At 38.0% G+C, this 56793-nt stretch overlaps 1 protein-coding gene across 1 annotated transcript; it reads right to left on the reverse strand.

Annotated features, from left to right (window-relative positions):
- Positions 1-496: 496 nt before the first annotated feature.
- Positions 497-33511, reverse strand: G3BP2 (G3BP stress granule assembly factor 2). Its single transcript, XM_061191488.1, is given in 13 exon segments — positions 497-3073; positions 3076-3116; positions 3119-3362; positions 3699-3817; positions 4379-4507; positions 5726-5828; positions 11084-11264; positions 11778-11880; positions 12590-12680; positions 13217-13390; positions 14171-14252; positions 16591-16709; positions 33303-33511. Coding segments are annotated over 12 exon segments (1443 nt in total). The 5' UTR covers positions 16686-16709; positions 33303-33511; the 3' UTR covers positions 497-2992.
- Positions 33512-56793: the final 23282 nt, after the last annotated feature.

A 56793-nucleotide genomic window follows, 5' to 3' on the forward strand; every position in this document is an offset into this window, starting at 1 on the left:
TCTTCTTTCCTTTTTTAATATTCCTTTAGAGCTTGACAAATCTGTTCTAATTGCTGAATTGGGTCATGTCCTTAACTTCAGATAACCTCAGTCTTCCCATTCCCTTTCTCTTTTCCTTCTGAGATGAGGTAGCAATCCTTTGGAACACCCAAGATTTTTATAAAAAATAAATGTTTAGTCGTCTGCTTTACATCATTCTCACCTTCCTTACCACTTACTATTCTATCTAACTGAACTGAGATAGGTCTCTAACAATGTTCAAGTCTTACTTAAATGATTTATTTTATATATCAATTTTCACAAATAATAGTTGGTTTTAGAATAATTCCTTATTTTTACTTAGGTTGTGTGAAATGCAATTGGGAGAAAATATTCTGGAACACAAACCTACAGATTAAATTAGGGACATAGATAAATGCTGCAGACATCAGTAGTTTATTGTTTGTTTAGTCCAAACACATTCAAAATGGAAACTCAAAGAATACTTTCCACCTGAAACAATTAAACTAGATACTACTAGCATATAATGCTTAACACATTACAGCAATAAAGATGGTAATCCATTGTCTTCTATACCTACTAAAGCCAAGATGGTAAAGCCAATTTGGTTGCAATAGTGTCATAAGGATAGCATAGAACATTACCATCCAAAAAGAAAAAAAATGAACAAAAAAACAAAACAAAACAAAAAACAGCAAATAACAGTAATGGTAGATGAATACTTTTACTCTGGTTCACTGAAAGGGGACAAAATGTTAAAAGTCCACAGTACTGCAGGTGAACAATCACCATGTAAACTTCTCCATGTGATGTTTTAATGTTTTACTCATGGTATGTAAAGACTGAAGCTGAATGGCTCTTTGCTTTAATTTTCCATTACACTTAACATTTGTCATTACTTTTGGTGCCAGAAGTTTTCATGGGTGGCAGGGCAATATCTTGGATTGGAAATTTTATATATATATATATATAAAATGGGAAGGAGAAAGAAATGAAAGAGGGAAAATATGCTACAAAAAACAAAACACTGACAAGAAACCACTCATTTAAAAGCAGTTTGAATAAAGGCTTCAAAACTCAAAAGTAATTTTCTGGTAAGAACTTCAAGTACTATACATCAGAAAGTGTAAAAGTATTTCAAACAGGAAAAAAATCCTTAACCCCCCAAAATGGAAACTGAGAAATCTGTGTCCCCAAAATATACGCAATAGTGCAAGACTTTTCCTCGAACATGGAAGACCTCATTCAAGGGGGAAAAAAAGGGACAGATTTAATTTTACTTATATCGCCCAGTACATGAAAAACAAAATATGTGCATCATTTGCTAGTTTACTAAACAGCAAACAGTTCCATAATTCAGAACCCGTTTGCTATTATGTCAAGTGCATTTTTTGTTTGTTTTTACTAAGATAGAATGGAGAAGTCTTCCATGTTAACAAGCAGCTTTAAGTGGTCACACTTATTTACCCCACTCCTAGCCTGAAACATCCAGAAACTAGTAGGTACTAAATGCTCCAAGCATAAAATTGGATATCCTTTGTCATACTTGCGGTTTACTGGAACTTGCTATAAAGACAGACAATAATCCAGCAGCTACAAACTTTGCTCACAGAATTGTTTAGAGATTCATGTAAAAATAAAAGATGTCGTCCCAGACTTAAATTCAGAGCCACTCGGGTGCTGACATCAGTTCAAGAATTGTGCAAAATGAATGACAGTTCCCTGCCCCCCAAATAGAAAATGCAAACACTTAAGAGCTGCTGTTCTTTTCTCCGAAAATTGCAGTATCCTCACTCCAGGTTTACTTGCCATTTATGGAACCTGACTGCTTTTAAAATGTCACTAAAAATGTACATCAAGTTGATTGACTTTTCCAGCACCTCTCAAGTGATACGCTTCAACGTTCACATTCAGGCTAACAGAAAAGTCAACAAGAGACTTACTCAAATAACTGACTTCCTCCTTCCCCCTCCCTCCCAAACACACAAGACTCCCTCCCACAGAGAACACAAAGTTGTTAACTGAAGAACAAGGTAAATAATATGCTAGTCAATTTTACTGATTTTAAAGATACTGCAATTTTTATACACTTCAATGATTTTTCAACATTTTGTAGCTGTTTGGCTTTGCAGCACAGCAATTCATACACTATACTGTACAAAATTACCAGCAAGACTGGAATGATGTATTAATAGAAGGCACCATCATGCTTATTACATTACCAGAGAACAAAATACAGTAAAGACAATTTTCACTGTACACAGCTTAAAGAAAGGAAAAGGGGGAGGAGGAGTGTTTTGAGCAGCCAGCCATCCCTGTGCTGAAGAGGGGCAGGTAGAAAAATCTTAGATATGGAGCTACGAAATCTGGTCTAATATTCAAGACCATAGCATTTGAAGTCCTGATTTTTGTTATTTAGTTCATAACTAAATGATTTCCTTCTGGAATATACTTGTAGTCTTGTTAAGGTTTATGTGTACACACGCTGGTCACAGCAAGCAGGTAAAAATGCCCTCATCATTTCACAACTATGCGCTACTGGAAAAAAAGATGAAAGATTTTTTCCCCTGTTGCCTCCTTTGCAGATGTCAATGTTAATGAGTTCAGAGTACCCATTAGTGCATTTTGATGAGTGCATAACAAGTTTCTGTTGGTTTGTATTTTTGGGGGGAGCCAAGGAAAAAGGCAAGATTCTCCAATTGCACAAATTGCACTATTTGTGTTTCCCACATTAACAGGCAGAAACAGTAACACTTAAACAAAATGTGCAGCAGAGGATTTTTTTTGACTCAAAGGACCTGAATTCAGTTGGGCATGTCCTTTTAAGTTCATTTTGTTGCAGACAGTTTAAGATATGGTCATTTCTCAGTCCTTAATTCTCCAAGTCTAGATTTATAAATTAACAATGCGAATCCTGTTGTAAAACTGGGGAAATAATGTCCACCTCAATTTAACTGATAACTAAAAGATGCTTTTCACATCAAAGAAATGATCAAAAAGGCTGTGTCACATTCCAAAGCCAAAAAAAATTAACAAGAATGCAAACACGATGAATAATGTACCACTGCCAAGACTTTGCCAACAGTGGAGACTCAGCGACGCTGTCCTGTGAAGCGGCCTTCCATCTGCCCGGTTCCTCTCCCAGAGCCAAGTTTCTGTGCCATGCCACCTCTTGGAGGGGGTCCTCTTCCATCCCGGTCCCGCATCATTCCACCGCCCACTATTCCACGGGGACCACCAGGACCTCGATCATTGCGCCTAATATCCCTGCGATCATCACCACCTCGAGTTTCTCGCTCTCTGGCAGCTCTTGTCTTTTTCTCTTCCACGTTTAAACGTACTTCCCCGCGAAACATAATTGGCTTTACAAGGGAAGAAAAAATTTTACATGGGCAGGTTAGACAATAATAGTAATGTAGTATCATACATAAGTAAGAAAATCCAGGGAGACAAAAAAACTTTTCATAAAATTCTCAATACGAATCTATTCCAACCTTCATTACCAGAGCAAATAATGAAATAAATTTAAAACAATCCTTACTTCAGACTTTAAAACTACTAATAAATCTTTATTCTTTGCATAGATACCATTTCATAGTAAACTATTTTTGACTTTACCATTTAAAAAAGACTTTCTAAGTAATACTAAATACAACAGGAATAATAAAGTGTTGAATTATGCCCTTTAAGTCACTTACTTTTGCAATTAAGATTCTCTGAACTGGTTCAGAGTCATCAAAAACCACAAAACCAAAATTTGGAAGCTTTCCCCCAACACCCTTGGTATTGATGCGAAGTTCCACAACGTTTCCAAAACCTGTGAAAATATACATTACACCAAGGGTTAAATATTTTAACAGAATATTTTGTGACTTTAATTGTTCAGGATGAAATACCTTAATCTCCTTGATCCACTTCAAAACAAAAGTTGCAAGCTGCTATACCCAGTGACAATTAAGGTACATTCACTCTTACAGGTCATTCACTTAAGATGCCAACAAAACTAGCCTGTTTTGTTACCCTTCTGCATCTTTATTACTCCTTTCAAAAGGGAAGTTACCTACATAGTTTCAGAGAGACAATGTTATTTTCTATTTCTGACTTGAATTTGCCAAATGAATCCCATTTCCAAATCTAAGACTGATTCATCCAGCTCTTTCTTCTAACCTCTACAGAACCAGGCCAGTCAACACTCAGTACAGTCACTGAGAAACATCTGGTATAACCTTCTACTCCCTTCTGATCAAGGTGATTAGTACCTAGAGGTATACCTAGTACAGAGAGGTAAATGTTTTTTTAAAAAATCCTCAATACATTATGAAAAGAGTTCTCTTCTCCTCCTGCTTCATTTTACAATAAAGCAAAGTAAACTACTTACTCATGAAGAACTCTTTCAGTTCATTTTCATCAATATCATGTGGCAAGTTACCAACAAAGAGTTGATGACTATCTGGATAGCGAATTATTCTACGGTTATCAGCTTCATTCTGTTCAATATCTCCTCTGCCTGAGAAAAGGAATAGAGCAGATATTAAAGTTTACAATGTCATACAAAAACTAGCTCAAAGCAATGAATGTAAAAAAAAAACACAACCTGATATTCCTGTTTTACTTCATTTAATAAGATAGTAAGCTCCTTGAACAGAGGTGGAAGTGCCTATTATTAGTAGGTTAGTTAGAAAAAAACATGACACTGACTAAATTGCTGAAGTCCCTTCTTCTAGGTCTACTGGTCTGATTATATGAAAGCCAAATATTAGCAGTACAAGTATTCCTCCTTAACCAAACTCCTGCCATCACCCAGAAACCAAACAGATTTCAGATAGTGAGGTATACTTGTACTAAATAATTGTTTAGTATTTTGAAATTCACAAATTAATCTTTGGTTGTATGAAATTATAGCCAAATCCATAAATTTAATAGCAATAACACCTTATTTATATAGCCCTTTATACACATAAGAGTGCTCTTATATGTATATATATAAAATCTTATTTGATCTTCCCAATGACACAAGGAACACAATGAGGCATATAAAGAAAGGCATCACACAGGAAAAATTTGTGTAGTAACTGAATGGTGTAAGAGAAGCTCATGATTTAAGGGTCTCACCCAAGATCATAAACTCAGTGACAAAGCTAGGATAAACCCCAGCTCCCATGACTTCTTAATAGCACATCACTTATTTTACTTTTGTGGGAAAAAATTACATTTTCTAAATTTGATGTATACTATCTCCCACCTCCTCCCAAAAGCAATCTAAACATACTTATAGAATTCAAATAGAGGTTCTACATATATTAGCTAACAATGGAAACAAGTCAAAAATCATGGCAACTTACTTAATACCTAAGACAATCAAAATAAGAAGAATCAGTGTGTGCTTACAGTTTATCTGTGAAGAGATAAGAGGGCTAAGTAAGAGAGTAGGTTATTGGCAGCTCGGTTTTGAATTCTTAGAACCAGTGACAATAACCAAATAAAATGTGTCTCAAAATTCTTTTACACCTTCAAAATACATGTCTCTATGGCATGTCAACTAATCTTCCCCTAAAAGTTGTTTTGCCCAGGCTATATTTAGCAGGTTACTTAAGCCTTTAAGCAGTTTGGTACTAAAAGGATTTGCATATAAAACACATTATAATTTTTTTTTTTTAATTTTTTAAGTTCGGTCTTCAACTTTTCAAGTGCTAAGTGCTGAAGGCCACAGAAGGGGCTGACTCACCTGGTCTTGGTCCTCTAGGAGGGAAACCAGGTCGTTCTCTAGGTCGCTGTTCACGCACACGAGGTGGCTGAGACTGAACTTCTGGTTTAGCTTCCACTCTCGGCTAAAATACAAGGGAAAAAACACATTATAAAGAAACACATTCCACAGGAGAAAAACAACTAAAAAAACAACCAAGGCATAATGGTCATTTTAAGTTCAGAATATTTTTAACGTAGTATCCTATATATGTGAAACATAAATTTTTATAAAGATATTCTGTACCAATCTAGGACTGTAGGGTAAATTTTATTTTCTCACTCAAGGCTATAACTCACAATAAGCTGCTTTTTATTTACAACCATATTTTTTCAATAAAGTTACATCCACATTGAGATGGCATAAAAGGTATCGTTACAAAATTCAAAAATGCAAGATGAGCCACTCCATGTAAATAAATATACAAAATAAAAAGCCATCTTTATCTTAGGAAGACAAGAATATATGACACATCCTTTCTAATTATCTAGTATGCTGCCCTTCAAATTTAATAGTGCTCAGCAATATCTTCTAAACCCCATCCCATAATTTTTTTTAAAAATCAGTATTTTGATAGTTCAAAATATACAATTTAGTGTACTCTAGCGTCTAAAAATACTATCTTGAAGTTAAAATGCACATAAAAAACAAGAGAGGAACGTGTTGATAGCATCTCAAATAGTCAAAGAAGTCCTTTAGCTCCCTATTGTTCTTCCTAATGGGGGAGGTGTGCATTTATTTAAGGACTGACCCCAACCGTGTTTCTTAATTAATTCTTGAGGGTGGCAGGGGAAGTAATAGTTCATTTTAAGGTACCCTCCAAAAGTTTCTGCTAACTGCTAAATTAAACACATTAATTAAAGTAACTATGCTAAAAACAAAATGATATCTGCATCTACTATTACCTTTTCCTTAATACATTGGCATTTTCAGTATTCCCAACCTCTTCAGGCTGTGTCTATTGCCTAAATATTTATGGTCCGAGGAAGAGAAAAAATAATATGCACCTGCAAAGGATGCTGAAAACCCTCAGCAGGAATATGAAGAATGTGTCCTCAAATCAGAAAGCTAGCAATTTCAGTCCTATCTTTATGGCTGATCATCTCTGAGTACCTCAGCCCAGGCAGTGGCTCAAACTCTTTCATTATTTATATTAACTGGGATGTTATAATTTGCAAGGACACATTTTGATACAAAGAGATATGTTTCTTTCAAAAACAACCATTTATTATAAATAATTTCACCTACTGTAACCAAAAGGTATATTATCTCCTACCCTAGCAGTTTTTAACAGATTTGCCTGTCTCTCCCAATTGTTTTTCTTCCATATAGATCTCCCATTTCCCTCAAAATGAAGTTGCTTTCCATGTTCTAGAATTTTGCTAGTTAAAAAAAATTTTAATGTTTAATTTTCCCAGGTTTTTAGTATGTATTTATTCCTACAATGACCATATCTTAATTTATTTCTACACCAGATAAAGAACCAAGCACAGTGCCATCAGACATAGATGTTCAGTAACTATTGGTTCATTTAAAATTAAATTACATTTTTAGTTCTCTAACACAAAACATGTAGGAGAATGTTCTATGCCTGACCAGGGGACCTAAGTTACAGCCCTGAGACCACTTCTATCTGTATTTAGAATTTAAGACTACATAATAATTTGACCGAAAATGTGATGCCTGAAAAAGGTAGTTATTTAGAAATTTCAGCTAAGCGGGGCAGGGCCTAAAAGCACAACTTACTTCAGTATGAAAGTAAAACAGAATTAAAGGATATTCTCTAACAAAGTCTGATGAAGCTAGTATGTTTAATAAATTAATAAAAATAGCAAATGTACACCTTTTAATTTAAATGTCTCAGAAAAACCTCGACTCATTCAAACCAAGAAAAAGAATTCTGGCTGACTGATTCAGATTCTTTTCAAAACAGATTACTGAAACAAAAATAACTGCAAGTAACAAAACAAAAAAGTTCTTCATTATCCTTTAAGGATTTAAAATTAAAAAACACAAATTTAAGTAAGTGCCAACATCTTACAAATAATCCATACATTAATTTAGCAACCTGACTTTTAGATATTAGATGATGCCAATATAGGAAAAATGAGACCAAAAAAAAAAAAAAAAAAAATCAAAATTTCTTTCAGTAACTGATTACTGTATGTCAACTAAGCCAGCTGTACACTTACAATTCTTCAAGCTCAATTTCATGAAAACTATTTGCTCCAAGGAGGTAAAATAACTAAGATACCACATACTACTTTAGGGCCTTACAATTAATTGCATGCAACCAAAAAGTGTGCTCACATGACAAATTCCACAAATGAAAATCAAATAGAATATGAAATAAACATGAAACCATCAAATCAACTCAACAGCAGGTAAAACCACAACTAATATGTATTTCAACCACACATAAGCTATTTAAATGAACTAATCGACTTCCACGAAATTACCAAGAAATTAACTTACCTACTTCTAAATTAATGCCTACCAATACCCTGGAATTAGATTTAGTTCTCTTTTTATTAATAATCTATGCTAAAAGTGTTAAGGAAATGGATACTACACCAAAGTGACAAAATAAAATTGAAGGGTTTATTAAATCAAGTGGAAAAAAAATCACGAATTCATTCTAACATAGCTTAAGGAGATCAGAAAGTTCTTTTAAAGTTTAAATTATAAATGTTTAAAATTTTGTTTTAATAAGGGGGTAGGTTGGGAAACACAGTCTCTTACAATTTTTTTTAAAAACTTAAAAAAAAAATTTTCCCCCCCTGGACAAGAGCTTAGGATCTAATATAATGTAATTTAGACATGGCTTAGACATAGCACTCTTCTTCTTTGATGTAAACAGAGATACATTCCCCTCCAAGGGCTAAAGAAACCTATAGGCTTCCATGAGTGTCCAACTGGGTAAATTCGAAGCCCTACTATTTTATTTACATAGCTATCTGACCTTGGGTGAAGTACTCTAGCCCTTAATTTACTTATCTGTAAAACAGGAATAATAACAGTAACCATACTCATAGGGTGGTTGTGAGGATTAGATAAGAATAAATATTAAGTGCTAGTGCTTTGCACAATGCCTGGTGCCACACTAAAGGTGTAAGAGGTATAAGCTACTCTAACTTTTATCTAGCAGTGAGTTTAAAATAAATGTAGCCAACTCTCTGAAATCAAGTTAACAATCCAAAGGATTCCTAATGCAAATCTGGTAAGAAATCAAGCATTTCAAAAGAAAATCCGTAAGTCACTTATTGAGTCTTCAGATGGGTAGAAAAGCACAGTCAATACCTGGCAAATTAATTTTCTTCGTTAAGACAGAATTCTAGTTTGTGATCTGAGGTAATTACTCAATATTTCCTGACTATCTAGCTGAAAAAAAAAAAAAGGTATCACAAGGTCATGTATTCTATTACGTAGCTGATTATGCATACAACACCAGAAAGGCTGTCTAATAATTACTAACTACTTTTGAAATCTCAAAGTTTCACTGTTTAGAGCATATAAAGAGGTATATAAACACAATTTTATGTGCACTAACCATTCTAAATGTAAATTTTCTAGTGGAACGAAGTTTGATTCAAAATGTAGGGGAAAGTATTGGACACCCTTTAACTGTGCCTATTAACTTTAGAATTTAGTCGATTCTACACTACACCTAATAAACTTATTAGGTAGCCAGTGTCTTATGTTCAATGTTTTTGAAAGCTCTGAAATGGGTAAGATGACAAACAGACAAAAAGCAGAATACTAGAACGATCAGTTAAGGTGAACACTACAGTCATAAGTTGGTACAGGCTTCAATTAAACGGTATGAACCACTTACAGACTGAGAGCTTAGGCAGTGTATTTTTTAGAGTTTTTTCTATTTTTAAAAAACAATTCTTTATAATGTCATACTACTTTGTGCCTTTCCAAATTTCTTCCCTAAAATATTTTTGCTAAATAAAATTCTAAATTTTTAAAAAGGATATTTTTTTGGTTATTTTAAGAAGGCTTTTAAATGACAATATATATTGGTAAAACTAACTTAATCTGTATTTGACACACCCAAACCCCAAATACCACCTATGTAGATGATGAATGGAGATTTGGCATTTAAAGTGGGTGCACTGACATTTAATACAATTTTTTTTGTATATTTAATTCATAATTTCTGATTGACTCATTTTAAAAAGTATAAAAAAGATAAGCAATTGGCAATGTAACAAGGATACAATCCAATGTGTTCACAGATTGGTTACCTGTGAGACTGGTGCTTTAACATGGGGTGGAATTCCAGAGGAAGAAACAGTACCACTAGGAGGCAGGTTTTTACTGGTCACTGAAGCCCAGGAGAAAGCCTGCAGGAAATGCAACAAACCTAGACTACTAATCATGGAAAACCACCAACATTCCTATAGGGAAACTTCCAAATATATATTTTCTTTTCATTTCTAAACTATTGTTCTATATTGGAGGACTCCTAAAAGAAAGGCACACACACACATGCCAGTCTATGTGCCAGCTTTCAAAATCTCATTATGCAAGATTATTTGACTGTTTTGTCTGAACTACTAAACAATTCCACAAGCAAGTTCCTATATGCTCTAAGGAGATGAGCAAGTGGCAAACAAAACCACTAACAACTACACATGGTAGAAAAATAAGAACCTAATAGAACCAATTTCTTTCCCCTTTTGGGGGAAGATAAGGTGTTGTGATGGTGTCAAGGGGAGAGGGGAAGGATAGGAAAGAAGAAAGTACTAGCTGGAAAGTTCAACAGACATTCACAAATTGAAAAAGGAATCTCCTTCTCTCACTACGGAAATATACTTTAACCTTCTACTTTACAGAAAGATAAAAGGTGTTTTAGGTAGGTTTAAATGATACACTATGGGTGTCACTCATGTTTCCAAGATAGTTTAATTGGTGTAGTAAGGAATTTGTTCCCATTTAAACCAGAAATAACTTGTATCACTTCTCTTAGCAATAGGCCAACTTGTTTTAAGTTGGGAAATTGCATGACTCCTGTTGCATCCGTGTGTAGAGGACTTAATACAGAATGGAAGAGCAACTCTCAGCTTTAGTACATGGACTAGAAGATACTAAACACTGCACACACACAAGGATTAATCTTAAATTTTACCCTGAGGGGTGTTTTTTAGGGGGTGAAAATACAATAAAATTTCCTCAATTACCAAACAAAACCCCACAGCTTCTTTCATATACATAAAAACAGCATAGCTTACTATTAAACAATTTAAATAACAGAGCAAAGGTCATGCTTCATTAATGGCACCAAATAAGAAAGAGTGATGTTACAGGTCTAAAGAGTTCCTCTGCTCTAACCTTTGGTGGTTCCTGCGGCAGAGAAACAGGTTCAGCAGGAGGAGGAGAAGTAGACTTCTCCTCTAACTCTTCCAAGTTCTTCTCCTCCACTTGCGGTTTCTGCTCTTCAGTCTTTGTTTCAGATTCTGGCTCAGGTTCAGGTTCATGAGAGGATTCTTCCAATGGCTCCTCTATGCCATTACTACAATAAAATATTTTGTTCACTTTTCAGTATGAGTGAAATGATCAATTCAAAAAAAAGAAAATTCAGCATTTCTCTAATTTAATGGGCATAACTAGTAATAAGCTGTTTTAAAGCAAAAGTCCATTAAGAACTAGAAGGCAGAGGGAATAATACTCTCAAGCAGCATTTCTTTAACCTAATTTAAAAACTGGATTACTAAAAATGTTTACTTTAATACTAACTATAAACAAACCGCATATTTAAAAAATAAAATGCTTACTCTGTGTTGTCCCAAACACAATGCATTATCAGCAAATTATCAGTTTTGGGCCAAAGCAAGTTCAAGTTTTGAATTAAATAAAACAATGCTTTCCATATAGAATTTACTTTGCATATACACAGTAAATTCTCAAATGCTGGTTTCATAGCTTTAGCAAAAATTTACTTTCAACAATAATTCTAGGAACAAAAACCAGCTTGCAACTACATTATAGTTTAGACCAAATTTGGCCTTGCAGACACTATTCTTACGTCACAGGGTGAGCTTCATAGTAACCACTGTTAGCATTTTCTTGCACAGGTTCTGGAGATGGTTGCCTTTCTTCTTGTTCCTCTTCTACTTCATCTTCTGATTCTGGAAATACATAATATACCACATCTCGTTTTAAGAGGCTTTAATACACAATTTGATATACGTATTTTTAATGTTTAAAGAAGTCATATGATATTTCTTACAAAGGCACTTAATTGCAGTATTCCTTGTTCTCTTAAACTGAAGAGAAAGCAAGATGAATTTTGGAATTTACTCTTTTTAGAACGGTCTATTAGTAAAAGGGAAGGGTAGGAAAAAAATGCTATTAAAGTCATAACTCAGTTTCCTTTGTCACATCGATTCAGTGGAGGAATAATGGTAAAGAAAAGGAAACAAGCTGACGTATATCAACGGAAGATCAGTTAAATAATTATGGTATAGCCAAAAAAAAAAAAAAAAAACCAGCCAACAAAGATATATTAACTGAAAAAAAGCAAGCATTGAGTCAGTGTACTTCCACTTTTATAAAAGAACTGGTCAGTACGGAATACAACAAATTTCTATAATAGGCACCAAACTCTTGGTTATCTATAGAGGATGAGATTGAGGGAAATTTTTTCACTTCCTATGTATGATTTTTATATAATTTCATATAATGAACTATTTCTTTTATAACAACAACAAGAACAAAAAGGAGAAAAGGGAGTTTGACTCAGTTACAACAGAGGCAAATTTCTTTAGTTTCACACTTTCCATGTCCTTAAAGAGTACTGATACTGACAAAACCCTTGTATCTTCAAAGTAACCTCACCTTCATCAAGTTCTGGTTCAGAATCACCAAATACTTCATCTTCATAACGAAACATATCATTGTGAACATAAAACTTATTTGGAACAGATCCCTATAGGAAAACAACATCCAAGTATTCCATAAATACCCATAAATGTGGTATTACATAAAAAGAACAAATAAACACAATTTTTATTTTAATAATACAGAAATGATATAGACTGAATATAATTTTCCAAAGTTGAACATGCTATGATGTTAATATAAAGTAAATTACAGAAGATCACTCAAGGAATACTGAAACTCAAGAAATGGCTACTCAATATAAAAGAACCAGGACCAATTAACAAACAGAATTTTTCCATTTTGTTTAACATGTAACCTATAAAATAATAACATAATTTTAATATTATTTCTATAATCTTAATCATCTATTTACACATTAGTATCAGGATCTCATTTTTACTTCTAAACAGTCAAAGCACACACACAGAGCTCAAATAAATTAATCAACAGGTCCAATACAGATTTCTCAAAAATAGCTACATGCATACCTATACCTGTAAGAAGAAACTCTGGCCACTTCAAGCAACTAGTAACAGTAATATGAAATCACGTAAGTAAAAATTAATTGAAATGAAAACTTACTTCAGGAGCCAGAACAAAGGTTTGCATAAACTTCCTCTCTGGCTGTCCACTATTAGACAGCAAACCCATGACCTGGACCACCACTCCATCACTCAAGGTTGCATGAGCATCCACATGACGAATTTTAGTATGACATTCGCTGAAGTTCAGAGATAATACTTTGTGGTGTATATCCTTTATTAGGAGAAGAAGGTGGGGTGGAAATACAAACTCATGATACTGCATTACCTATTTAATACTACAGACTTTGATTTCCTCGCAACTCTAGAATATTAACTACTTAGTCTCTCTGCCTCATTTGAATTCATTCCACCATGCTATGCATTACTGACAGACTAATGTTCCTAGAACCACTAGTTTCAACATGTCCCCTCTCTACACAAGAAATCACAATGGCTGTCTCATATTATAGGCTTTGTGCAGCTTTCTCCCACTGTTCCGTATTAAGTATGTCATTCACGTAAACTGTGTTGACTACTCCTTAACCTCGCAGCTAACTTTACTGCTTGTCTGCTGATGCCATTTCTCCTACTTTCAATTTCCTCTTGTTTGGTAAGGCCAAATCCTATCATTCAGAGTCTACTGGAGGTCCCACATCCTCTACAAAGTCATAAGGAGTATATACTCCTATGCACTCCTGTAACATAAGGTTTAGCCCACATTTCTATAAATGTTATACACTGTCTCAACTATTTCATGTATAAAACACACCAAGGATATTAAAATGTTCCATTTTCTCTTTTGTATCCATGCCAGTGTAATACCCGTGCTTCGTACAAAATTGATGTTTGTAAGAACTCAAAGCACATTCGATGATTACTGTAACATAATTCTAGTATAGCTGATTACATTCAAGAAGAAATCCATGGGCACAAGAAGCTATTTTCCAAATCTCTATCTTACCTCAAAAAAAACCCTAAAGTAATCTAAAATGCATATGAAATTGATACTTACATTTTGGCCATAAACTGCCTCCTGGGGCTTTCCACTAGCATCTACTCCACCATGAACATAAGAAGAATTCCTGCCATAAAACCTGTAAAACCATTGATAATGATTGACATTCAGTTGTGAAGAGAAGTGTAAGGGGCAGTAGAGTTCTGGTGTCAAACAGGCCTAGTTTCCAAGTCTGGCTCTGTCACTCATTAGCTATGTAATCTTGAGACTTACAGTCCTCAAAGTTCAGTTTCCTTGGTTATAACAGAACAAGAGTTCTCCACAGAGTTGTTGTAAGGATTAAATGAGTAATGACACAGAATTCTTAGTGTGCCTGGCACACTAAATATACACTCAGTCATTAGCTATTCTCATCTAATTCTTACCATATCTATATTTTGTTAAGTAGAAAAATGAGATATTCAAAATATATTCTAAACACTGATGCTGTAGTTAATTTACCCATTTTTTCCCCCATCAGATACAAAAACTATACAAAAATTATCTAAATTTGTTTGGGAAATCAGATACCGTTTAACATTCATTCTACTGAGAGTTACAAATGATTACTAATTCCAAAGGCTTAGGTTAAAAGTTTAGATTTAAATTAATTGAAATAATTCAGAGACTAAGTTAAAAAAAAATCTACATTATTTTGGCATCTAATTTCTCAATTGTATTTTTATACTGCTCTTAAGTACATGATAAATTAGTGTTTCTCTGGTATTACCTAAAGCAATTAGAATTAATATCTTCCTAAATTAAGGTTATCAACATGCAAAGTTAATTTTTTCGTAAAGAGAACTCAGCTCCTATTGTAATAAAACATGTAAGACTTCCTCCATGCCAAGCAATGTTCTCAGTGCACTACATACATATTGATTCATTTTACTCTCCTAACAACCTCAGGAGTAAGTGCTATTATCTAAATGAACAAACTGAACTTCAGAAGAGGTTAAATTAACTCCTCAAAGGTCACACACCTATCAAGTTGGGGCAGCTGGCTCCAGAGTCCATGCTTTTAACCATTACCCATATTTTTAAGTTTATACTATTTTCTCTCATGTACTACTGGCAAGCATGTAAACAGCTATCATTCTTCTGGAGGACAATTTGGCTGTAAGTGTGTATAAGAAAAGCCTTAGAGATAATCATACCTTTGACTTAACAATTCTACTTCTAGGAACTTAGCCTAAGAACATAACTAGAAAGGTACACAAAAATGCATGTGTAAGGATATTCATTAGTGTTAATAAGTGAAAAATTAAAAACAAACTAAATGTTCAGTAACAGGGCAATCTGTTACATAAGCTAAGAATAAAACAGAAGTTTGTGCTGTTATTTGAAATGATGGTAGAGAGCCTTGTTTTTCCTTGTTAAAAAAAAAAAGCTAAAAATGCTAATGCCTACATTGTGAAGACTAAATTTCAGATAATAAAAGGCCTTATTAATTCCATTCTCCCTCAAACTCACATACCCTGTCAAAAAGAATGTTTATTTTTATAATAGAAAATGTGCAGGTATTCCTTTTGATTGGGGGGATGGGGACGGGAGGAGGTGGTAGTTATATAAAAAAGTCCCCTGGGATAACATAGGGAATATTACACATAGGTTTAACAATGGAGGGGCATAATGCAAAGTAAAACTTTAGAATGCCCAGCATGATTATAAAGAGAACCTATAGATAAAAGAGTAAGTCCTTTTAACAGTCTTTCCCACATGAAGTGACAATGGTATATTTATCCTTAACTCACTTGGCTAGTGTGTTCTACAACAAATGCTTGCAGAGCCTAATCCTTACAAAGGTCTCACTTATCTTCCACATGCTAAAATAAACCAGGTAGAACAAAAATTATAAATACTACTTATAATATAAATCAATTTTATTTCAATATCTGGGAAAAAAGAACCTTACAGATGTCTAACTCTTGCCAAAAGAGTAAACAAGGCTACTGTTGCTGTTTTACCAAGGAATACTATCTTGTGGATCAATCAGAAGGAATTTTCACAAATATGATCAGTTAACTGATCCATTTCCTAACATTGCTACAGACAACTCAAAAACAAACAAAAAAACAAACTTAAGCCTGTGATTTCAATAAAGACTAGAACCCATTAGTTGGTCAAGTCTGTGGTTTTTATTAAAAAAAATGAAATATAAAATACCAAGAGTATGTAATTGTGTATATGTGTGTGATGTGTACAGATGTGAATGTGTTATATAATGGGATATAATGTGAGGTGTTTTTCTTACTGTAGATTTGAGTCAAAAAAACTTGAAGAAGACTGGTTTTAAGCCATCAGACTGTTAAAATACTGGGCGTGCTTTGCAAAGGTACTGTCAGGACATGAGAAGACAGGAAAGACAAAATTTATATGTAGTCATATTCAAGAAAATAAAACCAAATAAAAATATCAAATATGCAATTAAAATTTACCTGTGTAAATATTCTGGAGCTTTATTCAGCAAAGTATAATATTGCCTCACAAACTCCCGCCCTACAAGCAGCGGACTGGGCTTCTCCATAACCATTTCTTTGCTGCACAATGTCAAATGCTAAGGGAGCAAACATAAGAATAATAACTATTAAAAGTCATCTTTGTTAAATTCCATGAAGTAAATCTTCTTAGCCATTCAAATGAAAATAAAGAAAATATCATTTATTAAAAAGTAACTACAACAGCAAAATAATAAATTCCAAACAACTACTGATAATCTCCAACATCTGCCATCTCCCCTGTGTCTCTATTTCTTGATCTCCCTATCCTTCAATACAGGGGGAAGTAGCATAGTTCTCTTTCTAATTCCGAAGAGTTCAGTGCTGTCTCAGACTAGGGGCACCATAATAAAGTCTTCCCACTCATAGTATCTTTTTCCTTTGGGGACCATTATCTCCTACATTCTTGGATTCCAACAGTCTATTTTTGAAAACTAGGCAGAGGGCACAAATCAGGACTTGGTGATTACATTTATCATAGACAGTACTGATTCTTCTCTTCTTTGTACTCTCTCCTTTTAGGGATTAATTTCACTGTTTTCAAAATGATAATGATTATGATTAAAAATCAGCAACAACCTCAACACTCAGATAATGGTTTTTTACATTTGGTGGATGTCTTTCCAACCTTTCTTGCTATTAATTACCTAACTACATGCCAGGAACTGTTTACAGTAAATGGGATAACCTAGTGAACAAGACTCTAGCTCTCAGGAGTATATAGTCTGTCATGGAATATAGACAAGCAAACAGGGAACAGAATAGGTTAGGTGCTATGATAAAATATCTCTAAGCCCAAAATCTCAAAGATAAGGTCAAGGAAAGCAAGTACAAAATAAAAATAGAAACACCACCTTTCATCATTTAAAGTAAAAGATTTATATGTTTATAGCCCCCCAAATAGTAAAAATTATAACATTAGGAATTGGAGAAAAGGGAAGGGAAAAAAAGAGAAAATGTGAATATTACTTGTTTAAATACATATATATACACTATATACGTGTGTGTGTGTATCTACTGGGTAAATCAGGATGCAGTTAAAATTCCTGTTAACAAATAAATTTCAACGTAGGTTTCTTTTTCTTTTTCGCAGCACCACGTGGCTTGCAGGATGATCTTAGTTCCCTGACCAGAGATCAAACCCACACCCTAGGCAGTGAAAGCGTGGAGTCCTAACCACTGGACCGCCAGGGAATTCCCTCAAAGTAGGTTTCCTTTAAACAAAAAATTTCACAAAGATAGCCCACCATAATCATTACAATTGTGATGCTGTTTTTAATAAAAATCAGATACCAGCCATAATGGAGCCTACAGACAAAACTCTACAATTCTAGTGACTCCCAACTCAACTTTTACATAATGTTCTATTAGGTTCCCCATTTCTCCTTTTTCAACTGTCTTGCAACTCTCAATCGATATTAAAAAAAATCTGTTTACATTTTTATATAATTCCTAACTCCTTTCAAAAATAATTAACTGCTTCCAGTGGCAGGGTCTGGGGAAGGCACAGTGGCAAGAAGCCCTTGAAGCAGCCCAAGAAGCAGGCCAGGGAGATGGAAGAGGACGATAAGGCTCTCAAGCAGTAACAAAAAAAGGAGAAGAAGCTGGAGCTAGAAGTGAAGGCCGTGGGGAAGGGTCCCCCGGCCACAGGTGGAATTAGGAACTCTGGCAAAAACTAAGCTGTTCTTATGCCTCAGGTGATGGTGACCCTTACTTCCATTGCTGTTTAAACACCTGAATTCTCTTCCATAACATCTGTTGCCACCTCTAGCTAGAAATGAAGGGTTGGCGTGGAGCCTGTGGCACATTTTTTTCTCTTAAATGTTCATACAGTGGCTCATCTCTTCAGTTCATCCTTAGCCATTTCTACCTTAGCTGTGAGGTCAAAGTAAACCCATCCCAGAATCCTGCCAGTCTGCTCTTCACCCTTTGTTCTACCTTATATTCTGTACCACCTACAATCAAACCAACTCATTAAAAAAAAAAAAAAAAAAAGTTAATCCACAAAGTAGAATCAGATACTGTCATTTCAGGTGCCATTAGTTCCCCCCAAACCGAAAAACCTCCAATAAGGATGAACAAATTCTAATGCATAAAAGTACTCTCAGGATTTCCTTGGTGGCACAGTGGTTAAGAATCTGCCTGCCAATGCAGGGGACACGGGTTCGAGCCCTGGTCCGGGAAGATCCCACATGCCGCGGAGCAACTAAGCCCGTGGCCACAACTACTGAAGCCCGCACGCCTAGAGCCCGTGCTCTGCAACAGAAGCCACCGCAATAAGAAGCCCGTGCACGCAACGAAGAGTAGCCCCCGATCACTGCAACTAGAGAAAGCCTGCCCACGCGCAGCAACGAAGACCCAACGCAGCCAAAAATAAATAATTTATAAATAAAATTTTTTTTAAAAAATTAAAAAATTAAGTAATGAAGCAAAGAAACACAGTATTTTTATTCTGAATGATGGGGAAGGTTGAAGAACAGTAGACTCACCTAGTAAAATTTTATAAAATAACAAAAATGTGGAAATTATACACATTTAAATACTGTAACTGACTTAAGCTGTGGGAAGATACTAACTTACCCTCTGAATAAAATAAGTACGTACAAAATAATTTTGTTTAAATGGTTAATGACAAAAATACTATTAGGGATTGTTTCTGGGTTTGGGGATTCTTGTGTTTCCTTCTTTTTTTGCCCAATTTCCAGATTTTCTACAGTGAGACTTTGTCATTTACCCCAATTTCCCATCACATTTATAAAGTACATATTCACCTACCATTTTTGTCACCTATGTACACCCAAAGTGAAAAAAAAAAAAAGGTACCAATTACACATATCAATGTCAGAGAAAGGTCAAAATACACTACAGTTACTGTAAAAAAGTTCGGGATAGGCGTCACATTGCCCACTACCTACACAGTCACTAAAGTTGATGGCCATAAGGCCATGATACCAATTTAGATCAGAGAGACAGGCAAAGGAGATGGGCAGGGGAGGTAACTTTTACTTGATTACTCAATAAATTATTATTTATTCAAAAAAGGTTAACTTGAAAAGTGAACTTTAAATGGTGAACAAGATAAGGCAGTGCTAATCTGGTAAAAGCTTAAACAAATAGCTATACATAAGAGGCTATGCAGAGTACACTTTTTTAAAGTTATGGGGAGGCTCCCACAGGGAATGATAAAATGAAATGAAGATGTTACTTAGAGGATGGTGTTTCAGTTAACTGTACTGACTTAAATGTAACTTACAGACCAGTTACTTGTTTAAATGATTTAGTGACTCAATTTAGAGGGCTAAAATATAATTGATTGATGAAAGTCAACTCCATCAACCAGAAAGTAAAAGTATAGAAGGGGAAAAAAGCAACCTCACTGACTTACCTACTTTTAACAACAGGTTAATTTATGTATTCTACAGAAACAATTGCCATCTTCCAGTTTTCTCCCCTGGAGTAGGAAAATTTATTCACAGCAAAGAACCCAAGTCATAGGTAAGCAATTTCTGGAATTTGGGTCCTTCTATATATATGTGTGTGTGTATATATATACATAGACATATACATACACACAACACACCTCTGAACATGAAAGTAAGAAAGGTTTTAACTATCTAAGGCCATGACAAGGTCATGACCTTTTGGATCTTATTTCTTAATTCACAAATTGAGACGCGATCTTTGGTCAAGCCTACAAGACTATACAGTTCAACAAAGATAGCCAAGATTTAAGGATACTTATGTACAAAAAGAATCTTCAGAGACTATTGGCCTCTAGCACCTTCAAAGATAAGAGCAATTATCATTTAACACCTTTTTATAGAAAGTGAAATTCCATGTACTAAGCCCTGCTTTCCCCCAAAACACTTGAATATGTGGTGACTGCTGTCATACTGGGATGTACAATGTAAAATGTACTCTTTTCCTGTCAGTTAAAAGCAATATCAATCCTATTTATTCATCGAGATACCAACATGATTACATCTGACTTTCCTTACTATTTACAGAGCTTCAACTACTTCAGAGGTCATTCATTAACTCTGCCCGTAATTCCTGTGTATCTTAATCAACATCCTTTTATTCCTGTCTCTTTAAAATAAATTTATTTATTTATTTATTTATTTATTTATGGCTGTGTTGGGTCTTCATTGCTGTGCGTGGGCTTTCTCTAGTTGCGGTGAGCAGGGGCTACTCTTCGTTGCGGTGCGCGGGCTTCTCATTGTGGTGGCTTCTCTTCATGCAGAGCACAGGCCCTAGGCGCACAGGCTTCAGTAGTTGTGGCACGTGGGCTCAGTAGTTGTGGTGCACGGGCTTAGTTGCTCCGTGGCATGTGGGATCTCCCCGGACCAGGGCTCGAACCCGTGTCCCCTGCATCGGCAGGCGGATTCTTAACCACTGCGTCACCAGGGAAGCCCCTCATTCCTGTCTCTTAAAATGTTTCCTCTCCATTTGCCTAGACTAATTTCTGAAGCACATCTACTCCAGCTCTCATGGGAAACTGCTCTATTATCAACTGTCACCATCTTTTCTGAACCTCTTTATGTCCACTGAGAGAGGAATGGAGGAGAGGAAGAAAGTAACACTATAAACACAAATCCAAGATAGCAAAGAAAGGCACAGTGTGCTTCATATCCTACAACATGCTCAATTTCCTCAATTTCAAGATATCCTTTAAAAAATTATCACCCTCTTTCTCTTCTTTCCTTGACCAAAGCTTTAGCTTTTAGGTAAACACTTAGGGTTTTTGTTTGTTCTTTAGTTAAAAATCACTAATATAATGGGGCTCCCCCCAAAACAAACAATATCAGGCTACATGAATATGGATGTAATGTCTAAAATGGACTGACAGTTCCGTTCTAACATGCATAAGTTAAACACTGGTTGAACAGTGAATGGAAACTACAGGAAGGTAGATTTAGCTTCAATATAATGCAAGAATAACCAGAACAGAGCTACTTCATGAATAGCCAGTCATTGCAGGTATTTATTCCAGAGACTAAACAATTTAGCAGAAATGTAGTAAAATAATATGCCCAACAAATGCATTCATTTGGGCCCAGCTAAAATACTGTTCTCCTGAAAATCTTTCCTGAATTCCGAATAGAATACAATTGTCTTTCCCCTGAATTCTCAAAGTACTTTGGGCCTTTATCATGGCACTTTATTAATCATATTCTGGGGACTTACCTGGTGGAGCAGTGGTTAAGAATCTGCCTGCCAATGCAGGGGACACGGGTTCGATCCCTGGGCCGGGAAGATCACACATGCCGCAGAGCAACTAAGCCCATGTGCCGCAGCAACTACTGAGCCCGCCTGCCTAGAGCCCGTGCTCCGCAACAAGATGCCCGCACACTGCAACAAAGACCCAACGCAGCCAAAAATTAAAATAAAAAAAAAAATCATATTCTGACCTAAATTACTAACTGTGCATCTTAGTCTTCCCCTTCCCTACTCCCCTCTCAAATATTGTAATCTAAGTTCTCCCTTAAATGTAATTCTCTGAAAAGTCACAATTCCCAAAAATCCAACGACCTCAGTCTTCTACCTGTCTACACTATCACTGTTGCTCACCTCCTCCTAATGTTTCTAGATTTCTACCATGAGGCAACTTTCCTTCTCATCAAAATGCAGAAGTCCTCAAGGTCTGTCTTCTAATGTGGCAATTTCAGACTGTCAAATGGCTTCAGCTCTCAGATATACCTAAATTTATATGTAGTCTCTGCCATGAACTCAAATTTGACACTTTTAACCCGTTGCTGAATACCCACATATGAACTCATAGGTAACCCAATATATGCACCCTCCTCTACAAAGAGAAAGCAGTTTCCTTATTTCTGTTAATGGTGCCACCATCTTGTTTGAAAGCTCAGTCCTAAGTGACTTTCCCTCTTTAAGCTTCAAACTGCAAAATCTAGACAACTTGAAAATTTCTTGGAATTCGTCCCATCCTGTCTGTTCCCATTGAATTCAGGCCCTTTCAGTTCTTCCTCAAAAGTCTTCCAAACTTCTGTATCATGTGTAGCATACACTGTATACAGTAAAATCCAAACACCTGCATTCAGTTTGAAGTATAAGGCCTTCCATTGAAATCCAGTCTGACATACAAGGCCCTAACCAACATTTCAAATTTATCTTCCATTACACTTCTCACCTCTCTAAACAAATTCTACGCTCTAACAATATTATACCACTTACCATCATTACTCTAGGCCATTGTCTTACTTCATTCAACACAGGCTGGGTAAATAGGTGGGACAACACAAATTCATTCAAGATTTACTGAATACCTACTATATATATGCCAGTTCTATGCATGGAAAAACAAAGGTGAACATGTCAGACTTCATCTCCTGCTTGGGAGACAGAATTCTTAAACACAATTATCTAATACGATAAATGCTACAGCCCTACCACAAAGAATGTACCACTTGTATTGGGACAGGAGTAGAAATGTGACATGTAGAAAATGAGGAAGTGAGTATTCCAAGCCAGAGCTAAAAGGGAAAAGAAATTTTTAGGAGATGACTGTTTCCTCAAAACCACAAAATGCTCCTTCATGCACTTTTCAAAAACCTACTCAAGATCCTATTCCAATCCTACCTGGCTTTCTTAGCTAGGTCCCTCAGGCAGGATTAATCATTTCTTCTCTCAGTACTCCATATCTTCTTTGGCTCTTTTATTAACACATTTAGTCCTAGTAATATGTGTGCCTGTGTACAGGCACACCCCTCTCCTGTTTGGAAGACTCCTTTAAGTTAATGCTGAGCATAAGCCTAGCAGTGTTATGCTTCCAGGAGATGCTCAAGAGATAGTCTTTGCAGCATCTACCATTACTTTGTACATAAAAGGATTAAAAAAGTTTGTTGAACAAACCTGTGATACTAAAGACCTCTTAAGGGAAGTCCCTGGTGATCCAGTGATTAGGACTCTGCACTTCCACTGCAGGGGGCAAGGGTTCAATCGCTGGCTGGGAAACTAAGATCCAGCATTCGGTGTGGTGGGGCCATTAAAAAAAAAAAAAAACCTCTTAAGAGAAGTAGCCTACCAAAATACAAAGGTATTTCAATAGTTAATGAATAAAGTTCCCAAAAAAGATGTAATGTACAACATGATAAAATATAATTAACACTGCTGTATGTTATATATGTAAAGTTGTTAAGAAAGTAAGTCCAAAGAGTTCTCATCACAAAAATTTTTTCTATTTCTTTAATTTTGTATCTATCTGAGAGGATGGTGTTCAAAAACTTACTGCGATAATCATTTCACGATGTATGTCAAATCATCATGCTGTACACAAACTTATATAGTGCTATGTCAATTTTATCTCAATAAAACTGAAAGGGAAAAAAAGCTTATATGGGGGAATGCTAATGAATAACCAATTAAATCATTAATCGTGCAATTCCAAAATATTTTTAAAATCAGTCTTCTACACTCTAGTTCTTATTTATATGTAAATGTATATACGTGTACACATTTACGTGAACACATACTACTGCAATATGAAGTTAAGAGTTTTGAGATTAACTAAAGGTCCAAACAAAACAAGTAAAGCAGCTTTAGCACAAGTAATTCTACGAACTTTCAGAGATAAATCTAAAAAATTTAGCATTACAGTAGACCCACACAATATAGTCATATTTATTTTCAAAAGTACCAAAGTAATTCTCTTTTCAACAAAATGATTTTGGAACAACTTGATGTCTACATGTTAAAACAAAAGGAAGTTTGACTCATACTTTGTACCATGTACAAAAATTACCCTGAAATGGACCATGGACCTACATGTAAAACCTAACTCTAGGCTTCTAGGAAAAAGGACAGGAAAAAAACCTTAATAACCTTAGGATAAGTAAAAATTTTAGATAAGACACAAAAAGAAAAAATTTTTAAAAACTGACAAATTGGGCTTACATCAAATGTAAAACATCTGCTCAAACTCATCAAGAAAATGAAAAGACAAGTCACAGTATGAAAGAAAATATTTGTAGAATACATATCTAATAAAGGATTTATTCCCAGAAGACAGGCCTCTCCTAACTTAATAATAAATCCAATTTTAAATGGGCAAAATATCTGAATATACAGTCCACATCAAGATATACAGATGGCAAATAAACGTGAAAAGCTGTTCAACGTCAATAATCATTCAAAATTACAAATTAAAACCATGATGACATACCACTAAATACCTTTAATGGCTAACATTAAAATCTAAAAATACTAAGTGCTTGCAAGGATGGGAAAAGTTGGCAGGAACAAAACAATGGTATAGTCACTTTGGAAAACAGTATGGCAGTTTCTCACAAAATTAAACATACATGTCTCATGTTACTCAGCAATCCCACTCCTACATATTTATCCAAAAGAAATGAAGTATATGTCCACACAGAGACCTGTATGTTGTTTGCAGCAGCTTTATTAATAAACACTCAAAACCTGGAAACAACAAAATGACCATTAGCCAAGTGAATGAACAAACTGTGGTAAATCCAAATAATCAAATACTTGGCAATAAAAAGAACTTATTGATATATGCAACAACATGAATGAGTTTCCAAAATATTACCTAAAGATAAAGTTAATGCTATATGATTCTGATATGTCAGTCTACAAAAATGAAAACTATAGGGCTAAATCAGATCAGGGGCTAGAGACAGAAGGAAAGGAAATATATCTTGATTGTAGTGGTGGTTTCATGACTGTGTATGTCTATCCAAAAGCATACAACTGAACACATGAAAAGACCAGTTTTTACTGATTGTAACTTATTCCTTAATTTAAAAAATTTAGCAATACAATTATGCTTTATATTAATCATTTCACAAACATTTATGGAGAATCCACCACATACCAAGCATTTGTAAGGTACCCTGAAACTGACAATATTCAACAGTTCAAAAAACGCAGTTTATTCAGTCTTTCATCTATTACATTAACAAAAATGAAAATGACTGATAATATCCAGTACTGTTAAAGGGGTGGGGGAAAGAGGCTCTTTCAAATACAGTGTTGGTGGAAATATAGTTACAACCTTTTGGAGATGTAATTGTGCAGTTTTAATCAAATTAATTTAAAATGAACACATATAACCAGTAATCCCACTTCTAAGACATATTACAAAGAAATACCTGCACAACTGCACAAAGATAATAGGAAAGTTATAAAAATAGACAAAAAGTACTCTCCACAAAAGTTAAGTAATAACCAAATTGTAGAATGCTACAAATCCCATCTTTGGAAAAAAGGCATGATACAAAGAAATATACAAGATAATACGTGTTGTGGGTCTAGGGAAAAAAAAAAACACTACATACCAATTCGGACCACCACTGGTAAACTATTTACTATACTGTCTGAATACTACAAAGAGTATATATGTACTTTGTAATTTTAAAAAACACTTTAAAATTTTCATTTACTTTCTGATAACCATCTAACAGATACATGTTATTAGTTAGAAAACATTGCTCTAGAATAAAGGTCGAAAGTGTGAAAATTCATTTAGCACTACAAGCAAAGCAAAAAAGTAATCTGACATTATGCCTACAACATTAGTGACAATTTATGGTTAAAGTCTGAGTGTGCTTAAATACTACCAACTAATTGAAGATAAAATTGAGGAGGTGGAGATGGGAGGAACAGTGATAAAGATACCATGCTGGAATTTAAAATCAGCAGCTACACAGAGAAACAAAAACTTACTGCCTAGATCCTAAGGTGCACTCTCGAATTTTGTTGTTTCCAAGAGGTAATTTAAAAAACATTTGATATGCTTTACCTGATATAGTACTATTTTTTTCTGATAACCTAATATTAAATTAATGGTCTTCCAAACAAAAATACAATACACTGAACCCCAACTGTGAAACATCAGTTCATATGTAATCATTAAAATATTGTCAAAGACCATAAAACCATAGAAAAAAAAGCAGTATAAAATTTGCAACTAAGATATGATTTCAGTAATATGAAGGCAATGTGTGCACTTGAACAAGAAAATGAAATTAATTCCTTAGACCTACTACTGCAAAATAATTATCAGAGAAGATTACAATACAAAAGAGACGGTTATCCAAGTGAAGTAATTTTGTATTCCATTAATTGTTTTTAATCTTAGGGATCTCTGAAATGGCACCCCCATTCTATATTAAGTAATAAAATAGCTATATCTACATAGGATCATAAACTCTAGTTATACTAAACTGTTAACCCTAAACACCTGGCTGCAACCACCACCACTATACGTAAGCATCAAAATGCACAATCAAAAATTCACTCTTCAAGGATCCTGGAATGTTCTGACCGAATAACGAGTGATGAGAACTGCAGTATCTTTGGCTCAAGCAGCTGGGGGGAGGTGGGTAGGATTTCACTTATTGCAAATTACTTACATGAAATTTCATGTCACAATTTGGTGGCTATTTTAATAGCTGGAAAAAAAACGTGCAAGATGAAAACTGCTGAGAAGTTGAGACACCATGTTGTCTTAAAAAAAAAAAAAAGTCAAAGTCCTGCAGAAACTAGGCATAGAGGGAACTTTCCTCAACATAATAAAGGCCGTATATGACAAACCCACAGCCAACATTGTCCTCAATGGTGAAAAACTGAAACCATTTCCACTAAGATCAGGAACAAGACAAGGTTGCCCACTCTCACCACTATTATTCAACATAGTTTTGGAAGTGTTAGCCACAGCAATCAGAGACGAAAAAGAAATAAAAGGAATCCAAATCGGAAAAGAAGAAGTAAAGCTGTCACTGTTTGCAGATGACATGATACTATACATAGAGAATCCAAAAGATGCTACCAGAAAACTACTAGAGCTAATCAATGAATTTGGTAAAGTAGCAGGATACAAAATTAATGCACAGAAATCTCTTGCATTCCTGTATACTAATGATGAAAAATCTGAAAGTGAAATTAAGAAAACACTCCCGTTTACCATTGCAACAAAAAGAATAAAATACCTAGGAATAAACCTACCTAAGGAGACAAAAGACCTGTATGCAGAAAATTATAGGACACTGATGAAAGAAATTAAAGATGATACAAATAGATGGAGAGATATACCATGTTCTTGGATTGGAAGAATCAACATTGTGAAAATGACTCTGCTACCCAAAGCAATCTACAGATTCAATGCAATCCCTATCAAACTACCACTGGCATTTTTCACAGAACTAGAACAAAAAATTTCACAATTTGTATGGAAACACAAAAGACCCCGAATAGCCAAAGCAATCTTGAGAACGAAAAATGGAGCTGGAGGAATCAGGCTCCCTGACTTCAGACTATATTACAAAGCTACAGTAATCAAGACAGTTTGGTACTGGCACAAAAACAGAAATATAGATCAATGGAACAGGATAGAAAGCCCAGAGATAAGCCCACGCACATATGGTCACCTTATCTTTGATAAAGGAGGCAAGCATATACAGTGGAGAAAAGACAGCCTCTTCAATAAGTGGTGCTGGGAAAATTGGACAGGTACATGTAAAAGTATGAAATTAGAACACTCCCTAACACCATACACAAAAATAAACTCAAAATGGATTAAAGACCTAAGTGTAAGGCCAGACACTATCAAACTCTTAGAGGAAAACATAGGCAGAACACTGTATGACATAAGTCACAGCAAGATCCTTTTTGACCCAGGTCCTAGAGAAATGGAAATAAAAACACAAATAAACAAATGGGACCTAATGAAACTGAAAAGCTTTTGCACAGCAAAGGAAACCATAAACAAGACCAAAAGACAACCCTCAGAATGGGAGAAAATATTTGCAAATGAAGCAACGGACAAAGGATTAATCTCCAAGATTTACAAGCAGCTCATGCAGCTCAATAACAAAAAAACAAACAACCCAATCCAAAAATGGGCAGAAGACCTAAATAGACATTTCTCCAAAGAAGAGATACAGATTGCCAACAGACACATGAAAGAATGCTCAACATCATTAATCATTAGAGAAATGCAAATCAAAACTACAATGAGGTATCATCTCACACCGGTCAGAATGGCCATCATCAAAAAATCTAGAAACAATAAATGCTGGAGAGGGTGTGGAGAAAAGGGAACACTCTTGCACTGTTGGTGGGAATGTAAATTGATACAGCCACTATGGAGAACAGTATGGAGGTTCCTTAAAAAACTAAAAATAGAACTACCATATGACCCAGCAATCCCACTACTGGGCATATACCCTGAGAAAACCATAATTCAGAAAGAGTCATGTACCAAAATATTCATTGCAGCTCTGTTTACAATAGCCAGGACATGGAAGCAACCTAGGTGTCCATCATCGGATGAATGGATAAAGAAGATGTGGCACATATATACAATGGAATATTACTCAGCCATAAAAAGAAATGAAATGGAGGTGTTTGTAATGAGGTGGATGGAGTTAGAGTCTGTCATACAGAGTGAAGTAAGTCAGAAAGAGAAAAACAAATACAGTATGCTAACACATATATATGGAATCTAAGGGGGAAAAAAAAAAAGAGGTCATGAAGAACCTAGTGGCAAGATGGGAATAAAGACACAGACCTACTAGAGAATGGACTTGAGGATATGGGGAGGGGGAGGGGTGAGATGTGACAGGGTGAGAGAGTGTCATGGACATATATACACTACCAAATGTAAAGTAGATAGCTAGTGGGAAGCAGCCGCATAGCACAGGGAGATCAGCTCGGTGCTTTGTGACCACCTGGAGGGGTGGGATAGGGAGGGTGGGAGGGAGGGAGATGCAGGAGGGAAGAGATGTGGCAACATGTGTATATGTGTAACTGATTCACTTTGTTGTAAAGCAGAAGCTAGCACACCATTGTAAAGCAATTATACTTCAATAAAGATGTTTAAAAAAAAAAAAAAAAGTCAAGAAACCAAAAGAAAATGACATTTTGAAAAACAGAAAAAACTCTACAAAAAAATTTCTCAGTACCGTACAGTTAGATGTAGTACTTTATTATCTTGCTTTCTATAAAAAGAGTAAGATCCTAGTAACAGGATGCAGTTCTCTTACCAGAAACTATGTTACCAAAGGCTATGTCTATGCAAGGACACAACTTGTCTCTACTATTGGATACTTACCCACCACCCCTTTCTCTCTAGAGCCCCTCACTCATGGCTGGTCCCACACTAGTCAGGCCCAGGCCCGTTCTCACTGAACCATGGACTGTAAGATCCATTTTTGACAGCTAACCTCATATTAAAACTGAAACCTTTGGAAATTCCAGATGGTCTTTGTTTAAAATGACTTTACCAATCAAAAGAGCAATGCAGGGCTTCCCTGGTGGCACAGTGGTTAAGAATCCGCCTACTGGGACTTCCTCGGCGGTCTAGTGGTTAAGACTCTGCCTTCCAATGCAGGAGGCGTGGGTTAGATCCCTGGTCGGGGAACTAAGATCCCACACGCCATGGGGTGCGGCCAAAAACTAAAAAAAAAGAATCCACCTGCCAATGCAGGGGACACGGGTTCGAGCCCTGGTCCGGAAAGATCCCACATGCCACGGAGCAACTAAGCCCGTGTGCCTAGAGCCCGTGAGCCACAACTACTGAGTCCGTGTGCCTAGAGCCCGTGCTCTGCAGCGAGAAGCCACCGCACCGCAACGAAGAGTAGCCCCCGCTCACCACAACTAGAGAAAGCCCACACGCAGCAACGAACACCCAATGCAGCCAAAAATAAATAAATAAATTCTTTAAAAATGAGCAATGCATATCTATTTAGAACAGCAACCTTCAATTTGTTGTGGCACACCACAGAATGAAAGCATCACAAACAAGATCTAAGCACCAGTCACAGAAATAAATGGTAGCTGTGGATTAAGCTTTTTCTCTCCTCAGGCCCCAAAGGTAAGGAGGCAAGTTTTGAAGTTCAGAAGCTATTAAAAGTGACCAAGCATTAAAGAAATGGAAATGCCGCCCCACAAAAATTAAAGCGTGTATTTATATTAATTATGCTTTAAGGTTTAACAAGTAACTACATATTCCTTTACCTCCGTGAAATAGATAGGATATTAGCTTCATTTACAGAAGAGGAAACCATGATGTTTTGAGAGCCTAAGGAAAGGAGTTCAAGGTCCCTCAGTTATAGTTATGAGAGAGGATTTGAAATCAGGTCTCCTCCCTTTAGTGATGTTTTCATTACACTTGCTTAAGAACCACCGCTTATGAAGAACCATCAGGGATGCAAGAATATAAAAAAAATTTAAAGTCTAACTGTTAGCTTATTTGATACTGTAGGGAGGAGCCAAAAGGCAGAAAACAGTAACATAACAGGAAATCCAGAACAGTCATCCTAGCATACTACAATTGTATATCAACATAGGGTAAAATATCTAGAAATTAAGTTAAAAATAAGCTGAAAAACAGCAGTCAAGAAACTGATTCTATTGTTTCTGAAGCTAGTCCAGAGTTCTGGGAAATAGAACGTTTGTTCTGTCAGCCCTTAAATGTTTCCCAGTGGAGAGTTAAGTCAAGTTTGTCAATTAAATTCTACTGAATTTAAGTTCAGAAACAACCTAATCTGTAACTATCAAAACCAGCCTTGAAAAGGGGTCATTCCTCACCTCCATACGCACTCAGTATAAAATATGTGGGAAAAAGTCTTACTTAAAGCAACCTAGAAAATCCTGATAACAGGCAAACAGCAATAATTCTTCAGGACAAGGAAACTGTTAACCTAAAGACACTATTGGTATTTATAGATTTTCAGTAACTGATATGGAGATTTTCATTTCTGATCTCTTATAAATTAAATATGGATAATAAATATATCCTACTACCAAGAGTGCCAATCCTATTCAAACTCAAGAGCTGCCTGCTAACAAACTCAACTGCTCACCTACTAACTAAACACTCACTCAATTCGACTATTAAATTATTAAAGACTTATTTTCTTCTCCTTCCATTTTTGATCCCCATCCACCCCACAAGCATTCTGGTTCTTTCCTCTTGCTACTTGTTCACCATTGACAAACATCTCAACCTCTGAATATTCAGCAACCTGAACCATAACAGCTCTTAAATAGTAAACAGTCCATTTGAGGTCCTTATCCTCCCTACAATTCGTGGACAACCTTTCAGAATTCAACAGCCTCTAGTGATTAAATCATAACACAAGGATACACATGAATAATCCTGAATATTTAAGAAAATAGGAAGATAGTATCATCAAAGAAACAACACAGAATTCAGTACTAAGAATTTCAAACTAATCATACCGTCTATTTTTTGAGACCAGGAATTTTGGACATCCAAAGGACCACTGGATACTAATAGGGTCAACTGTTTAGAAACTGTTCACATACCTAAGGCTATATTAACTGCCAAATATGGAGCTGGACAAGGAATTCCCATCTTCTTCCCCTCTAGCATACGGGGCTCCCCAAACTGCAGTTAATGATTCACAGATCCAGGTACATGCAATGCTAACATTTGTAAGACTAACACGAGGTGTTAAAACCAGTATTTTAACACAAGTTATTATCACAACAATCATATGGGGGGAAAGAGGGAACAACTTTGCTATTATTCCAGCTTCGGTGCATGTGGGTTCTGTGGGTTTTTGTTTTTGCTTGATTTTTAAGACAGCAAAGGTACTGCTCCTCCAAAAAAAAAAAAAAAAAAAAATCTGTTAAGAAAGTAGGCATACATTGGAGGGAAAAAATTGATCTATGCGGAAAATTGTAGATGCATATCTATACTTGCCCCAAAGCGGCACAGGGCCATCTTAAATCTGCCTTTAGAGATGCAGGTGAAATTCGATCAGATTCGACTAACAATATTAACACAATCTACGGACGCTATGTTCCTCCCCTTGACTATCCTTCCCACCCTCCCTAAGAAGACATGGGGGAAGAGGAAGAAACCCACTCCCCAAAGCACTCAAACATCTCCTCTATTCCTGGGTCAGCAAGAGATCGCCTACATAAAAAGGGCACGGAGAAGGCGTACGTTATATACAGCCCAGGTTTCCCAGCTCTTTCGGGATAAACCCGCGGGGGGGGTCAGGGACCGCAGAACACCAGGTACTGGGCAAGCAAAGCGAAGGCTGCCTTCAGACCCGGATTCTGTCTCCGTGCACCGAAATGGTGCCCGGAGGCCGCTACTTTCGCATCTGCGTCGCTTCTGCCTCCGCCGACACAGCTTCTTTTCCCCTCCCCCACGGGCGGGGCGGCGGCGGCCTCCCCACTGCCAGGGAACCGGGAATAAGAGCCGCAAGAGTCTGGGACGAGGCTGGTGGGCTCCGCACCCGAAACATCCTCTCGGGCAAGCCCACTCCCCCACGTCCCGTCCGAAGCCTCCATCAGCGCGCCTTTGGGAGCAACTGCGTCCCCTTTCCCAGCTCGCCACCTCATCCCTAACCAACCCCGGCCCCACCTGTGCCCTCGGAGCCCTCCGTCCGCACGACGCGCGCCGGTCACCTCCCTCCCCACGCGGCCTCCCATCCCTCACCTGAGGAAAAGGCTCGGCTTCTCTCTCGCACACACAGCGGCATAGGAAGCCGGCAAGAACAATGTCTCTCTCTGCAGCTACACCTCCGACACCGGAGCTCATGCACCGGACGGTTGCCTCGAGCCGCGGCGCGCGACGGGAATGTCCCCTTCCAACCACCACACCGACCGCCCTTCCCGGCCCCCATACACACCTCCAACCAACAGCGGCGGCGGGTACGTCGCGCGGAGGTCAGCGGGAAAGTCGCCGAGGACCGGCTGCGGCGGATTCTTCTCGCTCGCCGCCCTCTCCCTCCTCCGACAAACCTCAAACCTCGGAAACCGGAGAGCCACGACCTGGTTCCCCTCACTACCACCTCTTCCCGGGCGCCAGGCACTGCGGCGAACGACAAGGAACACGGACGTCCCGCCCCCTTTGCCACCGCCCCCTCTTATTGTTTTACCCCTGCCGAAAGGGCTGGGGGACCCCCCAGCACGGCTTCAGCCAATCAAGCATCTCCTCCGCGAGCTGGACCCAACCTTCTCGCGTCCCTCTGCGGAGCACGCGCAGAACGCCGCCGCGCTCACGTACTCTCGCGCCCGGAAAGCCGGGGAACCGGAACCGGCGTGAAGCCGGGGCGAGAGTCCGCTGATTTGACGTCACAAGTAGGCTGCCTTTCTCCTGCCCTAAGGCTCCGGCCTCTTCGCCCTTCGAGAGCGCACCCGAACAGGAGCCGGGTCGCTGCAGCGCTGTGCCTTCTGCGCTGTCTTTTGGGGACTGATTTTTCTGGTCCTTTTATGTTATTAAGAGGAAGGGAATTTTAGTGATTTTTTTTTTTTCTCTCTGAACTAGGTGTCTGCAGGTTGCTGCTCTAGACGAGAGTAAAAATGCAGCCAGTGGTTTCAGCTGCTTGCACCCTAAACTCAGCCTAGGAAATGGAGGTTTTTAAGCTCCACCGATAAGTTCAAAATCGTTCAACGCTATATTATGGGGCCTACTGGGTGCTAAGTACTGGGATGTAGAAAAAATAGGACGTGGCCTCCACAGAGAGAAAAAACAGTTCTATTTCTTTGTGTGCTGTTTAGCGTTAGGCGTCGCTAAATACATACTAAGCATTTTACATGCTAAAGCAGCTAAAAGCTGAAATCCCAGGAGGTAGCAGGACTACAGACCTGTCCTAGATCTAGGCCCAGACTTGGCCGCAGGGGCATAGCTGGGAAAACACTAGACACTGACTCTCATGACCTTGATTCTTGGAAAAAGCCCCATCTCCTTACAGTCAAGGAAGCCACTTTGCACCTTAGTTCTGGCAGTGTTTCTCAGAGACTATCAAGACAGCTGAGGAATTTTGGAAGGAAGGGCTGAGGAAATGGTGAAAGGAATAAAAGGCAATTAGGAAAGGAAATGCCCATAGAAGAAACAAAACGCAGGCATAGACATTTCACCAGTTTTCTTAACAGTTCTTTTACAGTAACTTTAAGGTATTTTTCACGTGTGAAAACTGAGGTTTACGGGGCAGTGCAACATTTGAACCTCCAAAATCTACACTACTTTTAACTTATGCTGCTTAATCACATTTTGTTATATGCAAAATATATGGGCAGACTATCACTCTTATGAACTTTGACATGTTTTTCCTTAAAGTATCATAATACATTACATGAAAACAGCCCTTCAAATCTAATACTTATGTGCCAGCCACTCTTCTGTTTTAATTGTTTAATCCTCACAATAACCCTATAAAGTAGTTAGGATTTTTATGCTAATTTTACACAGGAGGAAACTAAGGCTTAGAGAGGTCGAGTTAACTTGCCCAAGGTCACACAGCTACTACTCCGTTGGAGCTGGGATTCAAACACAAGCAGTCTGCCTTTACACTCCATGCTATGGAATACTCTCCTTGTATTAATTGTCACAACTTACTTATCTCTTCTGTTGATTGACATTTCTACTGTTTCCAGTGTGAAGCTCTTATGCACAATGCTGTTATTCCTCACCAAGTACAAAAATTTCTCTAGAGCAGTGATTCTCAGAAATTAACATGCATCAGAATCACCTGGAGAGCTTGTTAAAACACAATGCTGGGCCCCCTCCCAGGGTTTCTGATTCAGCAAGTCTGTGTTGAGGCCTGAGAATCCGCATTTCTAACAAGTTCCTAGATGATGCTGCTGCAGCTCTAGGAACGACACTTTAAAAACCACTGATCTACACCATGGGTTGGCAAACTTATACTGTTAGGGACAGACAGTAAATATTTTAGGACTTGAGAGCTATAAATGGTCTTTGTCACATATCCAACCCACCCATCCCTGTTTTTAAATCCTTCAAAAATGTATTAATAAGGGGCTTCCCTGATGGTGCAGTGGTTGAGAATCTGCCTGCCAATGCAGGGGACAAGGGTTCGAGCCGTGGTCTGGGAAGATCCCACATGCCGCAGAGCAACTGGGCCCGAGAGCCACAACTACTAAGCCTGCGCGTCTGGAGCCTGTGCTCCGCAACAAGAGAGACCGCCATAGTAAGAGGCCCGCACATCGCGATGAAGAGTGGCCCCTGCTCGCCGCAACTAGAGAAAGCCCTCGCACAGAAACGAAGACCCAACACCAACACAGCCAAAAATCAAGTAAAAAAAAAAAAAAATCCTGTATCTTCAAATTTTAAAAACATAATTCTATAGCACAAAAGAAAAGAAAAATGTATTAATAAAAAATATTCTTAGCTCTGGGGCTATATAAAAACAGGCCTCAGACAAACCCTGTCCTAGGGTACATATCAATAGGTGGAGTTATTGGGAAAAACGACTTCATTATCTTCAATTTTATTGAAATACCCAAAACTGTTTTCCTAAGTAGTTATTTCTACTTCCTGAATGTCTCTTAAGTCCGTGCCCTCTGAATACTTCTCCATACTTATAGCTTCTGCCCAGGTTCAGGACCCTTTTATCTTTCCAGAATCACTGCAGTAACCTCCTAAGGAATCTTCCTGCCCTACAAATATAACCTCCATTAAATACCCGCTCCCCTGACAGACAATAAGGCAGGGAGAGAAGTAGGAATGTATTCATTCAGTGGCTCAAGCCAAAAACTTTTAAGTCACCCTTGACTCTGTCTCACACCACACAGCAAATCACCAGTAAATTTCTGTTCCCTCTACCTTCAAAATTTATTCTAGATTAAACACATCACTATTACTGCTATTATTATTATTATTATTATTCCCACAGCAACCAGATCCTTTATAGCTATAAATCAGATGACATTCTGATGTCATCCCTCCAAAGGCAACACAATAAAATCCCAAGTCCTTACCGTGCAAGGCATCCCATCCCTAATTTAGTTCTTACCATTACTTCTTTTCTTACTACTTTTTCTCGTATACACCTCAGCCCTTCCTTTGACATTTCACACCCCCACCCCAATGTGTGTCTTAGATGTGAACCTTTATCAAAAGTTTGTGAAAAATCAAAATAAACTGCATCTACTGATTTCCCCAAGTACTCATACTGAAATATCTCACTCAGGCATTCTAAAGGTGAGTTAGGCATGATTTTCCCTTACACAAACTACCCTTCATAGAATTTCAGTTAACCTTATACTGCTTCAATAGTCTACTAGCTTGTCTAAGCTGTATTCTGTGGTTATTTTGTAATCTCCCTATATTATATATTTCCTAGGTCCTCTTCTAGGTTGTTTTTTATAAATAGTGTAACTCAAATGGTAACCTACAGGTTGTCCGGCAGCGTGTCCACTCAATAATAGCTTCCAGGATTCATTCATTCATTCATTCATTTATTCCTCGATTCATTTATTCAGTGGCCACCATTGAGTGCCAAAGTATCAAGCAGCGCACTAGGCTCAGGATGAGACAAAAATAATCAAAACATAGTGTCTTCAGGGAATTGGGAGAAAGGGAGAGAAAGAAAGCAAGAGGAGAAAAGAGAAAAACAAAAAGATAGGGAGAGAGACATGGGAAAAGAGGGAGCGGGAGAGTCGGAGAACGACAGGAGGGGGGCAATGACAAAACTGAATAGAAGTTTGTACTTCTCCTTCATAACCTTAATTGAATGTTTGAATTTATAATTTAATATCTGATATTTCCCCTCTCATAAACACACACACACACACACACACACACACTGAAAATTCCACAAAGGGATACTGTTTGACTCTCCGATCCAGCCCCTGATACTGGCTCACTGAAAGTGCTCCCTAACTGCTTCATAAATTGGCTGACGGACCACTGTGAGGGAGGGCACCACAGTCTTCCTCATGCGCTTCTAGTATTTTTGCTATTTTTACCCTAACTTCTAGAACAGTATATGATTTGTTTATTGTTATTCTTTCTTGATGAATAATAATAGTTTTTAGACTGCGGATTTTCCCTTGCCTATAGTTTAGGCCCCATCCCATAGGTTTTATTCACTACTATTGTATTCTAAATAGTTTGGAAGTATAGTATTTCTTCTTTGATTCAGTTATGGTTTAGAGAGAGTTGAGATTGTCTAAATAATTTGGATTTTTAAATTTAAACATTGTATTTTTACTTGTTTTAGTGCTTGTAGTCTGAGTGTGGCATGTACATTTCTGTGCTTTGTGGAATTTGTTGTGATTTTCCTTTGTGGCCTAATATAGGTACAATTTTTGTAAGTTGTCTATAAAACTCTAGTCTATTGAAATCTTTTACTGTCTTTTAGTTTCTTTTTTATCTTTCCAATCGTTTTTACAGTACATTTTTACCTTTTTATTTTGAAATAATTTCATAGATCCTAAAAGGTTGCAAAAATAATAAATGAATTCCCATTGCCTACATTCCTCAAATGTTAATATTTACTACATTTGCTTTATCATTCTCATTCATTATCTCTCTCTCTGGCTTTTCTCCTGTAGGCTGTCAATTCCCCAAGGACACATTTCAACTATTTTTGCCTCATCCTGTGCCTAGTACTGTGTTTGATACACTGGCACTCAGTGGTGGCTACTGAATGAACAAATCCAGGCGTTTCAAAGAAACCAGTAAGTGGTTATTATGGATACTCTGTCAGACAACTGGTAGATTGTCATGTGACCTCTATCCATAAAAAAGCATCTAGAAGAGGTTCTAGTTGCAATTTTCTTTGGACATGATATCCCTTTACCCCTAAACACTTCAGTGTGTATTTCTTAAAAGACAAGGACATTTACTTCTATATCCACAATACAATTATCAAAATCAGGAATTAACATTTTTACAGTACTATAATCTACAGACACTCAAATTTCATCAACTGTCCAACTAATATCAAAAGGAAAAAATTGTTTTCTGGTCCAGGATACAATTCAGGACTACAAACGAATCTAGTTATCATGTCACCTTAGTCTTCTGTAGTCCAAAGTTTTTTCTCAGTCTTTCTTCTTTCATGACCTTGATATTTTTAAAGAGTACAGGACAATGATTTTAAAGAATGCCCCTGAATTTGGTAACCTCTGTTGTTTCCTGATATTTAGATCTAGATTATGCATTTTTGGCAAAAATACCAGAGAAGTACTGTTCTGTCCTCAGTGCGTCATATGGAGGCAGGTGACGTCCATGTGTCCTATTACTGGTGATGTTCCCTTCACGGTTAATGCAGTGTCTTACGGGATTCTCCACTATACAGTTCTGTTTTTCCCTTTGTAATTAATAAGTATCTTGTATAGTCTGGTACTTTGAAACTGTGTACATAACCCATTTATCATGATAGTTTCACCCAGTTTTAGCAGTCATTGACGATTCTTGGCCAAATCAGTTTTTGTTATGGTGGCTACCTAATTGTGATTTTTCTAATTCCATCATTCTTTCCACATTTATCAGCTGCAATTCTACTATAAGGAAGACCTTTTCTCCTTTCTCATTTTTTAAAAATCTTTTATTTATATCAGTGTGAACTCATGGATTTCTACCTGATCATCCATTAATATCAACATTTATTTTCATGCTCACATTGTCCCCATTTGGCCCGTGGAAGCCCCACCAAGTTAGCTCTCATGCATTATATAATTTAATTGTGCATTATTTATTACAAAAAATTGAACTAAGATGTCTTTTCAAACAGTGAAAAAGAACAAAAAGTGACAAGGGCCTAAGAGAAGACAGTGGCAAGTAGAAAAGAAATTTATAAGTATATAGGTGGCAAAAGTGTGATGATTAACTAGGTATGGGGAGTAAGGGAGAAGTCTAGGATAGGATGCTTTGCTGGTTTTGTCTGGGTGACAAAAGAGCCATTGGTAATATTCACTAAGAAGGCGACTACAGAACTTTGGTATTTTTCTATCCATATGCTTGTATAAAATATTATACTAGTTACTTCATCCAATACCTTCTGAGCTAATGCCACTTTAGAAAGATCTCTGACCACTGAATCTAAAAGAGCCCCAGTCACTCTCCATCTCTTACTCTGCTCTACGTCTGTTAATAGCACTTAGCACTACCTGACATTATATTTATCCTTTGATGGGTTTGTTTGTTTATTTATTTATTTATTGTTGCGCATGCGGACTTCTTAGTTGCGGCCTGCAGACTCTGAGTTGCGGCATGCATATAGGATCTAGTTCCCCGACCAGGGATTGAATCTGGGCCCCCTGCACTGGTAGCGCGGAGTCTTACCCACTGGACCACCAGGGAAATCCCATGATGGTTTTTTTTTAAATTGTTGGCCTCTCCAATAAACCAAGTTCCATAAGAGCTCAGATTTTGTCTGTTTTGTTCAATGCTATATCTCTGCCACAAAGAAGACATTCAATATCAATTAGTGAATAAATAAATGTGTGTGTGTGTGTGTGTGTTTGTGTGTGTAGGGGGGCAGAGAGAGAGAGATATGATCATAATTAAACATTGCTTTGCAGGATACTACTTTTTTTCCTCTTAAAAAAGAGACATCATTTTATGTTAGTACATAGTAGGTCTATTTAATTTTTTTTCCGATGGTTACATAGGTGGGGAATGACATCCTAAGCTTAGAGGCAATATACTAAATTATAAAGAAAGTTATGAGAATGTAAGCAAAATAAATACAAGCTATGTAATGGCACATTTCTGCCACAAATTTGAATCAAAGGACTAGCAAAACTTGATAAGAAATCAGTATGAAAACCTAATCAATAAACATGCAAAGTATGTCCCATTTATAGAAAAAAGGACATAGCATTAAACATATATGAAGAGCTGTTAAACGGAAACAATGGCAAACCATAAACAAACTGGCAAATATTTTAAAATGAAAACATCCAATATGCAAAAAAAAAAAAAAAAGCTCCTTTGTAGATTTCTGTTGCAAGTAAACATTAATTCATCCTTTTAAAAAAAGCAATTTGGCAAGATATATCAAAAGCTTTAAAACGTTTGTGCTTTTTGAGTCAATAATTCTACTTCTGGGTATTTATCCCTCTTAAGATATGCCCAAGAAATTCATTGTGATGTTATTTATTTATTATCATTTAAAAACTGGAGGCATCTTAAATATCCAATAATAGTGAATGGTTAAATAAACTATGACACATATCCTTGACACATATACATCAAAAGTTATAGATTTAAATATTTAAGAATATATTTTTATGTTACATATTTATATTTCAATCTTAAACATGTTTATGAATCAATCTTAAGTTAAAAATATGGTTGATAGTTTTTTTTACAAAAAAAAACAGGAAAAGGATCAGATCCAATCACCATTAGCAGGTGAATTTTTAAAAAGAAAATCATTAGAAATATATTAACTGATTCCTGATTATTATTATAGATTTCAGCATAAAATACTTCTCTGACATTCTACTTTAAACGGCTTTTCCTCTATACCCTCTCATTTGACCATTTTCAACCTTACTGGATCTTAAAGGATCAACCAATACCATTACCAGCATTTTGCTGATGATGTAGGTGTTTAAGGGATGACTTTACATGCGTGTTTAAGGGCTACGCGCTCTATATAAGTAAGGCAGGACTCAAAACTATGAAGACTAGGCATTGGAAGGGAGTCAAATCCAAATCCTTCAAGGATACTCATTTTTCTTAGTGTCTTTACTCATCACAATTTTAACCTTTCAAGACTTACATAACATTTAACCTTTTGAGACATGCATTACAAATGTCTTGTACCTGCTACCAATCCAGTTAGTAAGGATTATGCTGCCAGCAGTGTAGTCTGGGCTCTGGAGCCAGGCTGCCTGGATTTGCATTCCAGCTTCATCTCATCACTTATTAAATGTATTACCTGGGTATATTTCCTAGGTATATTACTTTGGGCAGGATGCTTAACTTTTCTGTGCTTCAGTGTTTCTCATCTGTAAAATGGGGACAATAATATCTACCTTATTAGGGTACTGTAAAGATTAGATCAGTTAATAGAAGTAAAACATTTATACCATGCCTGGCACATGGTAAATGCTCAATAAACAACAGCACTTCATGTTTGGTGCTTGAAAAGGTATACGCACCAATTGCTTTCAACTGATTCCTTTTTCACTGACTGCTTGCTGCTTTGCTTGGAAGTAACAACTTACAGCTGTATATAGCATTTTTTAGTTTTCAGAACACTTTCAAACACATTATCTCATTTCACTTTCACAAGCAATTCACAAAGTAGGTAAGCTGCACAAGGCTAAAAGTGGCCAATTTAGAAAGAGACCCCAGAGTCCCCCGTGGCTCGTGCCACTATACCATATCCCACCACTAAATGATGAACCTCCTTAGCTTTAGAGCAAATATTCCTAATTGAAAACCTGTTACTCGAGAATTTCAGGGCTGTCTTGGTACAGCTGGCTCTTTACAAAGCTTTTTTTTTTTTTTTTTTTTTTTTAATTAATTTATTTATTTTTGGCTGTGTTGGGTCTTCGTTTCTGTGCGAGGGCTTTCTCCAGCTGTGGCGAGCGGGGACCACTCTTCATCGCGGTGCGCAGGCCTCTCACGGTAGCTGCCTCTCCTGTTGCGGAGCACAGGCTCCAGACGCGCAGGCTCAGTAGTCGTGGCTCACGGGCTTAGTTGCTCCGCGGCATGTGGGATCTTCCCAGACCAGGGCTCGAACCCGTGTCCCCTGCATTAGCAGGCAGATTCTTAACCACTGCACCACCAGGGAAGCCCCTTTACAAGGCTTTTTGATGCAAAGAGAAACCTACTCCCAGGAGTAGGATGAACCCATTCCTTTTAGAGCAGGCGCGGAGAAAGACTATAACGGCCTGAAGAAAGAATCAAATGTTCATTTCTCCTGAAATCTTTCCATCCATTATCTTTGTGAGACTGGGACACGTAGGGTCTAAAGAGATATTCTTCCTCTTCATTTGGGCGTTTTATGTGAAAATGTCACACATCCAGAAAGGTACATAAAACACTTGCACAGCCTGCCTATTTGTTGTTAAGTATAAAATGTAAATAAATGAATGACTGCTATGGGTGGTGGATTTTAGCAATGTAGCTGGTTTTGATCTTATCTATTAAAGTCTTCACGTAGGGGAGATTCTAAAAGCTCCCAAGCTTGAGAGAATAAAGATTGCAAACTCTGAGATGACTTCTTCGGAATTTAGAGACAAAAATCTTATCATAAATCAACACTCAAAGAATTAGGTTTGGGATTACAAAAGTAACCCACCCTGAATAATGGTTTGTAAATTCTAATGGATTCTATCCACTGCTCAGAAAGTTATGATGACAGCTAAAATCACCTCAGGCTAAGTGATCTAAGAGATAACAGTAATTCTGGCAAGTGTAACAACTAAAGATAATACAAATAAAAGAGAAGTCATCTGCCCTGAGTTGCCAGGAGTCCAGAAAATGATGGCTTTGGAAAGAAGCTTCATCAACGTTTATCTTGCACTGTTCAGGGTAGACTATATTTGGCAGACATCTAGCCATCCCAGGGCTACAGCTTGTGTTTAATCCTTCAGGCCTTACAGTCTGGATATGAGATGCCTTGAGGTTATCTAATTCTCACTAAGCACTCTGACCCAGAGGAGGGGCCCTGGTCAGCGGATATTCTATTTATTGGCAAGGCATATCTCCCTCTGTGAAATGGCATTCTGGGGTCGTTAATCAGTCCCCAACGGATTAAGTTAGTGTCAACTCCTATCCCTGAACCAGATTTCCTCATGGAGGGGAGAGGGGACGAGAGAGGTTGTACCATGAGAAACCACAGCTGAGGACCAAATCCTCTGCTTAAGTATAGGATGAAACACATGGGATCAAATCCCATTTTCTTCACTGACTACTGTTGTGACACTGGTAAGGTTAGTTCATTTCTTTGACCTTTAGTTTCCTCATGGATAAACAGCCAACTTTAGGGGACTTCCTTGGTGGTCCAGTGGTTAAGACTCCATGCTTCCACTGCAGCAGGCACGGGTGCAATCCCTGGTTGGGAAACGAAGATCCTGTATGCCGTGTGGCACAGCCAAAAACAAACAAACAAACAAACAAACAAACAAAAAACCTAGCCAACTTTAGGGTTGTTGGGAGGATTATTTATACTGTTTAGCACAGTGCCTGGCGTGGTCTGATTCCTGTTGTAGAACTGAGGCAGACGTTCAACAACGGGGGACCCCAACACAGCACTTCATAAAGTCATAAACAGACACTAGCCCAAGACCACCCTCCATCCTTCCACTCTCCATTTCTCCTCCTGGGTCAAATACTTGGTTTGACAGTGCAAAGAAACCAGGGCAAAGGACTTTGTCTTAAGTAGACAAATTCAGGAGGAGGAAATGGATACCATACCTTTGAAAGCAATTTGTTCCACTAGTCTCTTTTAGCAACCAGGCTATGGAACTATTCAGGGCAGTAAAAAACCAACTGTATGCAAAATGGAATACATTCATCAGCAGACAGAAAACTTAAAAGTGGTAGAGCAGTTGTGAAACTTCTTCTGATTGGAAAAAGGTGATCATAAAAAATTAGGTAGCTGATACACAGTGAAAGCATTCTGGCTTTCTTCTATCTTAAACAATTGAGAGCAAAACACAGCCAATTCCTCATGCAAAGTGTCTGCATCAGCCCTTAATTCCACCCACACATTTCCAGGTGTGACCACTTCCTTGTAGGTTCTTGACTAGCTAAACTCAGGCTTCTGGATCCATGGCAGCAGAACACTTCTCCAAGCTTTACCTCCTTAGGAAGCACAAAATAGGTTTATTACTGAGGCAAGAATCTTCCTCAGAATCAAGATTTGCCCTACCCTTCTGGTCAGACCATCAGCCTGGCTTTTTATTTTTTTTAATATATCTCTACCCTCCTCCTTCCGGATTGTGGCTCTGACCTATGCCTTGTTGACTCACACTCTCTGGGTGAGCCCTGGCTGTGGAAATATTATACATTTCCTGGCTCGTGGCAGCTGGCTCAAAACTGACAGGAGCTCCCAGTGACATTCTCATATTTAGCTGAGCTTCAGAGATCCCAGGTCTGATCCCTAACTCAAGAGCCATGACCCCAAATTCCCACGTTCTTGGTGGTGACCCGAAAAGGGAAAGACAACTTAAAAGTTATTGACCACTAACAAACATTTAGAGAAGAGGTAACACCTATCCTTCTCAAACTCTTCCAAAATATAGCAGAGGGAGGAACACTCTCAAACTCATTCTATGAGGCCACCATCACCCTGATACCAAAACCAGACAAAGATATCACAAAGAAAGAAAACTACAGGCCAATATCACTGATGAACATAGATGCAAAAATTCTCAACAAAATACTAGCAAATAGAATCCAACAGCACATTAAAAGGATCATACACCATGATCAAGTGGGGTTTATCCCAGGAATGCAAGGATTCTTCAATATACGCAAATCAATCAACGTGATACACCATATTAACAAATTGAAGGAGAAAAACCATATGATCATCTCAATAGATGCAGAGAAAGCTTTTGACAAAATTCAACAACCATTTATGATAAAAATCCTCCAGAAAGTAGGCATAGAGGGAACTTACCTCAACATAGTAAAGGCCATATATGACAAATCCACAGCCAACATTGTCCTCAATGGTGAAAAACTGAAACCATTTCCACTAAGATCAGGAACAAGACAAGGTTGCCCACTCTCACCACTATTATTCAACATAGTTTTGGAAGTTTTAGCCACAGCAATCAGAGAAGAAAAGGAAATAAAAGGAATACAAATCGGAAAAGAAGAAGTAAAGCTGTCACTGTTTGCAGATGACATGATACTATACATAGAGAATCCTAAAGATGTTACCAGAGAACTACTAGAGCTAATCAATGAATTTGGTAAAGTAGCAGGATACAAAATTAATGCACAGATATCTCTTGCATTTCTATACACCAATGATGAAAATTCTGTAAGAGAAATTAAGGAAATACTCCCATTTACCACTGCAACAAAAAGAATAAAATACCTAAGAGTAAACCTACCTAAGGAGACAAAAGACCTGTATGCAGAAAATTATAAGACACTGATGAAAGAAATTACAGGTGATATAAACAGATGGAGAGATATACCATGTTCTTGGATAGGAAGAATCAACATTGTGAAAATGACTATACTACCCAAAGCACAGATTTGGGTGCAATCCCTATCAAACTACCAATGGCATTTTTCACAGAACTAGAACCCCAAATTTCACAATTTGTATGGAAACGCAAAAGACCCTGAATAGCCAAAGCAATCTTGAGAAAGAAAAACGGAGCTGGAGGAATCAGGCTCCCTGACTTCAGACTATACTACAAAGCTACAGTAATCAAGACAGTATGGTACTGGCACAAAAGCAGAAATACAGATCAATGGAACAGGATAGAAAGCCCAGAGATAAACCCACACACATATGGTCACCTTATTTTTGATAAAGGAGGCAAGAATACACAGTGGAGAAAAGACAGCCTCTTCAATAAGTGGAGCTGGGAAAACTGGACAGCTACATGTAAAAGAGTGAAATTAGAACCCTCCCTAACACCATACACAAAAATAAACTCAAAATGGATTAAAGACCTAAATGGAAGGCCAGACACTATAAAACTCTTAGAGGAAAACACAGGCAGAACACTCTATGACATAAATCACAGCAAGATCCTTTTTGACCCCCCTCCTAGAGAAATGGAAATAAATACAAAAATAAACAAATGGGACCTAATGAAACTTAAAAGCTTTTGCACAGCAAAGGAAACCATAAACAAGATGAAGAGACAACCCTCAGAATGAGAGAAAATATTTGCAAATGAAGCAAGTGACAAAGGACTAATCTCCAAAATTTACAAGCAGCTCATGCAGCTCAATATCAAAAAAAACAAACAACCCAATCCAAAAATGGTCAGAAGACCTAAACAGACATTTCTCCAAAAAAGATATACAGATAGCCAACAAACAAATGAAAGAATGCTCAACATCACTAATCATTAGAGAAATGCAAATCAAAACTACAAAGAGGTATCACCTCACACCAGTCAGAATGGCCATCATCAAAAAATCCACAAACAATAAATGCTGGAGAGGGGGTGGAGAAAGGGAACCCTCTTGCACTGCTGGTGGGAGTGTAAATTGATACACCACTATGGAGAACAGTATGGAGGTTCCTTAAAAAACTAAAAATAGAACTACCATACGACCCAGCAATCCCACTACTGGGCATATACCCTGAGAAAACCATAATTCAAAACACATCATGTACCACAATGTTCACTGCAGCTCTGTTTACAAACCAGGACATGGAAGCAACCTAAGGGTCCATCGACAGATGAATGGATAAAGAAGATGTGGCACATATATACAATGGAATATTACTCAGCCATAAAAAGAAACAAAATTGAGTCATTTGTAGTGAGGTGGATGGACCTAGAGTCTGTCATACAGAGCGAGGTAAGTCAGAAAGAGAAAAACAAATACTGTATGCTAACATATATACGGAATCTAAAAAAAAAAAAAATGGTTATGAAGAACCTAGGGGCAGGACAGGAATAATGACGCAGATGTAGAGAATGGACTTGAGGACACGGGGAGGGGGAAGGGTAAGCTGGGACGACGTGACAGAGTAGCATGGACTTATATATACTACCAAATGTAAAACAGATAGCTAGTGGGAAGTAGCCACATAGCACAGGGAGATCAGCTTGGTGCTTTGTGACCACCTAGAGGTGTGGGATAGGGAGGGTAGGAGGGAGATGCAAGAGGGAGGAGATATGGGGATATATGTATATGTATAGCTGATTCAGTTTGTTATAAAGCAGAAACTAAAACACCATTGTAAAGCAATTATACTCCAATAAAGATGTTTAAAAAAAATAATAAAATAAAATAAAAGTTATTGACCAAAGGACTTTTACACACAAGAAAGCAGACCCAGATAAAGTGTGTTCATAGGAGCAATAATGGTGGAAGCGAGCTTTTTCCTAACCAACCAAGAGCTGTAGAAAACCCAAGGAACTTTCAGCCCCTTAAGTAAAAGAGTAATAAGAGGGTTTGGAGGCTTTTCTTAAGCAGAGATGGGAAAAGATTTAAAAAGCACTAAGAAAGAGTGTTTCAGATGTAAGTAAATGTAATGGGTTTTTTTGTTTCTTGGGGTTTTTTTTGGCCACACAGCACAGCTTGTGGGATATTACTTCCCCGACCAGGCCTTGGTGGTGAAAGTGCCGAGTCCTAGCCACTGGACCACCAGGGAATTCTCAAAAGTAATTTCCTTAAATGTCGCTCTAAGCCAGAAGTTTTTAAGCTGAGTCTATGCACACTTTGAGGGATGGAGATAGAGAATGTTTATGAAACCATGAACATTTTGTATATATGTGTGCATATGTCTTTTTTTGCTGGAAAGGTCCATATTTCATTGCCTTCTAAAATATATCTATGTCCTAAAAGGTTAAGAACCAGTGATCTAAACCACATTCTTCTTCAATGTGTACCATGGTAATAATGAGTTTATTAAAATGAAGGCTTTACAATATAAAAATGCTATTTTCATTCAAAAGCCATATTTAACTAAAATTCTATGCTAATCAATGACCTCAGCGTACCCTACTAACGGATGCTGAACTATTTCTTGGTTTTGATAGTATACTACAGTGATGCAGGATGTCAAATTGGGGGAGATGGGGTGAAGGTTGCACAGGACCTCCCTGTACATTTCTTTGCAACTCCCTATTAATCTATACTTATTTCAGAATAAAACAGTTAAAAAAATTTTAAAGCATAAGTTCTGGAATCTGGTGGAGTTTGGTTCTTAAACCCAGCTCCGCATTTAAAACTTGTAGGATGCTGGGCAAGTTATTAAGTTCTCTGAATCAGTTCCTTGTCTGTAAAAAGGCACAATTGCAGTTCCTATCTCACAGAACTGCTGCATATTCAGTTCTTAGCACAGGTATAGACTATCATGATTTCTGTTAGGCCATATGGTCATAGCCCAGATATCACCCTTCACTAGGTGACAGGTATACAGCTTTCAGACATGGTTCTGAAAGGGGAAATAAACTGTCTCGTTTGGGGTAGTCTTGGACACCCAAATCCATAAGGTGAGTAAACAGCATAAACAAGGAACTGCTTTTTGGAAATTAGAAGAGAGAAAATCTAGTGTAACAGAGACCATAAGGGGTTAGTAAAGGAAGGGACACACAGAGACACAAAAAACAAAAGCAGGGAATGAGACAATTTTTTAAAATGTGTATTCCAGTCCATATTTGCTCAGCATCAACGGTGTGTTTAAGGACCCTTAGAGTTAGATAGAATCTTCATCTAAATTGTTTCTGAGTAATAGTAGACAAAATAATGATAGTGTGCATTTCACAAAGCCGTATGTTTTCCATTAAGGATTAAACTAAACCTCAAGTTTGGAAATGGGCCAATATTACGATTTTTAAAAGAAAAATAAAAGGACAGTTATATAAGTCATCATTTTAACTGTCATTAATCGTTTGCTTTCAAGGAGTGCATCTGCTAAGGTTTAAGACAGATTTGCTCAGGGTGCAGTGAGAACAAACAGAAGGGGCGATTACATTTGCAGCAACATGGATGCACCTAGACATTGTCATACTGAGTGAAGTAAGTCAGACAGAGAAAGAAATATCGTATGATATCGTTTATATGCGGAATCTAAAAAGAAATGATGCAAATGAACGTATTTACAAAACAGAAATGGACTCACAGACCTAGAGAATGAACTTATAGTTACAGGCGGGGTGGGGCAGGGGGGATAGTTAGGGAGTTTGGGATTGACATGTACACACTGCTATATTTAAAAAGGATAACCTAACCAACAAGGACCTACTATATAGCACGGGGAACTCTGCTAAATGTTATGTGGCAGCCTGGATGGGAGGGGAGAATGGATACATGTATATGTATGGCTGAGTCCCTTTGCTGTGCACCTGAAACTGTCACAATGCTGTTCATTGGCTATACTCCAATATAAAATAAAAAGCTTAAAAAAAAAAATACAGGGTCGCTCACAACTTTCAGGGCATTACCTGGGCCCTGGAGAGTTGCTGGGTGGGAAGTACTGTGGAAGAAGAAAAAAAAAAAAAACAGAAGGGGCAATTATGTCAAACTGGAGGTTCAGAATTCCTGGAGGAGATGCCACCTGAGCTGAATCTTGAAGGTGAAGTAAGAACGAGCCAGTGAAGAAAGTGCAGTGGTTGACAACAGCTGGCCCAGGCAGAAGGAAGAGCAAGCACAGAGGTGCAGCAGCGGTGACAGGGCTGGCAAGATTAGGCAGTTTGGTGTTACCACAATAATGATATCAAGGCTGGGCATGATATCTCAGAAAGGATGGGTGTAGGGTAAATAGCATTTAAAGAAACATTTTCTTTAACCTTTCCCACTGTATATAAATCCTAGAAAAAATATTTGCACAAGCACTTTCACCCCGGAACCTATCTCTGTGATGGGCAAAGATGACTATAATGGGCAAAGACGACTATCATGGGCAAAGACGTCTCAGAAAAGCTGGGCTTAGTTTCCATGAACTCTGCGTTTCCTCCCTATTTTTCACTACAAACTGAGAAAATATAGAGTTTTTAAGCATTTAAGAGCAGTCCTTTTTCCTTCCCTTGGAACAGGCAGGGGTGTGATGACCTTTCCTATAAAATGTGGGGTCTTAAGGGAATCACAGAGTAAGCTGGAGCTACACTTAGTCATAGAAATCTGTAGAAGTGATTGGTTTCTGCCAGTTGGCTTAGGGATACATATTTCAAATCATTTTTGGAAATTTCTGGTCTGAGGACGAAACATCATTGCTAATTTTATGGACACAGGGAAGTAGTATCTAGCGAAGGAAGCACATTTATGGGTTACTATGTTTGTTGTGTGTATTTTAAACGTCACAGAGCCTCCATTTTCAATGCTTCTGATCTGGTTGGTCTCAAATCAAGACACCGACCTCATACCCCAGTTGCTCCGTGATATTCTAGATAAGAAAGCACAGCCCAAGACCCACATCCCTCCCCCGCTTTCAGAGCCTCCCTAAGGCACCTGAAAATTCAAATACATTAGGAAAGACCTCATTCACAAAGACCTGCTTGTGCTTTATACTGAAGGGCAAACCTTGTTGGTACATAAAATGAAATTCCACAGAGAACAAATTTCTGTGCAAAGTTCTTCGCCATGTTTAGCATGCATTCTACTAGCTTGTTTGAGTGTGCAAGGAGAGACGAAATTGCTAAGGAAACTAGGAGTAAATCATATGGCACTTCCTAACACTTGCAGGTATAAAAACGCTACTTCATCCCTAGCCTTATGTTTGTTCTTAAACATTCCTAAGTGAAGAAAGGGGTTGGTCTACAGTATTGGATATTAGATGTGAAAGAAAAAAAAATTATATAGGAGGAAAAATCATAAGCAGTTCCCAAAGACATGCCAAAATAAAAGATCCCAGGAAGAAAGACCTAGATAAGGAATTCAATTTCTTATGTTTGTTAAATGTTTATAAACATTAAAGTTTATTCAGTTCAAGTTTACCGACTAGTCCAACTAGCTCCACAAGCCAGAGATGCTTTCACTTGCCCTCAACAATTTCAGTCTTCTGAATTTAAATTTCCAAAAAAATCCTCCAGGACTAGATTATTTTCATACTGACCAAAGGAGGAGGCTTATTCAATAAATCATCTGAAGAATATTTTAGAGTCTCAATGAATCTTTCCAAATAATTTGTTCTGCAGGAAACTAGGTGAATTTAACATCAAAAGATCACCATGGCTACTGGCAAGTATGGATCTCACAAACGTAATGTTGAGTAAAAGAAGCCAGAAACAGAAAAGGACATATTCTGTAAGTCCATTGGTACAAAGTTCAAAAGCAGGCAAAACTAACCTATGCTTGCATAAGTCAGGAGAATGGTTACCCTTGAAGGAGGGGGGCACAAGGGAAGCTTCTGAGATGCTGATAAGGTTTGTTCCTGACCTGGTACTGGTTACATGGTGAGCTCAGTTTGCAAAACTGTATTGAGCTGTAGACTTATGGTTTGTGCTTTCTTTCTGTACATATGTTATGGTGTAATAAAAAGTAAAAAATAGATAAAAATAACAAGGGTCAGCATGGGTCCTGCATCAATGAAGCACCTGGGTTAAAAACTAATATTTGGGTCCAGAAAAGGAAAATCTATAGAGAAGAAAGTAGATAAGTGGTTGCTTAAGGCTGGTGGTTGACAGCTAAAGGGTATGGAGTTTCTTTTTGAGGCGATGAAAACGTTCTAAAATTGACTGTGGTGATGGTAAAGCACAACTCTATGAATATACTAAAAACTATTGAACTGTACACTTAAAAAAAAATGAAAACAAAAACCAATATTTTATACTTCCATTGCTCAATTCCAATGACTGGTTCCTACTTATTCCCTCAACTCCCAGACTGGATATCTGGTTGTACAATGAGTACAGATGTACATTTCCACTGGAAGGAAGAACTAATTAAAATAATACTACTTAAGTTCCACTGGCCTCCTTGACCCCTATCTGTTTATTACTCACTGCTTCCCTTCTCCGTGAGCAATGCTCAGCAGGAGTCAATATTGTGGGAAGGACTCAGGGGTTCTCCACCTTGGCTGCACACTGATATCACCTGGGGAACCTTGAAAACTACCAATGCCTGAATCCTACCACTAGAGATTCTATTTAATTGGTATGGGGTGCCACCCAGGCACCTGAATTTTTTAAAGCTCCCCAGGGATCAAACTCCAGACACAGTGATATATTGCCTAAACACACAGACACAGAGGCGTGCACACACACACACACACACACACACACACACACACACACACACAAACTCCCCAGGTGATTCTAATATTCAGCCAAAATTGAGAACCACTGGTATAATGGTTTCCACAAAGAACTGAAAATCTAAATTCTCTGCCATTTTTTAGCTGTATGACATGAGTAAGCTATCTGATCTCTTTAAACTTTGGTATGACTTTGAGACATACCTAGCACAGAGTAGGTTAGTTGCCCTTCCTGTTTTCTTTCCCTTCAAAAACTAGAAAATTCTGTCTTATTTTTAAAAGCTGTTGTCTTGGGACTATTCTGAAGCGCCATTCTGATCTTCAGTGTCCTGCGTCTAGTACTTGCTCAGACTTCTTCACCCAAGTCACAAACTTCTTGTCCTCTGGCTCTCTGTTCCCCGCACTCGTAGATCGAGAATGTGATCCCTGCCTTGGCTGACCTCCCAGGATTTGGTATCTAGACCACATGTCAACCCACTGCTGATTTTGGTTTCCCCTACTTGCTGCTGAAAAGCCAAGCATGCCACACAGCAGACTTTGAGTTTGATCTTAAAGGTCAGGTGGGAGTTAGGATTTAGATCAATGGAGAGAATGGGGTTGGGCAGTCCAGCTAATGGGATGCAAAGGACAAAAGGAAGAGCCAGGAAAACACAAGGGATCAGGGAACATGGAGGGGCTTGGAGGGGTTTCTGGAGAGTAGAGGTGCAAACTAGGAGCCCGCAGGCCAGATTCAGCTCACAGCTGTCCTGCTTAGCCTTCACAGGGTTTAAAAGGTTTTTGAATTTCTTACTAACATTTAAAATTGGGAGATTTCACACCAAAATTTAAATGTCCAGCTTCTCTTGAAAAAGGTAACGATTTGACAACATTGGCCCCACAGTCCACACGGAAACAACAGGGAGATGAGTTGCCGCCGCTCCCTTGGGGTGGCGGGGCATCGTCCCTCCAGTCTTCTGCAGCCCCCACTGCCGCCGGCTTCTCCTCTTTATATACTGACCTGCCTCTCTAGGCGATCAATAATTATTTAGTCAAGGAATGAATTAGAATGGGAGGGAGAGAGGCAAAAGAAAAGGAAGAGGAGGAAACAGAATCCCCCTATTAATAATACTAAAGAGTTATATCAAATCCTCACACTGTACACCTTAAAGTACGCAATGTTGTATGTCAATTGTATCTCAATAAAACTGAAAAAAAAATGAATGAAAAAAAATACTACAGAGTGTCTGCAGAAGACCTCCAATAGCATACCAGTAAGTGTGGATTATATGGCTTGGGGTGAAAGGTAACGGAAGGCATTTTCCCATGCAGCAACACGATAAAGCGAGTATTTGAAAATATTTTAGGTACAACTTTAGTAAACAAGCCCATATGTCAAAAGAGTGCTTGTCTGACTTTATGGGACACTAGCAAAGCCAGGCCCTCCAACCTTTCATATGATATGCAGTTGACAATAAATAATAAAAATAATGCTAATAAAATTATAATTGTAAAAAAAAAATCTACTTTAAAGGTAAGTATATCTTTATACCTCACCAACTTCTAGGAACAATTTTTTTTTTAAATATTTATTTATTTATTTGGTAGTGCCGGGTCTTAGTTGCAGCAGGCAGGCTCCTTAGTTGTGGCACGCGAACTCTTGGTTGTGGCATGCGTGTGGGATCTAGTTCCCTGATTAGATTGAAGGATTGAACCCGGGCCCCCTGCATTGGGAGCATGGAGTCTTAACCACTGTGCCACCAGGGAAGTCCCTCCAGGAAGAATTTAAGATGGCACTAGAAGGTAGGATGAGCTGAAGTATGAGGTACCACATCCAGAAATAACAGTTGGAGGGATTTCCAGAAATTATTAGCATGAAGTAATAAAAGCATGAAGGAAGCTGGAGCAGCAGGACACAAAAGAAGGCAGGACTTTGAGAAGAGGTAATGGTCAAGATCTATGAATGTCCAGAATAGCCCTATGGCTTAAGGCCCAGTACCCAGGAGATTCTGCCAGAGAAGGTTAGGACACAACACTTGTGGGGTTGGGAAAAAACAAAACAAGATTTGATTGTCTGGGAAGGGACATGGTAAAACTAATCAATATTTTCAGAGCCTCAGGAAAACAGGCTTCAGACCTAGAGGGAAAGTGAAGTTCTTTTTTATAAATTTATTTATTTTATTTATTTATTTTTGGCTGCGTTGGGTCTTCATCGCTGCGCGCGGGCTTTCTCTAGCTGCGGTGAACGGGGGCTACTCTCCGTTGTGGCAGGCAGGCTTCTCATTGCGGTGGCTTCTCTTGTTGCAGAGCACGGGCTCTAGGCACGCGGGCATCAGTAGTTGTGGCACGTAAGCTCAGTAGTTGTGGTGCACGGGCTTAGTTGCTCCGCGGCATGTGGGATCTTCCCGGACCAGGGCATGAACCTGTGTCCCCTGCATTGGCAGGCGGATTCTTAGCCACTGTACCACCAGGGAAGTCCCGAAAGTGAAGTTCTTGAAAAGAAAAGACAAGCAGTATCCAGGTGCCCTGGAGGGAAGGTTGTGTGACTGCAGCCCCTCTCAGGTACCACAGGCTCAATTCAGGCCTGCCTGGTTTAGCAATCAGACTCAATTCTAAGAGTCACCAAACTGTGATCCTTTTTGGTTGCTGCCATGACCATCTCCTGAACTGGGTGGGTCCGAGCCTGGAGGTGCTGGGTACTAGTGTCCAGGGTCTAAAGTTCAAGGCAGGAGTTGGGCTCAGAAGTCTGAAGTAAGCCAGGTCAACCTGGACATCCCCGGAAATTAGCTAGAAACGTGGGTCAGGAGCTCAGGAAAGAAGTTGGGCTTGAAAATGGAGCTTTTGGGAGCAAAAGAGTTGAAGCTGAGGAGTGAGTGCTAAGAGAGAAGCACAGGTGACTCTCAAAGCCTACAGAGGAGCCACAATTAAGGGATGAAGGGAGAGGAGGCAGCGACCACAGCAGTCAAAGATACACACAGAGGGGCTTCCCTGGTGGTGCAGTGGTTAAGAATCCACCGGCCAGTGCAGGGGACACGGGTTCAAGCCCTGGTCTGGGAAGATCCCACATGCCACGGAGCAACTAAGCCTGTGCGCCACAACTACTGAGCCTGCGCTCTAGAGCCCATGAGCCACAACTACCGAGGCCCGCGCACCTAGAGCCACCGCAATGAGAAGCCCGCGCACCGCAGCGAAGAGTAGCCCCCGCTCAGAGTCGCTTAGCATCGCAAAAGAGAGCAAGAAGTTTAAAGAAGGGAGCCACTAACAGTCACTTGCCAAAGAAAGGACACACAGGACAGAGAATGAAATAATGTCCAGGACCTGGCTGGTAACCTTCCAAAGAAGAATTTTCAGAGAAAGGGGTGGAAACCAGATCGCAAGGAGTTACGTACGAGTAGGAAGTTAGAGGCTGCCAAACAAATCAGTTGGTATTTATGGTAGTAAGGTTTGAGTCATGTTTGGCCGTGGAGGTGCCAGCTCTGACAAGCACACGCTGAACTGCCGCCCTGCCACCCCCTTTTATGTCTGGAACTCTAAGATATCACCTGGATCACCTAGTCTTACCCAGTCCTAATTAATAACGGTACTGGTTATATTTCTTATTTTTTGACGTGGAAGCCAATGGCTCTCTGATCCCGTCTCTGGTTGCCAACAGTCCACCCCAGAGTGGGCTGTGTGAAACAAAGGACCGTGGGGCTCACCCCTTTGAGAACAGGAACGGGGTCACCAAGCAGCAGACTGACTATGAAGAAGGGGATTCGGTCTTCCCCTCTGTTTCGTATTTGTTTTTACTTCCCAGTGCCCAGAGGCCTTGGCAAAAAACACTGAAAAGTGTAAATGACGCAGGTGTGGCAGACAATTGCCAGTCTTGTAGCAGTTGTTCCCAATCATCAGTGTCGTCATGGAAAGAGGACTAAATCAGGAGTGCGGGCACCAATGGGCAGGCTGCTAATTTTATAACTGTAATCCTTTTACACAGTCCCCTGTCCACAGGCACGCAAAGGGTAACATGAAGTTGAATTCACAGCATTTCCCGTATGCTCAAATATACTTGGTTTAAGAGTCAGAAAATGGTCATTCCTAATAAAAACAAGTTAAGAAAAAGGGAACATGACTTCCTTAAAAGGTACAAAAACATATACTAAGACTCTATTTTCATCCCCTTTAAAAAGACAAGTGAATTGAGCTTTTTTGTACATGGCACCAAACCCAGAAACCTTAGATAAAATAATCTAAGAAAATTTAAATCGTAAAATTAATGTATTTTGCTGAAATATTCGTGGATGAAATGATATGTCTGGTATTCAATACAACAAATAATTCAGGGGAAGTAGGTAAAAGTACAGATAAAATAAGGTTAGCTTTGAGTCAATAATTATTTAAGCTTGGTGATAAATATGTGGAGATTTAATATACTAATCTCTCTATTTTTATTTGTTTGATATCTTCCACAATATAAAGTTTTAAAAAGTAACACGCTTTTGTTAAGTCAGATAATACCTTGTAAACAAAGTTGAAAAGCAAGCAATAACCTGGGGGGAAATATGCAAAATGCTGCACTGTTAGGGTTTATAGCCTTAAGACAAAG

This window comes from Eubalaena glacialis, chromosome 5, assembly GCF_028564815.1.
Source record: "Eubalaena glacialis isolate mEubGla1 chromosome 5, mEubGla1.1.hap2.+ XY, whole genome shotgun sequence".
In the NCBI taxonomy this organism is placed as follows: domain Eukaryota; kingdom Metazoa; phylum Chordata; class Mammalia; order Artiodactyla; family Balaenidae; genus Eubalaena; species Eubalaena glacialis.